General features: G+C 37.1%; 4 protein-coding genes and 1 pseudogene across 4 annotated transcripts; 1 reads left to right on the top strand and 4 right to left on the bottom strand.

Annotated features, from left to right (window-relative positions):
* Positions 1-3,410: 3,410 nt before the first annotated feature.
* Positions 3,411-11,589, bottom strand: LOC132626126 (5-OH-xanthotoxin synthase-like). Its single transcript, XM_060340876.1, has 3 exons — positions 11,008-11,589; positions 4,443-4,772; positions 3,411-4,169 (listed from the first exon to the last, which is right to left on the bottom strand). Exons 1-3 carry the CDS (start codon positions 11,569-11,571, stop codon positions 3,546-3,548), a joined length of 1,518 nt encoding a protein of 505 aa, XP_060196859.1. The 5' UTR covers positions 11,572-11,589; the 3' UTR covers positions 3,411-3,545.
* An 8,016-nt stretch (positions 11,590-19,605) lies between these two features.
* Positions 19,606-21,985, bottom strand: LOC132628332 (receptor kinase-like protein Xa21; the record flags this gene model as incomplete). Its single annotated transcript, XM_060344122.1, has 3 exons — positions 19,606-20,336; positions 20,764-21,127; positions 21,496-21,985. Coding segments are annotated over 2 exons (672 nt in total), but the record flags the coding sequence as incomplete, so codon positions are not given.
* LOC132626125 (receptor kinase-like protein Xa21) lies at positions 21,984-28,008 on the bottom strand. The gene is made up of 2 exons (XM_060340875.1): positions 26,929-28,008; positions 21,984-23,691 (listed from the first exon to the last, which is right to left on the bottom strand). Exons 1-2 carry the CDS (start codon positions 27,836-27,838, stop codon positions 21,992-21,994), a joined length of 2,610 nt encoding a protein of 869 aa, XP_060196858.1. The 5' UTR covers positions 27,839-28,008; the 3' UTR covers positions 21,984-21,991.
* A 24,948-nt stretch (positions 28,009-52,956) lies between these two features.
* LOC132626124 (uncharacterized) lies at positions 52,957-58,887 on the top strand (annotated as a pseudogene).
* Positions 58,888-63,811: 4,924 nt separating this feature from the next.
* On the bottom strand, positions 63,812-66,157 carry LOC132628331 (putative late blight resistance protein homolog R1A-10). The gene is made up of 5 exons (XM_060344120.1): positions 65,993-66,157; positions 65,709-65,876; positions 64,244-64,786; positions 64,010-64,141; positions 63,812-63,940 (listed from the first exon to the last, which is right to left on the bottom strand). Exons 1-5 carry the CDS (start codon positions 66,155-66,157, stop codon positions 63,812-63,814), a joined length of 1,137 nt encoding a protein of 378 aa, XP_060200103.1.
* Positions 66,158-70,287: the final 4,130 nt, after the last annotated feature.

Raw genomic sequence — 70,287 nt, 5'->3', positions numbered from 1 at the left:
TGTAGGGTTCAATCGCACAACCTTAAGGAATTAAATCCAACACTTAACCAGTGTTCCACTTAGTCTAGTTTGACCATGTGTTCCTTCAATTAATATTAAATATATTTGAAGAATTATATACATTATATACCAAATTTAGTCGCGTGATCATGTGTTCACGTGATCCATATTTTACACACAGATTCGCCCTTGGCTCCGTCCATGCGAGGGGTATGGTGAGTTGAATGAGATCCCTTCATATTTAATCAGAGGTCTCCAATACGAACTTTGAGAACTAAAAAAAAAATGGTAGGAGAACTTTTTTCGTTAAGCGCTACATAACACAAATAAGAAGTATAAATTACAGAAAAAGGATATCACAACGAGTGACTAATTGAGGCAGAGGCAAAACTTTTGACGCATTAAGCAGATTTGTTATTTCTGACTTATTAAAATGTCTTGAACTCTTGACTGATATGCAAAACTAAGTTATACCCAATAGACAACATAAGTTTTACCAACAAATTTTCTTAAGCGGAGGTAATTATCTAAAAGAATTTTTAAGTGAGGTCAACCGTTCAAGACTTCCTCTCATGAAGATTATTCTTGCAAATCATCCAAATTTAAATTATTCAGATTAATGATATCTGTCATATAAATATATGGAAAAGAAGGATAGGGATCCCGATCTAAAAAAACAAAGTAACGAGCACCTGCAAGGCACATCGGTTTAGTTAATTTAACTTTCGAAGAATTAGTTACATGTTCAGATGAGTTGATTCTTTTAACCTTTCATCATTATCATATTTTTGTTATTAATGTAATGTTTTAAAATGCTTCTAATGTTTTATAATTATTCAATCTTAAATTAGCTGGAGATGACTATATGATTCTTACTGATTATATTCTCCTGTTAAATTTAAATCAGCCAATATTTTATCTAATGTTTGAAGTTTATTATATAATTATTATTTTTAAATTAGTGATGACACTTATAGGTATAGAATATAAGACAAGTTCACATTATATGTAAAATATATGTTAGTTAACCATAATTAAGTGATTAAATTATGTAAAAAGAATGAATGATATATATTACTTAGTACACAGGGCGAAGCCACATTTGAGCTATGGGTTCAGTAGAATATAATGACTTTGCCTCAAACACTATATTTGTAGTTAAAATATCATTAAATACGTATAAATAATTCATTCAGAACCCAGTAAATAAAAGAAATTATGATCGAGAACCATAAATTAAAAATTATGACTCTGCTTCTATTACTTATCTAGTAATGAATCATATTTACCTGATTAAACTACATAAAAGACTGATATGTCCTGCGTATTCATTCTTGGTGCGAGTAGGATCACACTGAGTATGTTGTTGTTGTTATAGTGAGAGAACAAAAAAGCAAAAAATATATTGCCCTTATTAGGGGCAAAGCTAGCATTAAAAAGTAGGAGTTCCATAGAACTCAATAATTTCCATAGAACTCAATAATTTAAATTTATTGCTAAATCGCCTCTAGCCCTTATCTTTCAAAGTTATGTTTTCTGTTTTAAAATAAAAACTATAAAGTAAATATACCTGACACAAGTATATAGAGAGAGACTAATTTATTACACAACTTTGAACTGATGTACAAATGTACTGAATTGACTTCTTATTTATAGAGGAAAAGAAGCTGCTGCGGGATTTTTCGAAAGCTGCTCGCAAGCTGTTTGCTTGAGCTACTTGCAAGGTGTTTGCTTGATTACAAGTCTGAGAAAGCTGCCTGCTTGAGCTATTTAGAAACTATCTGCTTGAGCTACTTGCAAGCTTTCCGCATGATTGTAAGCTTATCCAAAATATTGTGTATTTAAATAGACATTGACAATTTGATGTATTTATAACATTTTCAGGATAAATATAAAGGAGCCTAATACAACTGCTGCTACTTTGTAACTTTCCGTTAGATATTATTTCAGTTATGCGGCTATAATATAATGCTAGTATATGGTTGTTGACATTAGGCTAAATTTGGAAAATGAAATGACGTGGTGCCAACAATGCCTCGATGTAGCAGTACCATGTATGTGTCTTCAAAAACAAACTTGGGTTTAGAAGTACCATATAAGTGAACTGTTGGTATGGAGTTTAATAACCTTGTTCACTTTTACTTATTATTTTTATTTTTTTGAGAGACAAATTATATGGTCTTTGATTAATATATTAAGATGTAATTTTTCATCATATTAATATGAGAAGAATTACAAATTTTAATATTTTTTTGTATAATTATCGAACATCTAAATTTTTGATATAATATATGGTATAATTGTCACTAATTGATGTTATTGGGCGGGTAGCGGTTTAGTGACAAGATCAACATTTTCTTGAGGAAGGTAAGTCAAAACAAAATCAATTATATGAGGAATATTATTGCAAATCTTGGAATATCTCCCCGATCGAAATTTTGCCATTTAATTTTTGGACAACGACTCATTAAATTTGTCAACTATTGTTGAGGATATTTCAAAAGAGAGAATATAATCTATGGAAAACATTTTACTCCCGACCGAACACACCCTTAGTTACTTCTTTAATTTCATCAAGCTGAACTGATTTTACAATGTCTGTTATATATTCTGTTAAACCTATTAATAATTCAGATTTGGTCATGATCCGTTTAGATGTAACATTTCTGTGAATGAGAATGTTTCTTCCAGCTTCGTCGTATTTTTCAAAAGGCAAAGCCTTAACATATACTATAAGGTAGGCAGAAACCAAGAATTATTTCTGCCAACGCCTAGCGGGGTAAGTTTTTACCTGACTTATTTTAGATCAAGATTACAAAAATATTTCTTTTTTAAATTTCGGATTTAATTAAATACTATCGCATAAATTGGGACGACTGGAGCTACTGCATGTACTCCTAAGTCTGTTACTAGTCTCTACATGGTGTAGATCAAAATAGTCATTAAGGACTTTGGGTTTGGACTTCAATGAAACTAAGTTTGTAATTGAGCAGCTACTTTTATAGTTGGGCCATCAATTGAGACTACAATGGTAATTCGATGGCTATATTTGTAATTTGGTTACTTACTTCCTTAAGATTAGTTTATGAGTATTTGATCATTGTTAGCTCAAACATAAATAGTCTCTTATTTCCATTTTTAAAAGGTAGCTTAATTTGAAGATAGATGGATTTTAAATCTCATTGTGAGATGAAGATTGCATGCTTAGGTTATCTGTAGTTGCTAGAATTAGGATATTTAATTTATATCACTTGTTCTAGACTATACATTAAAGTGAATCTTTTCTAACTAAGTTTCTATTTTCTATCCTTATCTTTCGTCTTCCGCATTTTAACCTACATTATCATCATAACTTGTGAAACAAGACAAGTTTTTCCAATCCAACAGAATTGCTAGCTAGTACTCCTATATAAAACAGAGGTTTTATTCTTGACATTCATAACACGATAGAGAAGTTGTATTCTTTACAGAGTACTAAATAAAATGTGCACTAATTAAACCTAAATATATATTTTGGCATAAAGAGGATGTTAATCTCTCCCTAACTAGTCATGAACTTTTGCCACTAGACAAAGAGGATTCTTCTTGTGCATTGTGAGACCTGGCAAAGTATCAGTATCGATATCTTCTTTCACCATCCCGGAAGGCAATTCCCAATCAAATGCATAGAGAAGATTGGCGAGGGCGAGCTCCACTGTTGCTACTCCTAGTGAACTCCCAGGGCACCCTCTTCTACCGCCTCCAAACGGAATCATTTCAAATTCCACTGACTTGTAGTCGATGATATCATCATTCTTTACATCGCAAAATCTCTCAGGAATAAAGTCGTCTGGATTTTCCCAACATTCAAGATCTCTACCTATTGCCCACGCATTGAAAAAAACTAGAGTATTCGGTTTGATTTCATATCCGTCTATGCTGCATTTTTCGATTGTTTCTCTAGGTACAAGAAGTGGAGCGGGTGGATACAACCTCAATGTCTCTTTTATAACGGCCTTGAGATAGGGAAGATTTTGGATATCGTCTTCGTCTACTCTTCCTTTCTTTCCGACCAATTCTCTTATACCCTCTTGTAATTTTCTCATTACGCTTGCCTCCTCCTTTATCAAAGCCGTCATTGCCCACACTAATACAGCTGCACTCGTATCCGTTCCAGCAATAAATATGTCCTGAAAAAGCAAAAATTGCAACCACATTTAATTTCGTTGGTTAAGCTCTATAGTACTATATATCATTAATTGTTCTGATTAATCGCTATTAAAAATTTGGAATTAGCGAGGGACAAATTATGTAGCTAAATAGTAAAATATTATCACAAAATTCTGTTAACTACAAGCAATTTAACGACGGATTAGCGACGAAGTTCATAGCTAATTTTAATTTTTTTTTGCAGTGAGTTCTCATAATGAAACTAAACTAGCTAGATAGAGAAGCGAGATAACCATTAGCACTGCTTTGATATTATCCCAAGTGAGAATCAAAGATGACGATGATAAATTTTTATCTCGCAAGGCAATTAACGTATCAAGAATATCACCATCCATTGATTTTGGCCGAGTTGGGGTCAGATGTTCCTCAATGAGTTCTTGATAGAACAAGTCCAACTCATTGTAAATATTTTCGAGTCGAGCAACCTTTCCAGTAACTTTACAATCAATCCAATGTCCGAAAATTGGAAAATGATCAGAGAGAAAGAAATCTCCAATCATTGCTTGAGCTTCTCCAAGCCTCTTACTTTCGTGACCTTTCTCATCATATCTGTTACGCGGCGCCTTCCTGAGACTTCTTGGAAGGGCGACGTAAGGCTAAGCAACCGATGATTCCAAGGTTACTGTCCGCCAACCGGGGTCCCCTCCGCACGCTAGATGAGACTGTCAGTGCCGTGCGGGAAAACCAATGTCAAGAGAAATTGAGAGAACATGAAAGTGAATTGAGAAAATAGTTGTTTGCATTAATGAAAGCTATTACAAAGAAAGCAAGCGGTGTCGAGGGGGAGAGACACCAGTACAGAGAATTGATTGCTTGCTTGAAAGTTTTGATTGCTTGATCCCCCCTAATAATGCTTTAAAAATAAAAACCCAAGTCATAGAACTAGACATAGACTTGCTAGAGAAACACAATCAAAATACATAAAGTAAACTACTCTATAATTACAACAAAAAGGAGACCTAACTAGAGCAGGTCCATGTGCACCCTCGGTCGGGGCACTGTCATGCGCGAAGGGCACTGTGCGCGCGCGCACTGGGGCGCGAGCACTGGGCGCTGAGCGCTGGCACTGTAGCAGGGCTGCATTGACACTGGGCGCTGGGCACGCGTTGGGGCGCGGCCAGCGCAGGAGCACGCGTGAGGGGCATAGATGGGGTGACATAGGCAGAAGCAACCTTGTCACTTGGGGCGTCCGAGACCACGGGGCCGTCCATGGCGCTAGGCGCTGAGAGGCTTGCCATGGCGCCATGGGGCGCGCCCAAGGGGTCATGGGGCATGGCTGGAAAGCCGCCCATGACATTCTCCCCCACCTGAGTTGGCGACGTCCCCAGCGCCTTGCTTGCAAGATAGTCATCGATCAGGTGCTTGTAGGATTTGAGGCTGGTGCCCCTCTCCCATGTATTTTCTTCGGCATCACATCCCAGCCATTTCACCAGGAACTCCTGGTGATCTTTTCTTGAGGCATGTATGACTCGATCGTTGATGATGGCTTCTACCACCCTTTTCCCCGTTGCTTGTGGGCCTCGAATACTGGGTATTGTGAGCTGGCTGCGTGAAAGATCGTCTGTGTCTTCTCGAAAAGGCTTCAAAAGACTGACATGGAACACAAGATGAATCTTCCACCATGCTGGTGTAGCCACCCGGTATGCTACCTTCCCGATGCGCCTCTCAATGGACAGAGGTCCAATGTATTTTTGTAATAGGCGGGGGTCATGGACCCCTGCAAATAGGTATCTCTTTGGGATCTTCACCATCACCCTGTCTCCAACCTGATATTCCACAAAGCGACGATTCTGATCGGCATGTCTCTTCATCCGCTTTTGTGCCTTGACTAGATAGCTCCGCACTATCTCTAAGTTCTGCTTCCATTCTTTCAAGAAGCTAGCTGCTCGTGGAGATTTGGCCATATTTGGGGCATTCACAGTGTGTGGGAGTAGCGGTTGCTGCCCGGTAACAATTTCGAAAGCGCTCTTGTTTGTGTTGGAGCTCTTTTGTGAATTGAAACACAATTGGGCCGCATCCAATAGCTTCACCCAATTCTTCTGCTAGCCGGTAACAAAGTGCCGCAGATATTCCTCCAACATGCCATTGAACCACTCCGTCTGACCATCGGATTGCGGGTGAAAACTCGAGTTATGACTCAGTTTAGACCTTAAGCACTTGAAGAGCTGGGTCCAAAAGTTGCTGGTGAAGCGAGAGTCGCGATCACTAACAATATCCTTGGGCAGACCCCAATATTTGACAACATGGGTGAAGAAGAGTCGAGCTGTTTCCTCTGCTGATATATACTTGGGTGCTGCAATAAAAGTGGCATACTTAGAGAACCGATCAACCACGACCAAGATAGTCGTGAGGTCTCCAACCTTGGGCAAACCGGTGATGAAATCCAATGAGACGCTTTCCCAAGGCGTCTTTGGGACAGGTAATGGCTCCAACAGGCCCGCTTGTGTTAAGCGGTCAGACTTGTCTTTCTGGCATACTAGGCAAGTTTTCACATACTGAGCGACATCATCTGCCATCTGGGGCCAATAATATGCACGGCGTAGCAGTGCCATGGTACGTTCTTCTCCTGGGTGGCCCGCCCATAGAGTATCGTGACATTCCATCAGGAGAGTCCTCCGCAGATCTCCTCCTTTAGGGACATAAAGGCGGTTCCCCTTTGCCTTCAGGAACCCATCCTCCATGTAGAACTGGCGAGTTTTTCCTTGACCTGCTAAGTTAACCAAATATTGTGCAGAAGGGTCCTTGGTGAGAAGATCCTGTATTTGATCTTTTATGGTGGTAGCCACCTCACTCCCCCTAAGGGTGTCGAGTAGGCATACCGACGCTAGATCAGCCCTTCGACTTAGTGCATCCGCAACATGGTTGGTCTTCCCGCTTCGATATTCCAGGTTGAAGTGAAATTCTGCCAGAAGTTCCTGCCATCTGGCCTGGCGGCCATTCAGTTTTGGCTGGGTCATGAAATGACTGACAGCCGTGTTGTCCGTCTTCACCACAAACGGACACCCGAGAAGATAGTGCCTCCAAAGGCGCAAGCAGTGGACGACAACCAATAATTCTTTCTCGTGGGCCGCATAGCGCCGTTCCGCGTCCTTCAACTTTCGACTCTCATATGCTACCGGGTGCCCCTCTTGTAGTAAAACTCCGCCCAAGGCGTAATTAGAGGCATCCGTCTGCACTTCGAATGGTTTGGTCAAGTCGGGCAAGGCCAAAACAGGACTACTAGACATAGCCGCTTTTAGTGAGTTGAAGGCGTCTGTTCTCTTTGGCGACCAGTCCCAAGGTGTGATCTTCTTGAGGAGCTCTGTCAGTGGTAATGCAATGAGGGAGTAATCCTTGACGAACCGTCGATAAAAATTGCATAGGCCAAGGAACGCCCGCAAGGCATGGATATCCTTGGGTGGCGGCCAATCTGTGACAGCCTTGATCTTTTGTTGGTCCATCTTGATGCGACCTTCTTCAACAACATGCCCGAGGAAGTCAATCTGATTTTGGGCAAAGGAGCATTTGGACAGCTTTACGTACAATTCATGCTCTCGCAACCGAGTTAGGACTTTCCTCAGGTGCTCCAGGTGTTCGTCCAACGTTTTGCTGTACACCACAATGTCGTCCAGGTATACCACCACAAATTCATCAATGTATTCTCGGAAGACCTGGTTCATTAGCGTGCAAAACGTGGCCGGAGCATTGGTCAAACCGAACGGCATGACCAGGAAGTCGAACGAGACATATCTTGTCACACATGTCGTCTTGGACTCGTCTCCTTCAGTAATGCGGACTTGCCAATAACCTGTCTTCAGGTCTATTTTGGTGAACACTGTGGCGCCGCCCAGTCTATCAAACAAGTCCGCCATTAGTGGTATGGGGTACTTGTTCTTCACGGTGATCTTGTTGAGGGCCCGATAGTCAACACAGAGCCTTAGGGTACCGTCTTGTTTCTTTTGGAATAGCACAGGTGACCCATAAGGCGATTTGGAGGGCACAATGATCCCCGTGTCCAGCATCTCCGTCAACTGTCTCCGAAGCTCGGTGAGTTCGGTTTGTGACATTCTGTAGGGTGCTCGGGCAGGTGGCTTTGCACCCGGCACCAATTCAATTTCATGATCGACCGTCCGCCTAGGCGGGAGTCGCTTCGGCATGTCTTGCGGCATGACATCCTCAAACTCCTTCATGAGCTCCTTCACGGGCATTGGAATGGGACCCGAAGAACGCTCAATCTCTTCGATGCAGAGGGTAGCTAGGAACGTGGGTTCTTGTCGCTGGACCCCCTTCTTCAGCTGCAATGCAGAGATATTTCCTGAAGCCATCTTTATGGTTGTGCAGGGGACAATGCAGGGTTTGGCCGCATTTGCTCCCATCATCAGAAGCACATCCGCGTAGGGTATAGGAATGATGTTAGTTTGCCTCATGAATTCCAACCCCACTATCAAGTCGAAGTCGTCAATAATCACTACCCGCAAGTCGAACTTGCCTTCATAAGGGCCCATCTTTACCGGCACTCCTTTGGCTATTCCACCTACCAATTGGGGCGGTGAGTTGATAGCTTTGACACGACCCTTACCTTTTCCAACAACCAGGCCAAGGCGTTCTACTTCTGTGGTGGCCAGATAGTTGTGCGTAGCACCTGTGTCTATCATGGCCTTAATAGGCTTGCCATTTACTCTCAAGTCGACAAACATCAGGGTCTTCTCCCTTTTGGGAGGAGGCCCCTTGCCTGCCTTTGTCTTTCCCTTCTTGGCAGTTGAGCTTGGGTCTCTCTTTTTGCATATGCCGGCACTGGTACCCCCTACGGTATTGGAAATGGAACAAACAAGTGCATTGAAGACACCTATTGGTTCTGTCTGATCCGCATCATCCTCATCATCGTCCGTCCCATCATCCAAAATTTGATGGGCGTTCATCTGTGCCTGCGGGCACTCCTTGTTCCAATGTGGTCTGCCACAATTATGACATCCTGTGGGGGGGCGGAGGCCTCCGCCCCCGATCATTATTGTGAGACGCAGCACTATTGCTGCCTGAGGAGGAACCTTTAGATTTGGCTGCACTCCGATCTCCCCCACTTTTGCTGGGGCCAGTATTGTAGGATTAGCCTCCTTTGAATCTCCCACGGCCTGGTGGTTGAGGTCTATCCTTTCGAGTATCCACTTGGTAGTCGCTGAGGCACTCTGCAGCTTGGATAGCTTTGGGCAAAGAGTCAACCCTTTGTCTTTGTATTTCCATGCGGGCATAGGGTTTCAAGCCTTCCATGAACGTAAAAAGCTTGTCCTTGTCACCCATGTCCCTTATGTTCAGCATGAGGGCAGAGAACTCGTGAACATACTCTCGAACTGACTTCGTTTGCCTGAGTTCGCGAAGTTTCCTTTGTGCATTATACTCGACGTTCTCGGGGAAGAACTGTAAGCGAATGGCTGCTTTTAGTTCCTCCCATGTCTCAAGAGCGTCCTCACCCGCCTTAATGGCTTCGTATTTCACCCGCCACCAGAGTTTGGCATCGCCCTGTAGATACATGGCAGCAGTTGCTACCTTCCTGGACTCCTCCAATTCTCCCACAGCGTCGAAGTATTGCTCAATGTCAAAGATGAAGTTTTCCACCTCTTTGGCATTTCGAGCGCCCTGATAGGGTTTTGGTTCAGGAATCTTGAGCTTCGGGGTTGTTGCGACAGCGTGTGCCGCGCCCCCAATAGGATTGCCTCCTCCTCGGAGTAGGCCTTGTAAGGCAGCGTTGACAACATTGAGCTGATTGGTCAAGTCGTCGATGGCTCCTTGCATGGCAGTCAGTCAGTCTGCCTCCTGAGTCCTCTAGGCGAGGTCCTCATCTCTTTGGATGGCAGCCGTCCGCGCGGCTGCATCCGTGTCAGTAGCTATATTCACAATGTCTTGTTTGGCCTGCCGCATCCTGCGGTCCAGGTCCTCCACCCTTTCGGTCACGGGTCGAAATCTATTGACCGCAGTTTCCAAAATCAAGAGGCGGTCTCCATGGTTCACCATGGTCAGAAAATGATAACAATAGCAACGTGTTCTCTCTTCCGATGTCGAGCCTAAGCTCTGATACCAACTGTTACGCGGTGCCTTCCTGAGACTTCTTGGAAGGGCGACGTAAGGCTAAGCAACCGATGATTCCAAGGTTACTGTCCGCCAACCGGGGTCCCCTCCGCACGCTAGACGAGACTGTCAGTGCCGTGCGGGAATACCAATGTCAAGAGCAATTGAGAGAACAGGAAAGTGAATTGAGAAAATAGTTGTTTGCATTAATGAAAGCTATTACAAAGAAAGCAAGCGGTGTCGAGGGGGAGAGACACCAGTACAGAGAATTGATTGCTTGCTTGAAAGTTTTGATTGCTTGATCCCCCCTAATAATGCTTTAAAAATAAAAACCCAAGTCATAGAACTAGACATAGACTTGCTAGAGAAACACAATCAAAATACATAAAGTAAATTACTCTATAATTACAACAAAAAGGAGACCTAACTAGAGCAGGTCCATGTGCACCCTCGGTCGGGGCACTGTCATGCGCGCAGGGCACTGTGCGCGCCCGCACTTGGGCGCGGGCACTGGGCACTGAGCGCTGGCACTGTAGCAGGGCTGCATTGACACTGGGCGCTGGGCACGCGTTAGGGCGCGGCCAGCGCAGAAGCGCGCGCGAGGGGCATAGATGGGGTGACATAGGCAGAAGCAACCTTGTCACTTGTGGCGTCCGAGACCACGGGGCCGTCCATGGCGCTAGGCGCTGAGAGGCTTGCCATGGCGCCATGGGGCGCACCTAAGGGGTCATGGGGCATGGCTGGAAAGCCGCCCATGACATATCTCTTGCCAAATCCAACAATACATGTTATATTGCTCGATAGAGACAACAAAATCTCACTAAGATTAACCAATTTCGACGATGAAGCAAGTTCTGTTACGCGATTGATCATCCTGGATACTTCATCTTCACGAATTGGACGAAAAGATTGCACCATTTTTGGGCTAAATAAATGTAAGGTACAAATCTTTCTCATTTCCTTCCAATAATCGTTGTAAGGCGCGAAAGCGATATCCAAGCCGTTATATGATAATTTTCTTTGGCCAAGAAATGATGGCCTGCTTGAAAATGCAAAGTCATGAGTTTTCATTGCTTCTTTAGCAATTCTTGCTGATGAAATAACAACTAGTTGGGAAAAACCAAGATTCATGGACATTAAGGGACCATATTTCTTTGAAAGTTGCCATAGGTATTTATGAAGGGATGGTTGATTTAATTGATACAAGTTTCCAACAAGTGGAAGCCCAGGGGGACCTGGTGGACGATTATGTGTGTGTCCAAATCTTACGAGGAAAATTACTACAAAAGGTATAGCGACTAGAAAGAGAAGCAACATTTCCATTTTCCTTCTTGTGTATGTGATGAACTATGATGGCCATCGTTGATTCGTTGTTATATATTACAGAGATAATGATAAAAAACACACCTAAGTTATCACCTTTTCGCGAGTTTCAGACCCCAGTTATCAATTGTTTCATTTTCCTATCTAAACTATCATCATCTATGTAATAAAAATCATCTCGAAGCTGATTAGGTCAATTATTAGTTGGTCCTTTTTTCTACTTAAACATTAACTAGGTGCGTTTTAATACATAGATAGTAATAGATCAGATAGAAAAATAAAACAGATGATAGTTGGGTATGAAACTCGCGAAAAAAAAATAGTTCAAATGTATTTTTAATCATTAACTCTATATTATAATCTTCACATAACTAGTACAGTCAAACCTCTACAGTATCGTTTATCCTGATATATTTTAGATTACTGTAGTGAAATATTATTATTGAAAATATATAATATAACATAATGTAAAAAATTCGCTCTCCGTAAAATGTGATTGTTATAATAAAATGTTATTTATCAAGAAGTGTGGCAAATGACGTGCATATGCAATCAATTGCCTAGGACAGAGGGACTAAAGCATATCTTGAAAATGTGTCACGTGTAACTGCTAGGACATAGACATTGTTGTTATGATTGTTTGTCTTTTTTCCTTTTTCGTTTTTTTTTTTTTTTTTTGGCTTTGTGTACCTACATACGTCATCATCTATGTCCAAATTTATGCCTAATACCAACAAGCCATAGCCTCCGCATAAGTCAAATCTTGTTCCTCAGAGAGTAAGGCGTTTTAAATTCAAAACGCGCTGGAAAATATTGGAAATCACGAAAACTCTCATAGATTGAGATATGTGAAAGATATTATCCTGTATTTTCTCCATTTTAATATAAGTGAATTTTTGGATTGTGATAGACCTCTTAAAAAAATTCAATTTCTAGCATTAATCAAATGGTCAATTGACTGAATTACCCGATGCCTTTCCTCAAATTTTCTTAAAGGTCGAAATAGTGAGTGTTGAGAATTGAAAAAACTATTTAAAAGAAAGGTAACTTTGGAAAAAATTAATAAATAACCTCTTGAATTTTGAGCAATTTACTTATTTTGGATCAAATAAAAAGTCTCAAAAATTCACGTATTTTGAAATGGAAAGAATATTTCACATGATATAGGTGTACCTCTTAGAATACAACATTATTTTTTCCTCTGTCCATCTAACCATCTCAGGTTCAGTCCAAATGGCGACAAATATAAAATTATCACAACAATGTGTAGCTATGAGCAACATACCGAAGTATTTATTTGATTGGGTGATAAAATTATTAGTAATTCAAAAGAGTTCAGTAATACCACACAAAAATCAAGGCATGAAGGTGCTTTCAGGACTATAATATTAACTAGTTTTCGATTAGAACAAACGTTTTACAAGTATTATAAGTATTATAATAGTGCGACCAATTGCACAGAAATTGAAGGAGGAAAATGCAAGCTCAACTTATGAATGATGAACCTATTCAACTGACATGTCAAGTATTCAACTTGCCAACTAGTTTTTATTTTATACGTCAACAACACATAAATTAAATGTGAGTTTGAGGAATACCGACTATGGTTACAAATGTTTCATGTCTCCAAGTGGTTGCCTAAATTCACCAAAAAGGCAAACAACTCAAAGTTTTTCAATAAAACTAACCGTATCAAGCTCCATAGCATCCAATTGTGTAGCTCTGCTAACATAAGAATTTTTGTACAATATTAGTCCAACAACTTACATACTATATACGAACCCAAATGAAATTTTGAAGTAAATTTCTAAAGAAATAGTATTCTGATTAACCAAAAAACTAAAACAAAAATCAAAGAAGGCAACAATATGAACAAATAAAATTTAAGAACCAAAAGGAAGCCCACGTGTCGAAAAGCATAATACTATTCAACGAATTAGAAAATTAAAAGCGGAACTTACTCATATGTTCCTTTGATTTAGGGGTGGACCCATATGTAATATTTGGTGCTCAAGCACCCATTGAATAAACTCATTGTATGTGTAGTTATATAGAAAATTTAAGCAAATCCATTATAATATGTCAAGAAGCACCCAGCAAACAAAAGGTGTAATGGGTGCTTTGGTTAAGAAATGGTATTGGAGGCTGGAGGCTTTTTAATGAGGTGAGGTTGAGAGTTCGAAACTCATCCACCTTTTTTTTAATTCAATAGTTGTTTACCCCGGATTTGGATAATCAATTGAATTTATAAGTGGGTATAGGATATGTGCTTGGATCTCAATATATCGTAGGGAAATGAGGTATATGAACGTTATGTAGCAAAGCAGTTGATGAAGTGTATTAGTGTTGCTAAATGACATGCAATACTTGTTTGAAGAAGCAAAATGGAAATGAAAATAATTGTTATGGACCGAGTCCGATATTTGAGAGAGATTGCATATATGTTTTTCTATTACAAGTGTTCTTGGAAAATGAAGAAACCGGATATGCCCTATTCATGAGTTTCATCCAATATGAATTAATAAAATAATAATAATAATAATAAGGATAGCTCTGCACGGATTTGGTGGGATTAGACTGATGGCGCCGTCTGACACACGCATAGTGGGTAGTTGACCATGACAGGACGCTACTGGCTCGTGGCTCGCGTGTAACGGCCACACGGACCAACGACTACTCGGACCAACAGTCGTACGGGCCAACGGCTATACGGACCAACGGCCACAAATGATCGGGTCACCGGGCTTGGTCGTTCCAATGACGAAGAAGGCAGATCAGTCGGTCCCCTCGCTCCACCGGTTTGCCTCGCATCCGGTTTTTACCGTATACAGATAGCCCCACACTTCCCGGATCTCCGATCTATCGGAGTAACGGGGAGTGGATAACTTCTGAAACTGGTGGCCCTGTCAGCTCGTCGTTACCTTCTTATTTCTTCGTTTTGAATGTTTGCCATTATTTTTGTCATGATCGTTGGTCCGTTTTAGGACAGGTCGACTCATAGTCGTTAATTCACCGTGCCCGTGGGACTTATCCGATGCTTCATAAGTTCAAATGTCTTCGAATTACGATAGGCATTTTCTTTAGGGTCGGTATTTTTTCAACCTTGGCAAAGTTTTTGATGTAGCAGTCCCCGTTTTGGGGGAATTTGCCGAGCTTTGGCTTGGGTCATTGTGACCTTGTCGCCTTTGTCGAATTTCAGGCACAATCCTTTATATAGAGTATGTGAGTGGGGCAGTGCCGGAATACGGCGGTTACCATCGGGGCGAAGTCTTTTTAACAGAAAGACACCCAAGATTTTGTTATACCAGCTTTTGATAACTTTGCGTTTGCAAAATGTTTGTACATATGAGAATTTTAATTCCTTCTGCCTTTGCTGTAGCAAATATACGACGGGACACGATTCGTTACGATCGTTTGGTCCTTACATCGAAGGCTATGGCCGGTGACCGGGCCTTAGTTTTGCCGTAGCAAATGCTAAACAGGACACGATTCATTATGATCGTTTGGTCCTTACATCGAAGGCTATGGCCGGTGACCGGGCCGTAGTTTTGCCGTAGCAAATGCTAAATGGAACACGATTCATTATGATCGTTTGGTCCTTACACCGAAACCTAATGCAGAAGGTCCGATCTTGATTTTGCCGTAGCAAATATTGGGGGGACATGATTCATTTTGATCGTTTGGTCCTTACACCGAAACCTAATGCAGAAGGTCCGATCTTGATTTGTTGAGCTCCTCCGCTTTCCATTAACCGGGGTAAACCTCAATGTGGGTATAAGTCCCCTAGTGCTTATCCGAGCTGCAAGATCAGGCGAGCGCTATCAAGCCCCCACTCGTAGGCCGTGACCCCGAGTTCCCGGCCGTTTGTCCTTATTTTTATTAAGTAACACGTTGTACATGTTGCCTCATTAAAAACCTTGTCGAAAAACCCATTTTGGGACAAAACCGTACTAAGGAAAAGAGTGCAACACGCGTTTTCAGACCTAGATTCTAACTTTATCCGGTACTTGACTTCCTGCAAAAAGAAAAAGGTTAAACATAAGGTGTCCATACCTTAGCAGTAATATCCCTTCAAATGAGCCACGTTCCGGTTGTTGCACAATCGCTGCCCGTCCACGGATTCCAGCTGATGCGATCCTTTGCCCGTTACCTCGGTTATCTTGTACGGTCTTTCCCAGTTCGGACCCAGTTTTCCTCCGTTGGGATTCTTGGTGCTCAAGGTATCTTTTCGAAGCACCAAGTCCCCAACTTAGAAATGTCAAAAATTGGCTCTCCGATTGTAGTACCTTTCCATTCTCTGCTTCTGGGCTGCAATACGGACCAACGCGTTTTCGCGAAGTTCATCCGTGAGATCGAGTTTCACAGCCGTGGCCTCCTCGTTTGACCCCTCGGTGGTATATCTGAACCGGGGACTCGACCCGTTTATCACCCCCGCCTGGAGAAATGACTCGGGCCATCCCTTGATTTTTCCGACCTGAAGCTTGGTTTTCGAGAGTATGGTCGATACCTTTCCCTCGATGGTCCGGCCTCCGGTTCGTAATTCTTTCGTGATATCTCTGAGCTTTTGCTCATTTTTACGGGCCCCGGGGGAAGCTCGAGTTGGTCATCCTCTATCCGAAATTTTGACTCGTATCGGTTATGGACATCCGCCCAGGTCACTGCCTCGTATTCCAACAAGCTTTCCTTTAATTTGAACGAAGCTGTCGAGCTCCGAACATTGAGCCCCTTTGTGAAAGCTTGTGCGGCCCATTCCTCCGGAATCGGGGGGAGCTCCATTCGTTCCCTTTGGAACCGGTTGACAAATTCACGCAATAGCTCCTCGTCTCTTTGGGCTATACGGAAAATATCCGCCTTTCGAGCCTGCACCTTTTTGGCTCCGGCGTGTGCTTTTATGAAGGCATCGGCGAGCATTTCGAAAGAAGTGATTGAATACTCGGGCAGATGATCGTACCAAGTCAATGCTCCTTTTGACAGAGTTTCCCCGAACTTTTTCAGCAACACGGATTCGATTTCATCATCTTCCATATCATTGCCTTTTATAGCACAGGCGTATGAGGTCACGTGTTCGTGAGGGTCCGTTGTGCCGTCATATTTTTGGATATCCGGCATTTTGAACCTCTTCGGGATCAATTTCGGAGCTGCACTCGGAGGAAAAGGCCTTTGGATGTAACTCTTGGAATCCGGCCCTTTCAAAATAGGCGGAGCCCCCGGGATTTGATCCACCCGAGAGTTGTATGTCTCCACCTTTTTTTTCGGTCGAGTCCACCCGCTTCGCCAACGTTTCGAGCATTCTCAGAACCTCGGTGGATGGACCAGCTCCGGAGCCATTGCTTTCAACCATCCGTGCCTCATCTCTTTTGGGTTCAGCAACACTCTTCGCCTTTTCCGGGGTCGTTTTATCTCTTCCGTTTTGCAGCTGGGCTATTGCGATTCCCTGTTCGGCAATCGCCGCTCTCTGTTTCTGCAACATTTCAAAAATTAAACGCAAGTCAATAATATCATTCGGGGTATCCGGTTCTTTCCGGACTTGTGTCCCGGACAAAGTAATTGAATTGTTAGTATTTAAAGGGTCATTGGGGTTTGGCAATCCTCGTGGCCCGCTGCCTTCATTTTCGGCCACGATCTCGTTGTTATTGACGTGACCAGATTGCCCACTGTTAGCCATTTGGTCCGTTTTTTCAGAGACGGACAGTAGATGTTTCTGATTTTGATGGGTAAGATAGAGATCAAGATCAAAGACCACTATTATCCTAGCCCCACGGTGGGCGCCAAACTGTTTACCCCGGATTTGGATAATCAATTGAATTTGTAAGTGGGTATAGGATATGTGCTTGGATCTCAATATATCGTAGGGAAATGAGGTATATGAACGTTATGTAGCAAAGCAGTTGATGAAGTGTATTAGTGTTGCTAAATGACATGCAATACTTGTTTGAAGAAGCACAATGGAAATGAAAATAATTGTTATGGACGGAGTCCGATATTTGAGAGAGATTGCATATATGTTTTTCTATTACAAGTGTTCTTGGAAAATGAAGAAGCCAACGCTTACAAAGGAGGGGGATATGCCCTATTTATAGTGTGACTTCCATGAGTTTCATCCAATATGAATTAATAAAATAATAATAATAATAATAAGGACAGCTCTGCACGGATTTGGTGGGATTAGACTGACGGCGCCGTTTGACACACGCATGGTGGGTAGTTGACCATGACAGGACGCTATTGGCACGTGGCTCGCGTGTAACGGCCACACGGACCAACGGCTACTCGGACCAACAGCCGTACGGGCCAACGACTATACGGACCAACGGCCACAAATGCTCGGGTCACCGGGCTTAGTCGTTCCAATGACGAAGAAGGCAGATCAGTCGATCCCCTCGCTCCACCGGTTTGCCTCGCATCCGGTTTTTACCGTTTACAATAGTACTTTTTTTTAATTTTTATTTTGGACTACTTTTCGCTGAATTTTGTTTTACCCTTCTCTTTTTATTTTTTATTTTTTTTATTTTACCTTAATTCTCTGTAGCAAAGAAAGGGGGAAAGAAAGATTCCAAAGTCCGATAAGATTCCAAAGTTCGATCCCTTCTAAATAACAGAATTTACCCAATTTTTTTCTCGCCAGTTGCATTTTCATCACAATTTCACAGCGTCAATTATATTAATATGACTTTTCTCATTAATTTTGTTTTTACTATAGTGTTCAAATAGTTGTGCACTTCTACCGTGTGATTGGTAGTAACTGCACATCAAAAAAGTTAAGCACTCACGAACTCAAAATTCTAGATCCGCCACTGCAGTTTGATATATACAGTGTCTGTTTGACTGGGTACATAAATTGAATTCCTCAAAAGATACTGTAGTTAAAAGCCATGTAGGAAAAAAGGGGGAAAAAAAAGTTAGTTTGTATTGGCACCAAAAGAAGAATTTATGAGAGCAAAGGAGAAAATTATGGTATTTCATTAACTGAAATATATGGACACCACTATAGGCACATACAAATACGTAACTATACGTCTTATAACGAAACAGAACTCAATAAAGCCGTAGAGTAGAATTTTGCTTCCTGTCAGAAATTCCTTTTCGCACTGTATTATGAGGAGCACAATAGAAAGTACTGCTCCTTAATTATTTAGCCTAGCCTTTTTCCATTTTAATGACCAATCAAATTACTACTCCTTAATTATTTTCCACTTTAATGACAATCCAGATTATAAGTAGGCGTTTGGCCATGAGTTTTGAAACCATGATTTCAAATCAACGTTTGGACATGCGTTTTTATGCGTGGTTTGAAATCATGATTTTAAACTCCAAATCATCCAAAAAGGGCATGATTTGGGGTTTGAAACCATGGTTTCAATTTTTTTTTATATAAAATTTAACTCATAAGTTTATATTTTGTAAAAAAAGACCCATAAGTTGATAGATATTTTTAACAATTACCCCCATCAATCATTTACCAATCTCATTAACTTCCACCAAATTTTATTTATGTCTACCAACCTTTTAATTTTGTAAAAAAAGATCCATAGTTTAATTTTATTTATTGAACTAAAATTTGATTAATTAATGTTGTATTTTTAGAAAGGTCTTCTAGTATTAATTTTGAGCCGGTTGTTATGAATTAGCGTATTAATTTTGTTATGAACTATGAGTTGCTCATTTGGTCAGATTGTATAAGAATTGAGAATATTTTGATAGTTTTCACAACTTGTGGGATTTTTATGTCTATAAGAGAAAATACTTCTTAAAATATCCAAATTGCATGTCCAAACATGATTTCAAACCATGTTTCAAACTATGTCCAAACGGGGCCTAAGTATACAACTTTTCAGATTCTGCATATTTGAGAATTTGAGATTAAGGATAATAATTAAAAATGAACTTAGAGATTTGGTCATTAAAATGGAAAAAGGCTAGGCTTAAATAATTAAGGAGTAGTACACCTGCGATATTGTTTTCCGATAAAATCGTTAGCTTACCAAAAAACGAAGTTAGAGATTTGTTTTTACGGATTTAAAGATAAGTAAGTCGTATTCAATCTGGAGACTCTCTCGAATGAGCTCGGGGTTTGGTTGTTTTTCTTATGAGGGATACAAGCAATAATATTTATCTAAGCTAATAATGTAAATGGAAAGTAAGAAAATTATAATAATGATCAGATGTCCGAGAGTAAGTATATTTCTTAGCCAAATAGTACAAAAGTGAGATGATCTTTTCTTCTCTCTTAAGCTTCGTCTATGTAGACAAACCCTTGGTATGTTACTGCCCTAGGTGATGTCAGTTGAGTGACACAACTTGGACTCTGCGCACAGCGGCACCTTGCTCGATGACGGCTGATATGGTGGGAGTTGGTGGGAGTGGGAGGCAGCTGTATAGATCCGTTTGAAACTCTTGCGACTGCGGAAACTTCTTGCCTACGCTTTGAGTCCCCTGAACATGCTTTCTTTTTATATTACGAGACCCGAAGTCTCTAGACTCACCGTTCCTCAATACCTTCGGGTGCTCATACCCGCATACAGATAGTTCCCCACTTGTCAGAAGCTTTGTGCTAAAGGATCCGGGAAGTGGAAGAATCCACACTTTTCCCAAAAAACAACCCTTTGTGCGAAAAAAAGTGTTATGACTGGACACCATACGACGTTTTGGGTGGTTACTTACCGTATATGGTCAGTTTTTCCCCAAACGACAGCTACGCTGTAAAGGCATCGATTGACATGTCCCTGATAGGTTGCGTCGCTCCGACTTCCAAGGGGAATGATTACCTGCGTGGCTATATATAAGTGTCTCGATTATGACCAATTGAGAAATAGGAAAAGACTTGAGTCTATCATTTATAATCTATCAAGATACCTATTTCCCTACACCATTTGCATTAGACCTCAATTTCTTTTCATATTTTTCGCTTGTTATATTGAACTCTAGAATTTTTTGAACTTAAAGTTTCTTTTTTTAATTTCACTGGTCTTTGTTTTTTTATTTTCCTTCTTAAACTAGACTCTTAAAGAAGTTGTCCTTCAATCCATTTCTCTCTTCTTCTTTTTTTCTTATCTTTTTACCACAGTGGTTTATATTTGTATGAAAACAATTACCCAGTTCAACGTTTATATATGGTACAGACAAGACAATAATCCCTTCTATTCTTGAATAAGGAAAAAATTCTTTGAATATTTGAGAGAGTTGGATATTTACCTTCAAATGAACCTTGCTACATCATTTGCGAAGGAATTCCAGTTTGATATTCTTGATATTTGCCAGGACTTCTTTCATGTTCAATCTTTCATTGGGAGTTTCAGTTGTACAATGCAATGCCAACTCCAAAATAGAGGACACACAAAGCAACTTTTTCTGGAAATCAATCTCTTCTGGTTCCATTAATGTGACATCAATAATCTCCTCTGGTGCTGCACGTAGTGAATTATAGACCAACTCCTCATGCTCAAATTTTCTTTAAACATTTCATCATATGGCTTTTTTCTTGTGAAAGTCTCCATGACCATTATCCCATAGCTATACACATCACATCTTCTAGAAACTAATCCTACTGTTCCGTACTCTGACCCAATGTTACTAGAGTAATTAGTTTCTTAATGTGCCAAATAAATAAACGAAAATCATAGGTATATATTTGGAAGATATAAAAACAGTTGAATCTACCTTGAATAGTAGATAAAAATAAAATAAATGAAGGTACAATAGGAATGAAACAAGAGTAAGGAAATTAACTGAAACGATATTACTGCAAGTTTCTTTTTCTTTATGGTCGTATGCATAAATATAGAGTTTGACAGTTATATTTCAATGTTTTCAGTACCATATTTTTCATGCAAAATCTGTGATATATTACATCAAAACTTACATAAGTACTAGTTAATTTACAATAACACTTCATAAACGATAACAAGAGACCAAAAAGAAAGTTACCCGGTGCGATGTAGCCCATCGTTGCAAGTGCTTTAGTATGAGCAATAGATTCCCCTTCTCCTAATAACTTCACCAGGCCAAAGTCACTCATATGTCCAACCAACCTTTCATCTAGCAAGACATTGCTAGGCTTCAAGTCACTATGTACAACAACTGTTACATAACCATGATGGAGATATTCCAAAGCAGATGCAACATCGATCATTATGTCTAATCTTTGGATCATATTCAAGAAGTAACCATCAGAATGTAACCACTGCTCCAGGCTTCCATTGGGCATGTACTCTAGAAGTAAAGCTTTAAAATCCAAGTTAGTACAACTGGTGATAACTTTGGTAAGATTCCTATGGCGAAGGTTGCGTAAAACTTCGCATTCAGAATCAAAACTCTTGAATGCACCTTCAATCTGTAAATTAAACACTTTGATTGCCCAAACCATCCCATTTGCAAAGATTCCCTTGTAAATAGAGCCATAACCTCCACAACCTAGCAAGTTTCATTGGTCGAACCCTTGCGTTGCCCTTTCAACTTCAATGTATGAAATCCTTGCTAGTGTTGTTCTTGCAGGTAAGGATTCGGCTTGAGTTGGAACATTTCTATTCCCACGTCTCCTTAACATAAACACAACAATTGAGGCAAGTGCCATCAGGGAAGCTCCCAATGGGACAAGTATAATCAGTAGCAATTTGCTTCTTCTTGACTGATGAAAAGACCTAGTCATACAAGGCCGCAAAAGCAAATCGCCGCATAACTCTTCATTTCCCATAAAAGATTGAGAGGTGAAATTAAGAAAAGGTCCTTTACTTGGGATTTCCCCTTCTAATCTATTGAATGATACATTGAAATCCTTCAGATATCGAAGTGCCTCTAATGATTTTGGAATCGTACCTGAAAGAATGTTATTGGATAGATTCGCTGATTCCAAACTTATCATTTTCCCTAGTGACTCCGGAATAGATCCTTGCAACTCATTATAAGCCAAAGAAAGATAAGCTAGATACTGCAAGTCCCCAATTGTGGAGGGAATACTTCCTGAAAGGTGATTCCTTGACAGATCTATGAATGTTATGTGATTCAAGTTACCGAAATCAGGAGGCAAAGAACCAACCAAAGAATTATTTGACAAGTTAAGCTCCAAAAGATCTTTGAGGCTCCACAGACTCATGGGTATGTTAGTGAGCCTATTTGAATTTAGATAAATCTCTCTCAAAGAGGTAATGTTACCGATGCAATACGGTATCTGACCCAAAATTTGATTAGATGACAAATTAACAAGGCCCAACTCCGGCAATTTGCAAAGGCACTCCGGCAAGGGTCCACTTAACCTATTATCATCAAGACTTAAAATTTGAAGATTATGTAAATTACATAATGTTCTTGGCACTGATCTCGTCAATTCATTGTCGTATAGGGACAAAGTGATTAAGTTACTTAAATTCCCAATTCCTAACGACATCTGGCCCCTAATTTCACAACGATATAAATAAAACAGTTCAAGAGAAGTGGAGAGATTACCAATGGAATCTGGAAGAACACCATTCAGAGGATTATCCGCTAATGCTATAACTGTTAAAGATCTGCAGTTCACCAATGAAGTTAAGATACTTAGATGCGGAGACGATAAGTTATTATTGAACAAACCCAGATATTCAAGCTGTCTCAAATCCGCCAACGAGTTAGGAATTTTGCCACTCAATCTGTTATCACCGAGATCTAATTCCTTTAGATTTGAGGAATTGGAGATTGAGCTGGGTATAACTCCACCAATGTTGTTTACACCAAGATGCAAATACTCTAGGTTTGTTGGCCAGTAGCCTGGAATAGATGGAAGACTACCCGAAAGGTTATTGAAAGGAAGTGCCATCACTCTTAGCGTAGAGATATTGAAGAGCTCTTTCGGTATGGAACCACTTAATTTATTATTGCTCATAGATAGTATCTCCAATTTGTAAAGATTCCCCATCTCTTTCGGTATGGAACCACTTAATTTATTATTGCTCATAAATAGTATCTCCAATTTGTAAAGATTCCCCATCTCTTCCGGTATGGAACCACTTAATTTATTATCGCTCATAGATAATATCTCCAATTTGTAAAGATTCCCTATCTCTTTCGGTATGGAACCACTTAATTTATTATTGCTCAAAGATAGTATCTCCAATTTGTAAAGATTCCCCATCTCTCTAGGTATAACACCTGCCACATCATAGAGAATTAAAAGATCCAGATTAATGATATATTTTTAATTTTACGGTTAATTACATTAAACAGTCTGTAATATGATTCAGTTTCGAATACACACAATTATTTATGTGTTTAATTTTTATAGAAGTGAGAAGCTCCTACCATCAAAGTTGAATTACCGTTTTGGCCCTGTTATAAATTAAAATGTAATAAAACATAAAACATCTAATATAATAAATATTAAATAGTAATATTATCATTACATGAAGGCTCAATCATGTTCAGGAGCATTAAGTTATTTTCTGTAGGGAATGAAATCCTAATTAAAAAGGATTAGTGTATAAGAAGCTCATAAGTCTTAATTTAATGCTCCACATTCACTTATCTAAACGTGTGCAAGGTAATTTCTAATTAAATAATACTCTCTCCAGATCAAAAAAAGAGTCTACTTAGCCATTTGCACACCCCTTAAGAAAATACTAACTCCTAGATAAAAATAAGTAATTTGACTAAACCACCCCTAATTAAATAGGCATTGACATTTGATCATATAACACTTAATAGAGGCAAATATAAAAAAACAAGGTTAATTTTTTCTTGATTTGCTAAATAAACTTCTTTTTTTATCCAAGTAAAAAAGGCTAAGTGAATTCTTTTTTTGATCTGGAGGAAGTAATATTTAAGTGTGAGTGAAAAAGAAGCTGAGCAGTTCTATTTTAATGCTCCCCATTCACTTCTCACGTTAAAATGCCCTTGTAAAGTTGAATGATACTTTTCTCCTTCAAACAAACACAAATATAATTATAATCATAATAAATATTTAGAAAAACAACAAATATTTTTAATTTTATGGTATAACACCTGCCACATCATAGAGAACAAAAAGATCCAAATTAATGTTATATTTTTAATTTTACGATTAATTATATTAAATGGTCTGTAATATGATTCACTTTCGAATACACACAATTTTTTATGGGTTTAATTTTATTAAAATTTAAAAAAGAGAATATATATGTTTGTTGAAAATCTTTGTTCAGCCTTTGATTATAAAAGAAAATAGACATCATATCATATCATATCATCATATTATACTAAAAGTGGGAAGCTCCTACCATCAAAGTTGGATTACCATTTTGCCCCTACTGTAAATTAAAATGTAATAAAACATAAAAAATCTAATATAATAAATATTAAATAGTAATATTATCATTACATGAAGCCTCAATCATGTTCAGGAGCATTAAGTTATTTTCTGTAATGAACGAAATCCTAATTAAAAAGGATGAGTGAATAAGAAGCTCATAAATCTTATTTTAATGGTTCACATTCACTTATCTAAACGTGTGCAAGGTAATTCCTAATTAAATAATACTCCCTCCGTTCACTTTTACTTGTCCACTTGGACTTTTCATGCGGTTTAAGAAATAATAAATGAAGTGCATAATTTACTAATGTACCCATATTAATTGGTGCATATTTTTATTGGATTTCAAAAATGATTTGAAGTGAGTAATTAATACTATGGGTAAAACAAGAAAAAAATAAATTGTCTTATCTTGATATGCTAAAAGTGACAAGTAAAAGTAAAAATCTATTTTTAAAATATTGGACAAGTAAAAGTGAACGGAGGGAGTAATATTTAAGTGTGAGTGAAAAGAAGTTGGAGTTGTTCTATTTTAATGCTCCTCATTCACTTCTCACGTTAAAATGCCATTGTAAAGTTGAATGATATTTTTCTCCTTCAATCAAACACAAATATAATTATAATCATACTCCTTCCGGATAAAAAAAAGAGTCCACTTAGCCTTTTTTTCTTTGATAAAAAATAGAGTCCACTTAGCAAATCAAGAAAGAATTAATCTTATTTTTTCATATTTGCTCCTATTAAGCGTTATATGATCAAATCTCAATGCCTATTTAATTAGGGGTAGTTTAGTCAAATTACCTATTTTTGTCTAGGAGTTAATATTTTCTTAAGGGTATATAAATGGCTAAGTGAACTCTTTTTTTGATCCGGAGGGAGTAATAAATATTTTAAAAAAAACAACAAATGTGGTACATTAAGAGGATCAGCTTTAGGGAGGCTTTTGGTTTTCCCAAGAATAATTTATTTGTTGAGAAATGGATGATGATGGTAGGCTTTATATCATATTTAGAGACCTTATAAATTGTAGTAATTAGAGCATTTATTATTCAAACTAAACCTAATCATCCCTTCAATCCAAGGGAAACCAACATATATACAATTAAAGTGTTACTAATGAATTATGAAATTAATTAATCTGTTGTAAAAACCCATTAGATGCTCAATTTAATTTTGATCAAACATGATCTTTTATAAATAGACTTGAAATATTTTAAGTGCTTCCGATGAACATATGATTTTTTTTATGAGACCAATCTATTCACCTCTTGCAAAAACTAGGAAGTCATTAGTATATTAATTTTATCTATTACTCCCTCTGTTCACTTTTACTTGTCCAGTATTTCAAAAATAGATTTTTACTTTTACTTATCACTTTTAGCATATCAAGATACTCACTTCAAATCATTTTTGAAATCCAATAAAAATATGCACCAATTAATATGCACCAACCAAACATATATATGTACCTCCAATTGCCTATGTAGTATCCGTCCCGACCTAATTTATGTAATACACTTTATGTTTTAGCCTGTCCTAAAAAAAATAACATCTTTCTATACTTAAAGATCATTTAATTTTAAAGTTCTTATTTTTCTCTTAGTGAGATAATTAGCGGTCATACAAATGTTTAGGACTTATTTCAGACCACAAGTTTTAAAGTCTTTCTTTTTTCTTAAATTTTGTATCATGTCAATGACACATAAAAATGGGACGAAAGTAGTATTGTAAATAGAGTAGGGCTAAAAATGTACTCATTCCATTTCATTTTATGTGTCTTAGTTTGATTGAACATGTAATTTAAACAAATAAGAATAACTTTTGAACCTTTGGTCTTAAACTAAAAAGTTGTATATTGTACCAAACCGTTTTTTGAATCTTATAATTTTAAACATGCAAAGTAGATGTTGGAATAAAATAGTTATTATTAAATATAGAAAGTAATATTTTTTTTAAACATACTAAAAATGAAAGTAAGATGCATAAATTAAGCAGGCGAGTAAAAAAATGGAGTGGGACCAAGACTATTATTATAAGCCTAAGAGTAACACGACGTAGTAAAATACAATGTTATTCTAATTGAGAAAGCCTCAAGTATGTACCTTGCAAGTTGTTTCCCCCAAGGCTTAAGAACTCAAGCCTCTCCAAGTTTACTATTTCTGGTGGAATGGTCCCACTGAACTTATTGTATGACAATCTCAATTCATACAGTTCCGTGCAGTTAGACAAACCAGCTGGAATGTGACCAATCAAAAGGTTGGAAATTATTGCAATGCTCTTGATTCTTAGAAGATGGCGGCATATATCTACAGGAAGACGCCCAGATAATTGATTATATGTGAGATTTAAAGTCTCCAATGAGGAAAGGTTGAAAATGGAGAATGGAATAGAGCCAGTAAGTTGGTTTCTGAACAAATTCAACTCCTTTAGACTCTGAAGGTTGCCAATATCCTTAGGAAAATTGCCTTGGAGATGATTGTATTTAACACTGAGAGTTTCTAACTTGGATAGGTTAGAAATAGAAGCATGAGGTATACCCGTGAAACTATTGTTATCAAGAATTAACATCTGAAGCTCAGAAAAGAAACCAAACCACATCGGAATCTCTCCACTGAAATTATTGTACCCGAGATCCATCACTTTCAATCCACGTAAACGAGACAAATCTTGAGGGAGGGCTCCATATAAATTGTTTCTGCTCAAATCGAGAGAAACAAGAAACGAGAGGTTTCCCAACTGTGGCGGAATGGACCCATGAATGTCCATGTCGGATACATTTATTGCAGTCACCCTATGGTGGCGAGAGCCGCAAGTGACTCCAATCCAATCACAAACAGGAGCTTGAGAAGACCAATTTAGGGATAAGGGATGAGAAGAGTTTAGAGTAACTACTCTGGCTTTGAAGGCAAGAAGAGTAGATTGATCAGTGCTTATGTTTGTGGCAATGCATGCCACTAAGAAGCAGAGTAATTGCAAGACAAAAGAAAGAAGAAAAGAGCTAGCTTTCCTCATGGATACAACTGAGTACTGATGTTTGTAGTAAGTATAAAAATAAGGGCTGAAGGGTTCAGCTATAAATAGGGATAAAAGGTTGCTAAGCAATGAGTACCTTATTATCAAGGAAAGAGAGCAAATCAATGCGTGAATAAGGGGCTGTAAATTTTCCAGGCGAAGAAGACTTAGGCCTCATTTGTTTCCATTAAGATTAAAACGTCTGAATCTGAATACACATATGAATATTAAGATGTGCATTAAGATTTAAATGTCTTGACCTGAATACACATCTGAATATTAAGATGTTGCCTCTACCTCTGAACACTGAATGGTTAAGATTGTTTGTTTTCAATATCTGAATATGCATAATTTTAAACATAATCAATATAAAATTAAAATAAAATTAGGAATTAAACTTTATATCAATAAAATATTTTAAAAGATCTCATTTCAGCTAAATGAATTTATTTTCTGATAGAAATTATGACTATTTGATATTTTAACAACACTATTACACGAAATATCAATCTTATCAAACTTGTCGAATGACCAAACTCTATCATATATACTAGCTAAAAGATTATCATAACTTAAACTTGGAATACAATATTACTTTATAATAATTGTGTATCAAAGTGATTACCGAAAAGGAATATTGTAACTTTTATAAATTATATCATACTTTAGCGTTTTGTCCTATAAACCTCATCCAAAAAGAAACAAAGAAATAAATTAATAATAAGCAAAATAGATGAGGAAAATATTGCCGTCATGTGGAACGATTTTTTTTTCGCACAGTCCCATTATGACAGTCGAATCCACATCAACCAAACAATTTGATCTACTCCGTAAAGATTTTAGAATAATATTAGTTTAAGAAGAAAAAGATGTGGTCATTGATTGATAGTTGGAGTAGCAGAGAGAGGTGTGAATTTTTTTTTGTACAGAAGAAGAGAAAGCGTAAAATTTGGCGGAAATAGAGGCGGATATATTTTAAGAGTCTAAATTGAGTTAAGACTTTGTTACAGATCTGATTCATTCAGATCTATTCAGACCCATTAAGAGTTTTTAAAAGAGAATAAACAAATGCACTTAATGGGCTGAATCTGAATAATTAAGATTCAGACCTACAAAACAAACACAATTAATGACTGAGATCTGAATGATTAAGATTCAGACCTCCATTAAATGCAAACAAACGAGGCCTTATAGACTTTAATAAGTCTTCTGAGAGTCAGCCCCAAAAAAGGCGTTAGAATATTCCACGGAGTCTATTACACTTTCTTTTTCTTATTTTCCTATGATGTGTGACTTGACTGTCCATCTTTGGCATATTATCTTGAAGCTGGTCATTTCTCTCAAGTTATCCAATAGCATACTCATCTTGGTCCACAAACTAAATTTCACTTTGATTATTAAAATGTTAATAACAGAAGAAACATATTTAAAATCAAGAATGAAGAATTATTAATCAAGTTTGATCAAGAAGAGCACATTGATACTTGCAGATAGGGGCAGATGTAGCCTTTCAGCTAGGGGTTCATCTGAAATCATAATTTTGGACACAAAATATATATGATCACAACAAATATTATATCTAAACCCGTAATTTTAGTACAATAAATTCAATACTGAGAATCTTACACATCCACCGATATGCGAACTTTTTTTTTTTTTAAAATGAGAATAAGACACCCTTCATCTTTGTGTTTACACAGCTCATACTGGAGAACATCGCTAGTAAACTTCGCATATCTTACCATAAAAATGATAATTGAAAAAAATTAGAATTTTCAAGTTAGCTCCCCCACTATCCTTGTAAGTAATTTTGGTTGACAAGGCCGAGGTGGTAAAAGATTTGAAAGAGTAGGGATGAATAATGAATGCAACATCAATTTACAAGGTTACCAGAAAATGCTACAGAAATATGGTGGCTGGATAAATTGGTATTCCCAAACCAACAATTGGTATATTGTCTATAAGCCAGAATCAGTTAATATGCCTCATGTTGACATAAATTTTCATACTATTATTTTTCTTGTTCAGATGTATACAGCAGACCGCTGCAACATTCTTGCCCCATCCATACAGCATTGGTGTATACAGGCGAAAAATAAAGATTTATAGTAGAAAAATTAAAGAACCTCGGGACAGGTTCCTAAATCAAAGTTCAAACATAAGATTGACAATTGTGATAGTGCTCGGAATGAGCATTCACCAAGCGAAGTTCCCACATGAGAACTGAGTTGAGTATATGCCTAAGCAGAGACATTTCCTCAAGATGAATATCCGCTTGGGTAAGATACCGGGCGACATAATGTCTTGAAGTAAGCAAGTTAGAACATGGTTGATTTGATGTCGCACCTGAATAGGTGCTCCATGCTTTTACCAAAGGATCTACAGTAGAAACTACCAAAAGAGAGAAGAGCCATCTAAGCGAGTGGCAAAATTCCAAACTCATTGGGGAATTTAAGACAGCTTGAGTATTTAGATTTGTCGGACAATAATTTAACAGGTAATTATCAAGCAAAATGTTCTTATTTGATAATCTAGGCTAGTCTTGCATCATCTGATGCAAGTTGTTGATTATCAATTGCACCATTACCCATATACTTAAATTCGCCAACGAGTTTGGAATTTTGCCACTCAATTTGGAGAAAAGGACCAAAATCATCCATAATGTTTGGGTTTGGATCAAAATCATACATATTCTTTCACATGGTGCACTAATAGTACATTATGTTTGCATAAGTGGTGCACTTTTAGTCACAATCCCAAATAAATTTGACGGAAAAGAACAAAAATGCCCCTGAACTTTTAGAAAAGGTATAAAAATACCCTTTATTCATCTATTTTGCTAAAACTACCCCTCAATTCAACTTTTTGGCTCATTTATTCCCCTTGACTAACGGACAACACTAATTTTTTTAAAAAACTAAATAAATAAATTGCACATGACATTTTATTACTGAAAAATTGATTTATTCTTTTAAAAAGAAATCTGAAACCTTGGAATTTTTTTAAATTTGGAAAACTTTTTTTTAACGAGTAAAACCTTGACTAACGGACAACACTAATTTTTTTTCTTTTCAAAATGTGAAAAATTGGATTTTTATAAAAATCTAAAAAAATTAAATTTTTTATGGAAAAACTGTGTTTAAAAAAAAACCAGAAAACTATCTTTTTTTAAATCTAGAAGAAAATTATGGAGTATTACTTTTTCACATTTTACTTAAAAAAACAATCAGTTTTTCAGATTTAAAAATTGAATTTTCTAAAAAAAAAATGGGGTTTCCACCCGTTAATTTTTTTTTTCCAAACTTAAAAAAATTTCACATGTTTTAATGAAAATCCAATTCTGTTTTATATATATATATATATATATATATATATATAAGGCTTACTACATTTGTTTTTTTAAAGAAATGGATGTTGAAAAATTATTTTTCCTTATTCTACAAATAACGATTTTTCAGATTTCTTTTTAAAAGAATAAATCAATTTTTCAGTAATAAAATGTCATGTGCAATTTATTTTTTTATTTTTTTAAAAAAAATTAGTGTTGTCCGTTAGTCAAGGGGAATAAATGAGCCAAAAAGTTGAATTGAGGGGTAGTTTTAGCAAAATAGATGAATAAAGGGTGTTTTTATACCTTTTCTAAAAGTTCAGGGGCATTTTTGTTCTTTTCCGTCAAATTTATTTGGGATTGTGACTAAAAGTGCACCACTTATGCAAACATAATGTACTATTAGTGCACCATGTGAAAGAATATGTATGATTTTGATCCAAACCCAAACATTATGGATGATTTTGGTCCTTTTCTCCTCAATTTGTTATCATAAAGATATAATGTCCTTAGATTTGAGGAATTGGAGACTCAACTTGGTATAACTCCACCAATGTTGTTTCCACCAAGATTCAAATACTCTAGGTTTGTTGGCCAGTAGCCTGGAGCAGATGGAAGACTACTTGAAAGGTTATTGAAAGCAAGTGTCATCTCTCTTAGCGTGAAGATATTGGAGAGCTCTTCCGGTATGGAACCACTTGCTTTATTAAAATGCATAAATAGGTCCTCCAATTTGTGAAGATTCTCAATCTTTCTTGGTATAACACTTGCCACATCATAAAGAGCAAGAAGATCCAAATTAATGTTATATTTTTAAAGTTTACAGTTAATTACATTAAACGGTCTGTAATATGATTCAGTTTGAAATACACTCCTTCTTTATGTATTCTTTTTTTGATAAAATTTTAAAAGAGAATATATATGTTTGTTGAAAGTCTTTGTTCAGCCTTTGATTATAAAAAAAATAAACATTTATTGAAATATGTATCTTTTGTTCTCTTTCAACAAGAATATTTAACTTCTTTTTAAATTTATAAAAATAAATACATAAAAAAATTAATTTATAATTTTAATTTGTCTTTTAATACTTATATTTTAATATACTTAGTTACAAATGTATCTCACAGGGAGTAAAATTTCGATGGTACGGATGGTGCAAGTGTTTGATTTACACCATCTGAAGGTTGCCAGTATCTTTGGGAATACTGCCTAAAGTTGATTGTTTTTAACACCGACAATTTCTAATTGGATAGGTTAGAAACGAAGCAGGAGGTATACCCGTGAAACTGTTGTTATCAAGAATTAATATTTGAACCTCAGAAAAGAAACCGGACCACATTGGAATCTCTCCACTGAAATTATTAAATCCGAGATCCGTCACCTCTAACCGACGTAAACGAGACAAATCTTGAGGGAGGTTTCCATGTAAATTATTTTGCTCAGATCGAGAGAAACGGGAAGAGAGAGGTTTCCCAACTGTGGCGGAACGGACCCATGAATGTCCATGTTGGATACATTTAGTGCAGTCACCCTACGGGGGCGAGAGCCGTAAATGACTCAAATCCAATCACACACTGAAGCTTGAGAAGACCAATTTTGGGTTAAGGGATGAGAACAGTTTAGAGTGACTCCGGCTTTGAAAGCAAGAAGTGCTAATTGATCTGTGCTTATGTTTTTGCCAATGCATGTCTCTAAGAAGTAGAGTTGCAAGACTACTACTGAAAGAAATTGAGTATGCTATCTCCATGTGTACAAGTGATTGGTATAGTAGTATTGGAATTTGTGTAGATTTAATAAGGAAGGGCAAATGTCAAATATACTCCTCACCTTTGCAATTTAGAACATATAAACCCCTCGTTATAAAAGTGGTGTATATATATACCCTGCCGTTATAAAATGGTGCAAATATACCCCTGTCGTTACAAAATGTTGCAAATATACCCTTTTCACTGACGATTTTTTAAAAAAAAAAATCATTTAGGTTATTTTTTAATTAAAAAAACCACGTGACTTTAAAAAAAAAAATCTACCTATATTGTTTTAGTAGACATATTTTTCTAAAGCCACATGGTAATTTTTTTCTGGTGTGTCGGGTCTGGTAAGTTTAAAAAAATATCTCCGTGACTTCAAAAAAAATAAGTCTACTCATTTTTTTAAACGAACCAGACCTGACCCACCAGAAAAAAAAATTACTATGTGACTTTAGAAAAGTATGTCTACTCAAAAAAAATTCGTAGACTTTTTTTTTAAAGTCACATGGCATTTTTTCATTAAAAAAATAACCTAATTTAAAAAAAAAATCTGTTAGCGAAAAGGTATATTTACACCATTTTGTAACAACAGGGATATATTTGCATCATTTTGTAACGGCAGGGGTATATATACACCACTTTTGTAATGAGAGGTATATCTACTCTAAATCATAAAGTTAAGGGTTATATTTGCACCTTTTTTGCCCAATAAGGAACAACATATTCAACTATAAATAGGGATAAAAGGTTGCTAAGCAATGAGTACTCTATCATCAAGGAAAGAGAGCTATTGGGGCCAAGCAATGCCGTAGATAAAGGTTGTAAATTTTGCAGAGGCAAGTGACTTGACTTTTCTAAGTCTTCTGAAAGTTTGCCCCAAAAAAGGCGTTAGATTCCATGGAGTCTATAATACATTCTTTTTCTTAATTTCTTATGAAGTGTGACTTATCTTGGTCCACAAAATAAATATCACTTTGATTATTAAAATGTTAACAGAAGAAACATATAGCGATGTTAAAAATCAAGATGAAAAACTATTGACCAAGTTTGATCAAGAGAGCATACTGACACTTGCAACCAGGGGTGGATGTAGCCTTTTGGCTAGAGGTTCATCTGAAATCACAATTTTCCACATGAAATATATATATATAACAAATATTATATCTAAATTCGTCGTTTTAGTACAATGAATTCAATACTGAGAGTCTTGTATATGCACCGATATGTGAACTTCTCTACCACTACAAAAGCAGGACACCTTCGTCTTTTTTTTTTTTGAGAATAATACACCTTCATCTTTGTGTTTACAAAGCTCATATGGGAGAACATAGCTAGTAAGCTTTGCATATCTTACCATAAAGTGTGAAAATTAAAAAAGACTAGAATTTTCAAGTTAGCTTCCCCACTACCCTTGTAAGTAATTTTGGTTGACAGGACCGGGGTAGTAAAAGATTTGAAAGAGTAGGGATGAATCATGAATGCAGCAACAATCTACAGGGTTACCAGAAAACAACTACAGAAATATGGTGGCTGGATAGATTGGTATTCCTAGACCCACAATTGGTAAATTGTCTTTAAGCCAGAATCAGTTAATATGCCTCATGTCGACATATAAATTTTCATCGTATTATTTTTCTTGTTTAGATATATACTGCTGACTATGCTGCAACATTCTTGCCCCATCCATATAGCATTGGTGTATACGGGCGAAAAATAAAGATTTATAGTAGAAAAATTAAAGAACCTTAGGACAGGTTCCTAAATCAAAGTTCAAACATAAGATTGACAATTGTGATAATGCTTGGAATGAGCATTCACCAAGGGAAGTTCCCACATGAGAACTGAGATGAGTATATGCCTAAGCAGAGACATTTCCTCAAGATGAATATCTGCTTGACTATAGGTTCTGGGCGACAGAATGTCTTGAAGTAAGCAAGTTAGAACATGGTTGGTTTGATGTCGCACCTGAATAGGTGCTCCATGCTTTTACCAAAGGATCTACAGTAGAAACTACCAAAAGAGAAAAGCCTTCTAACCGAAACGAGGCCAAAAACACATGGTTAGTATGTGAGGATATTGTGACAAGTTTAAGTGGGGCTGTGACACCAAATCCTTAGGGCCTGTAACGCTGCACGCCATAGGCAAGTGCCACGAGAATTGGTCGTTTAGGCAGCAAGTGTTAACATTGAGCTTTGGAGGAGCATCTAGCAAATGGGAAATTCGGAGGCTATGAACATATACAGATATCGTGAAGCTTGCTTATTGTCCAATTCCAGCGTAATATCTGAGAAACTCGATGATGGGACCCTGCAAAAAAGTGCATATTAATCAAAGAATCTTGGGATTTTTTCTTCTTTAGTTTATTTTACACATACACCGAGATGCCACTTGGAACACTACAAGTTTTACTAGTCACAATTATCTTGCCTATCTTACTCAAAGAAGTAAAACACTAAACTCAGGAGATACAATTTAATATAAAATAGTTCTCTTCTCATAATATTGAAGAAAAAGTTGCATTAGAAGGCATTTATATCATTTGGATATTCTATCATGTTGTATATCAACAATTGTGACAAAATTCACATTAAACTGATTAGTTTCCTACTAGAGATAGCAACATAAAAGTGCATATCATAGACCATAATGAGGCCAGTCATCACACATTTGAATCCCTAAGTTAACTACGATAGATTAGATACAGTACTATCATAGGAAATGTTTATGCATGCCCATTTCAGCAAGGGGACTCAACATCACAGATATACTACTTTGGCCTAGAGCTGCCATACTCAAACAGTTATGGAACCTTAGTCTGGAAAAGGATAAACTCTAGATAAGGTGGGTGCATGCTTATTACATTAAAGGGAATGAAGTGTGGGAAATAGTAGCACCTCAAGCATCACGGATCATTAGGAAGATACTTAAAGCACATAAGTACTTGGATGGTACAGGATATACTAAAGCAGAGTTCTTGCAACAGAGTACTCTATCAGGAAAGTGTACCCATAGATTTTATGGAAAAAACTGCTATGTAGCAATCAAGGTTGTCCAAAATGAATCTTTATTCATTACCTGGCTCTTCATGGAAGATTGGCAACAAAGGATAGACTGATCAAGTGGCCTGTTAACTGTAGCCCAACATGCCCACTTTCTAAATCAAGCCTAGAAACTATGCAACACCTATTCTTCAATTGTCCATTTGTAGGTAAAGTGTGGCATAAACTATTACAATGGCAACATATCAACAGACCAGTGATGGCATGGGAATAGGAGCAAGTTTGGGCAAGAAAACATGCTAATGGGAGTAGTGTACGAGCAGAAATTTACAGAATGACTTGCTCTGGTTGCATCTACTATTTGTGGCAAGAGAGGAACATGAGGGTATTCCAAAGCAAGAAGAAGACTGAGAATGTGATTATAAAGTTGATTATACAAGATGTGCATTGCAAAAGAGGGAAGCAACTCAGTATAGTAGAAAACTGAATGAATAACGCGTGTTCCCATTATCCTACATTGTTTTGTTCTCAGGTTGAACAAGAACGGCATGGTTGGAGCATTTTCAACTACTATATCTCCACTGGTAAGACCCCAGTGGAGATATTCTACATTATGAGGTTCATTTGTGTTTCTTATAACCCAGTAACTAAACTCTTCAACAATTGCATCACAACTACAGGTAGTCACGTTTAAGCGAACATCAGTCTTAACTTCTCTCCAAGATTCCAATTTGGTTGAGTAAACCTCAACTATAGTCCCTTGCCAACCTTTGTAATAGTTTGTAATCCTCACGACCTTGTAATCATCAGGATTCTTTTCATACGCAAAACCCACACTCACATAACATTTACGCGTCTTTTGAACCTTAATATTGTGCATAGGGAGCAACTTGAATTGATGTATCGAAGGGTTCCATAGGCAACTTAATTTACGGGAACAGGTGCTTAGACAAAGCAAGCTATTAATTGACCCTACAACAGAATAATCAGACCCATAGGGTTCAGTAAGCTTTATCAAGCAGCTCAGATTTCGAATAAGGATCAACATCAAACCATTAATTGCACTAGTCTGAACAAGGATATAATTGGGGTCTGAATTAAATGTCTTGAGATGCACGTAAATGAAGCAGGGGGTTGAAATCAGAGTGCGCCAGCATGTACACACGCACTTTAATTGCAAGAGAGTTTTAAAAAGTAATCTTAAGAAAATATGCACAATAATCTCTTCAGCAATAATCTAAATATTGGAAATTTGTCTTGCATCTTCTAATATAAGGGAAAAGCGAGATTCTAATTCTCGTTCAGACAACTCATCAAATAGTTTGTGTGCAGAAACAACAGTGGCTCTAATTTAACTGAAATTCTTCAAGAAATTACCTTGGGTTCGAGTTGAAGCACTTAGCTAAGAATGATTTGATAAGAGGCAGAAACCCAAACCCAAATTCATTTTCGGGTCCTTTTTCCACATTTGTCAGCTCAGATTTTTTTGTTCATGGAGATTATTATAAGTTGATCTTTTATTTTGTTTTTATGAGGTGGAAAGTCTTGAGATGTTGAGGTATTATGACGTGGGGCTGGCATGAAAGGCCATATGGTCCAATGGGTTTTCAGTCCAAAGTCCCTTTCAGAACAAATTAGATGAAGTTCAATGATTTTTAAGTAAAAATATTTACGTTAAAATATTTACTTTTAACGACTTTACTGCAAAAAAAAACTAAGATTATAAGTTAGATGATTATTTGCGCAATCAACCCCTTGATTTTGTCACCTAATCAAAGAGGCAAAAACCGTTTAAAATGATTAAAAAAAAATCCAGTTATATAAAATAACAAAATTTATGATAGAGTAGCTTGGATGTAAAAATCAGTGGAGGATCAATGAGAGCAGTAATGGAACATTAGGATATCTTCACTTTGAAGCATAAGGTCTCTGAGTCGTGAAAATGAATAACGTTTCGCTAGATAGCGGTTTATCTCTCTTAGTCAGCACACAAAATCAAATTGGCCAAGTCAATAGATTTTGGATATCTGATGATTAAAGGGGTGGGGGAACAAGCAGAAGCTGGTGGAAGTCTTCAAGCGTGGTTGGCAATTTGACGTCTCTTTGGTACCTAAAATTTCAAAATTGGATGGCACCATTAAAGGCAAATGGAACGCTTTAACACACGTATATATTTTATATGGGATAAGGCATAAGTAACTCCTAAATTTTACTAGAAGTTTCAGCAACACACATTACCTTTATGGGGTTCTTATTACCCCTATTGACGTGCTTCTTTTATGAGAAGTGGGCCGCTTCGCATTCCCTTTTCCCTTTAATTTTTTACCCGTTCATAATATTTCCCAGACAAAAAATTACCCGAAGCTTACAACACTCAAACCCTCTTCGATCACCCCCAAACCTAAATTTCTTCTTTTAAATCTGTCCCGAAATCTGTTGAAATCGAAATTATTGGATATTGATTGTTTGAAAGCAGAACTTGCATTAAACATGACTCAAAAGAAAAACATTTTTTTTTGCACGGTTTTCCCTCCAAAGGCGTTGGTCTTTAATTCTTGTCCCTCAAATTGCTGATCTTTAATTTTGCCCTTCACTTAAAAAAGTGGCTGAAAATACCCCAAGGTTCTCAGTTTGAAACCCTGCTAAGTAAAAAAAAAAATCGCAAGGCAAGACTTCACGAAAAGCCTGCCTTAACACAGAGGTTTGCCTTTGCCTTAAGACAATTTTTTTTTGGAATTCTACAAAAATTAGGCCTTAAGGCCTAACTTTTGCCCGAATAGGCCTAATTTTGCAAGAAGCTCTGCCTTGCGATCTTTTTTTAATGGAGTAGGGGTTCGAACCCAAAACCTCGGAGTATTTTAGGCGAAGGCAAAAATTAAAGACCACCCCCAAATAAGGACAATCGTGCAAATTGCCCAAAGAAAAAAATGGAAGTCATTGTTAGGGTTTGAAGTTTTGAAGAAGAAACTTGAAAATGGGTTTTGTTGATTCAGTATTTATTTGAAGAAATCGGTGGTTGAGATTTGTTCACGGAGTTGTGGAGAAATTGTATCTCAAATTTGAGCTCGTGTGATTTAGTAGTGGAGGAAATTGGATAAAAAAATTGAGCTTCTTCTTCGGAGAAGATGATGAAGTAGAAATTGCAGATTAATTAATCATAATTAATTATGAGTACTAAAATTGAATATGTTCTGGTGTAATAATCCAACACCAGTGGGTTCATATATTTATAGTACAACCAGAATAACAATACAATACAAGAATGGAAATGTAATAAATCCTAGGATACATACAATTAATTAAGATATATTATAGTAAATGCTAATATCCTGTAGATCAGCTAATATCCTGTAGATCCTCTATATATGTGCAGAATATTCCCTAACACCCTACCTCAATCTGAGCGGGAGATCGAACGTTCAGATTGGTGACCAAATCGGTGAATCTGGTTGAAGGTAATGACTTAATAAATATATCTGCAAGTTGCTGGGATGATGAGACATCATGAACTAGAAGATTTCTTGAGGGAACTTTCCCATGAACAAAATGATAGTCTATTGAAACGTGCTTCGTTTGAGAATGCAACACTGTATTTTGAGCAAGATATAATGCGCCAATATTATCACAGTAAGCTCGAACCGTCTCTTTCAAGAAAACGTGTAAATCACACAATAGTTGTTGGACCCATGTGACTTCAGCCGCAGCCGAGGCTAGAGCACGATATTCCGCTTCAGTACTTGAACGTGCTACTGTGGGCTGCTTTTTAGCTGATCGAGAAATAAGATTCTTTCCAAAAAATACACAATAACCAGAAGTTGAACGTCTACTAGATTGGCATCCCACCCAATCGGCATCAAAATAAACAAGAAGATTAGGTGAGAAATCACAGTAGAGTTGTAGGCCAAAATCAATGTAACAAAAAAATTCGCTTAACATTATGCAAATGAGCTTGGCGAGGTTGATGGAGAAACTATGATGCTAAGTTCACCGCAAACTAGATATCAGGTCGGGTGAAAGCCAGATATTGTAATCCTCCAACCGTTTTCCGTTATTCAGTTGGATCCTTCAAAAGTAGTGAATCAATAGTGTGCCACGTTTGCTTGCTATGTAAAGGAGTACTCACTGGCTTTGATTTGAACAAATTATGTTGAACCAACAAATATGAAATATACTTTCTTTGGAGCAGCATTATTCCATCAGAATTAGGATTGATTTCAACCCCTAAGAAAAATCTCAAAGGACCCAAATCTTTCATAGAGAATTCAGATTTCATAGCATCAATTATTTTCTGCATAAGATGAGGAGAAGAACCAAAGATAGCAATGTCATCTACGTATAAGAGAATTATAATATGAGTACTTGCAGATGACTATGAAAACATGCTATGATCTGAACGACTTTGCGTGAAACCCAAATCAGAAAGATATGTGGTAAGGAGCGCAAACCAAGCGCAATGAGATTGCTTTAACCCATATAATGCCTTATTAAGCTTGCAAACATAATCTGGATGGATGAAGCCTCGAGGTTGGTGCATATAAACAGTTTTTGCCAAGTTTCCATGCAAGAAGGCATTAGAGATGTATAGTTGCCTCATAGTCCACTTTTGAGAAAGTGCCAGAGATAGGACCAAGCGTACAGTACAACGTTTAACAACTGGAGAAAAAATGGATCATAATCAATTCCAGGTTGTTGAGAGAAACCTTGGATGACTAAACGAGCCTTGTAACGCTCAATCTGTCCATCACTTTTCTGTTGATCTTGAATACCCATTTGTTACCAATCAAATTGTGATGAGGAGAAGGAGGAACTAATGTCCAAGTTTTATTAAAAATGAGAGCATTTTATTCAGCGCTCATGGCATCTCTCCAAGATGGGTCTTTTGCCGCTTCTTAGTAATAAGAAGGTTCACATGGAGCAGGAGCGGATATTGCCAGTAAGGAAGGTAAGATTTTTGGATTCAAAGAACCTGTCATAGTGCGAGTTGTCATCCCATGAATTTTGGAGTGTTGAGGAGCAACCACCAGAGAAGAAGAGGTTGTTTGGAATGAATTAGCAGAATTACTTGAGGTTGATGAATTAGGAGAATTATTAGATGGAGAAGAATTAGGAGAACTATTAGATGGAGACGAATTAGGATAATTATTAGGTGGAGAAGAATTAGGAGAGTTATTGGATGGAGATAAATTATGATAATTATTAGATGGAGAAGAAATAGGAGAATTATTAGATGGAGAAAAATTAGTAGAATTATTAGATGAAGATGAAAAAGTAGAAGAATTATGTAAATCAAGAGGTGTGTTGGCGTGAGAATTGCTAGGTATTAAAGGTAAAGTAGAATTTGAGTTGGGAAAGGACTTTGAATTGGAAAAAGGTGTTTGAATCCCATAATTTGAGGGGAGAAATATATGGGTAGGTGAAGGAGAAATATTAGGAGATGATGTAAGAGAGGTTGAGCTGTGAAAAAAATCAAAGTTGGTAGGGATTTTTGCAGAACTAGAATCAGGAAACATAACATCATAAGGAAACATATCTTCCACAAATTTTACATGCCTAGAAATTAGTATTTTATTAGTTGAGGGATCAAGGCATCTATATCCCTTGTGATCGGGTGAAATGCCCCAAAATAAGCAAGGAGTGGAACGAGGATGGAATTTCTGAACATGACCAAAGACAATATGTGGATAACAAAGACACCCAAACATTTTTACAAGTGATAAATCTGGCTCTTTATGGAATAAAGCTTTAAATGGTGAGGAGAACTTCAAATTTTGACGTGGTAGCCTGTTAATAATATAAGTAGCATAAAATAGAGCTTCAGGCCAAAAAGAGGCAGGTATATGAGCTTGAAAAAGTAAGCAACGAATGACATCATTGAGGTGTCGATGTTTGCGCTCGGCGTGACCATTTTGTTGGGGAGTATATGGGCAAGAAAATTGGTGAATAATACGCTTGTCATGGAAAAGTGTCTTAAATTGAGTATTATCATATTTTTTACCCCCATCAGATTGGAAATACGAAATTGATGAATCAAAGACATTAGAAACCATATTATAGAATTCAAGAAAATTTTCAAAAGTTTATGATTTTTGGTGCATGAGATAGGTCCAAGAGAATTTGGTATAATCATCCATAAAGAGCACATAATGATGATAACCAGAATTGGACACAATAGGGGATGTCCAAACATCAGAGTGAATTAAAAAGAAGGCTTTATTTGTTGTACTTGTAGAACTGGAAAATGGGAGCCTTGATTGTTTACCCAAATGACAAACATTACACATAGAAGGATTAAAACATGAAGAACTAGTAGAACTGGAAAATGGGAGCCTTGATTGTTTACCCAAATGACAAACAATACACATAGAAGGATTAAAACATGAAGAACTAGAAATAACTTTATTTCGAGATAATACATCAAGCATAGGTTTTTCGGGATGGCCGAGGCGCTTGTGCCACAATGAAGATTGCGAAGTAGATCCAAACAAAGCAGTGGGACATGTTGATGCAGTGAAGCTTGAAGAAGATGAAAACGGATAGAGAGAGCCCGAGTTCCTATATTGGAGCAGTGTGTGGTTGGTCTTTGGATCCTTAATGGAAAAAGAAGAGTTAGTGAATTTATCAAAACATTTATTGTCGACACAAAGGCGACGAATATATAATAAATTTTTCTTGAGTTGAGGAACAAGAAGAATATTTTTAAGAAGCAAAGGTTGTTTTAAAGTAGGAGGAAAACTATGACCAACATGAAAGATAGGAAGTAGGATACCATTGCCAACCATCACTTGTGCATTACCCTAATATGGAATGGGATCAGAAAGGACATTCGGATTTCTAGTCATGTGTGAGGAGGCGCTAGTATCAGGGTACCAGATTGTTGCTGGTACTTCTTCTAGGGTCATTGCTGATAGACCTTTGGGAGAATTATGTGGAACAAATAAATGGTCGAAGCAGTCGCAACATTCCAAAGCTGTATGATTATAGTGAAAACAAATCTGACATTGTGTCATCGATTTATTAACATTTGGAGTAGGCGGAGGGCCAAGGATGCTTGGAGCAACATGAGAAGAATTACTAAAATTGGTATTATAATTGTTCTGGGAAAATCTGCGACAACGTTTCTTGTTATGAAATCTTCCACGATCACGATTTTGATTAGAGCTACGACCTTTATTTTGTTGATTGAAACAATCAGTGTCATTAGTAATTTTGGTTGAAGTAAAAAGAGCCACCGATTGCTGAGAATCATCAGATGAAATGGCTTTGATGTGTTCTTCTTCTGTAAGAAGACGAGGGCGTAGAGGAAAAAATGAGGGAAACGGCCTATTGGCTTTTAATCCCGAAACAAAAGTTCTGTATGAAGGGGTAGCCCTTGCAAAGTTTGAGTGACAAGGTCCTCATCTGATATTGGCTTACCGATGGCAGATGGCACACTCGATAAAGAGTGCAACTGTTGTAAATATACTTCCATGGAAAGAGACCTTTTCTTGAAGTTCTGAAATTTATTTTTAAGATGGATCATAGAGGAAGAAACATGGTCAAGAAAAAGCTTTTCCAGCATGAAAAAGATGAATGATATATATATATATATATATATATATATATATATATATATATATATATATATTTATATATATATATATATATAAGTTGTTTGCATCACTAACAAAATGGACAATAAAATAAACATTCTTAGAAGTGTGATATTGTTAGAGAGTATTTCAATTATATCTTGGTCTATAAAATACTCCGTATCACTTTGACTATTGAAGTGTTAAGATATTGTAGAGAGCATTTCAACTATTAGATTGTATGTAGAAGGCGTGATCTCAGGAATACTCTCTTGACCTTTTATTCTAGATGTAATCTATCATTCTAAGCATGAAGTGAAATACACTTACATCATTAACATGCTATCAGAGCCTCTGCTATTTTTATAGAGATTCAATTTGCCTTTTCTGGTGACTGTTCCTATTGATTTTCCAGTGACTCATTCTAGCATCTTTTTTTTTATCGCACCCGATTCAGGCAGATTTTTCTGGCCATTTCAAAATTTGATCCCAAGTTTGTGAGGGTCAACCATTCAATCTAGTGTTACCCATCAAATTTCCTAGTTCGGGCAATCGGTTCAGATCTGAAGAATTCTATCAGATATTCACATTTTCTATAATTTTCCGGTGAAAGCAGTCATCCTCTTTTTCCACCCATTCTTTTCCATCTGAACTGTAGTGTGTCTGGGTTACTTGGTCTAACCCAACTCTCCTGGAAGATTTAACTTATGGTGACAAAAAAGTCTCATAATTAGAAATGGTGACAAGTTTGACCAGCCAAGGTCAAACTTGTCTTAAAAATGTGATTAACTAAAATTGGGACTGAATTATAATTTTTAAAACTTATAATCTTTTACAAAATACACAAAAGCCCATACACATTATACAAAAACTTCTTCCAACCTACACACATTATACAAAAACTCCTTCCAACCCACTTCCCCCCACGACCCCAACTACTTGTTCATTTTATTTTAAAAAAAAACAGCAGTTCCCAGTTCGTCTCTGTCTCTCTCCGTTGCTGCTGCAAAAAACCGGCGACCGGCGACCACCGTTGTTGCTGCTCGTTCCTCTCTCTCCATTGCTACTGCTGCTGCTCATCTCTCTCTCTCTCTCTCTCTCTCTCTCTCTCTCTCTCCATTGTTGTTGCTTCTCTATTCATTCTCAGGTAAACTTTTTTTTTTCACTTGGTTCAAAAGTTAGGGTTTTGAAATCAGAGTGTAAAAATGATGATTTTGGTTAGAGAAGATGAAGAAAAGCATGGGTTTTTCTTGAATCTTGTTTGTTTTGTTGTAGTTTCGTGTATTTGTTGCACTTGTTGGGGTTTGTGAGTTTGTAAATAGTGGTTGTGGTTGTGAAATTATGGTTTTTGGTGTTGTTTTTGTTCTTCTTCTCCTTGTTGTTTTGAAAAAAAAGGCTTGCAATTTTGTTGATGTTTTCTAACAACTTAGGTTACCTGTTGCAGCAAATTCAACACTTGTTTGACAGTTGCAAACATCTGCTGAGGTTGCATGGTTTGGTGTATTTTGTTTAAATTGTGAGTGAGATTTGTGATGGTTGTGTGTTTGTAGTGAAATGTAGATTTTTTGTAGTTAAATTTAGATGTTTTTGCTATTGTTGTTGTTGCTGTTGCAGCAAATTCAGCACTTGTTTGACAGTTGCAAACATCTGCTGAGGTTGCATGGTTAAAAAAAAAAAAAATCCTATTTGGTATATTTTGTTTAAGTTGTGAGTGAGATTTGTGATGGCTGTGTGTTTGTAGTGAAATATAGATGTTTTGTAGTTAAATTTAGATGTTTTTGTTGTCATGCTATGGTTTAGGAAAAGTTTTGATTTTATCCAACAGCTGCTGGATAAAATCAAAACAATTGTTGAGGTTTTTGCAGCAACTGAAGCAGTTGTTGTAGCATATTAACAAGCTGTTGTAAAAAATCAAAACAGTTGCTAAGCTGTTGCTACTTGTTGACACCCAATTTTGTCCCGCCTTTCTTCCAAAATATTTATTTGCGCTTCTAATATTTTTGATAACTTAAGAAATAGTTATTTATACTTTACTACAATTATTAGCTTTTTATTAATGTCATCGTTTTTCATTATCCTACTATAGTCATTAGCTATTATCATTTTATTTACCGTTATTACCATCACTATTATTATTATTATTATTATTATTATTATTATTATTATTATTATTATTATTATTATTATTATTATTATTATTATTATTATTATTATTGTTGTTGTTGTTGTTGTTATTATTATTATTATTGTTGTTATTATTATTATTGTTGTTATTCTTATTGTTGTTATTGTTGTTATTGTTATTGCAATCGCCATGATCGCTTTTAACATCTTACGCTCACATTCATTTTGTACAACTAGACGATAGCGTTTACTTACTTTTAAACTTTATAAACGTTATCGCGTAACTATTACGATATCTTGTAATAAATATATTTTTAATATTTTAGCACGCGTTAATTTATAATCAACTAAAGAGGGTCTCTTATCTTAATTTAGGAGCCCAAATAAATATAAAGGAAGAAAGCATATTAAATAGACTTCATATTAGCCCAATTCATATGAAATATGATCTTAATTTGGTCAATAATGGCCCAAAATGAGTAACCCATTCGACCAAATAAATGGCCCATCTGAAACATTTCTTAAAAAATAGGTCCAAAATCAAAGCCCAAACTCATGTCAATATCCAGCCCACTATCCGTTTCAACTGACCCGACCCGACCCGACCCGTCAGCTAAAAAAAAAAAAGGGGGGGGGGGGGGGGGGGGAACAACTAGGGTTGCATTTCATCCCTCAGCCGCGCCTCCTCCCCTTCTCTCCCTCTCAATTTCTTCGACTTCTGCCTCTTCTCGTGGCATTATTTTTGCTAACACTGCGGTTGAGTTAAGCTCATCTCGCCGTAGGCCGTCCACGAGTGTCTCGCAGGTCATCGATTTAGGATCTGCAGCCTCCGACATTATTCTTCAGAATTTCGTCTTTGAAAGGGACTTCCGTGCTAGCACCCGTCTTGACTCAGTGGAAGATATACTCTCCTTGGTGGATGAGGTCGCCATTCCCCAAGTCCGTCGACACTGTAGTTGGGGCTTGGATATCGACGTTTGTCCCCCTTCTATGAGCATTACTCAGCATATCCCGGGGATGTCGTTAGTATACATTTGCCCCTTCACCATCGGCTTCGGGTTGCAGATTCATAGGGTTTTTAAGGCTTTTTACAGGAGGTATAGTGTCTGTGTTGGGCAACTGGCCCTACAGACGCTTCCTCCAGTACTTTGTTGATGTTGCTCATCTACCCTTTACCGTGGATCATCTGATTCACATGTACTCGCCCCGCGTTCACCGTGGGAGAATCATTAATTTTGCTTTCAGGGGTTCCAGGGCCTTAATCTCGAATGCACAAGATGATCGCCAACGAAGATGGTATGATCAGTTTTTGATGATTCTTACTGACCAACTGCGAAGCCATGGTTCGGAATCGATTCCCAAGCAGTGGAATAGTTCTCGTAAGTGACCACCCTTCTTTCTTCGTTGCCCTTAATTATTTTTCCTTTTGTTCAAGCTGTCTTTTTTTTTTCCGCAGCCGTCCCGGTCATTCCTGAACCGCTACTTGGTATCTTTGAATGGGTAATGGGTTTGTTGAGGGCATCTCAGGGCACCGAGAGGACCTGAAGGTCCTTTGCCAACGACTGGAGAGGAAAAAGTCACGGTAAGTTACGTGTCATCGAGGCACTTTGTTCAGCTTCATTCCCCTTTTCCTTTTTATTGACAATTTTCTCTTATCTATCTGTAAGGTCTTTCCGCAAGATGAGTCTCGATGAGGAGGTTACCTATTCCTAAAGAGGCCCGGGCTCGAATTGTGGATGCTGTCGCAGAGGCCAGATCCAGCAGGAAGCGAGGGCTTCCGAGCGACGGCGAGGCATCCTCCTCAGGGATCGGACAAAATGTCATCACATGTCATCGGTTGGGTGGTTCCAGCAGGGGAGATGCCCTGAAAGCGATTTTGGTGGAAGACGACGAAGGGGAAAGGCCTGCACCTGGGAGCGTTGAACCCCTGTTTGTGGATGCCGCGGGCGAGCCTGGAGACGATGCGGGTCGTCTTCTGAGTGTGGGTTGTAGGGATGTGGGAGCTGGCCCTTCCGTCCCCCCAGCACCAGTAGCGGGCTCGTACCCTAATTTGGAAGCCTCTTTGACGCACCTTTCGGACCTCTTCCTTTATGTATACTCATATATTTCCTACAATTATTCCCCTCATACTTATGTGCTTTCATGCCCCTCGTTCCCTAGGCTTACTGCGTCCGTTCTCCTTGTTTTCAAGGCCATGCCGCTATCACTTCTGCCAGCGAACTTTTTAAGGGTGCTTCTTCTTCCTGCCGAGACTAGAAAGGTTATCGGAGGAGAACCGGCGCCTTCGGGAGGAAGTAGTCGAACTTCGGGCCGAACATGCTGATCTCTTTGAGAAGAAGATAGTCATGGATGGCAACTTAGAGCAGGTGAGACGAGTCATAGCTGAAAAGGAGGATATGCTCTGTGTTATGACCCAAGCTCGGGAGTTAGAAACCAACGGGAAGTGTTAGGATTAAAAATTCGCTACAATTCAGAGAATCATGTTTTGCGTCAAATTATACGGACCATACTTAGAAGTATGAGCCGCACTTTTTAGGCGTACATCGCTCCCAGAAATTCCAAGTCTCTGGAATTCGAAAATCGAGATACGGTCAAGAAATACGGACTGTACATTTATGTATGGGCCGTACTTTTCGACCGCACCTTTTATATGGACCGTACTTGAAAGTACGGGTCGTACTTAAAAGTACGGACCGTACATGTTGCCTGTACTTTCCTCGTCTCAGCAATAAGTATAAATATGGGACTTCAGTTTTTAATCCCAATTTTCACATTCTCAAGCCCTAGCACGAAGGTTCTTTCCTCTCACCATTGAAATACATCAAGGTAAGTTTATTCCAAGCCTTTCAAGTGAATTCTAATCTATATCCATGATTTTTAAATAAGAATTCATTATTCCTAACCTAGGGTTTTCAAGAAAGCCATCACAAGGATTCAACACTAAGGCTTTTGGACTTCTTCTTAAAGTTCGGACTTTTATACAAGTTTTGGCGCGTTACAGGTGTGTAGGGTTTCTATCTACGTGTGACAACATCATTGTTCTTCCCCATGCTATGTTCTTCCATGATTATACGAAAGTTCACCAAAACTAGGGTTCTAGACATGTTCATGATAACCCTAAGTACATGTACCATGATATACCATATTTATACTAATAGATTGTTATTGTGTTCTTAATATTCCCTTTTGGTTATTGAGAATCTGTCCGTAATCCATGAAAACCCATACGTTGCATTCTATGGGTTCTTAAATGCAAGTTATTAACTATTATGATCAATCCCATGAAAATCCTACATGCTTCCATGTTTCAGACAAGTTATATACTACCTCCGTCCCAAAAAGATTGTCTTAGGAGCCGTTTGGACTGCAATTTGGATTTCTTAAGTTGCAGTTTTTTTTATAAACATAAAAAGTCGCACAAGTTGTGAAAACCATCAAAATTTTCTCAATTCTTATACAATCTTATCAAATGAGTAAATCATAGTTCATAATAAAATTAATACGCTACTAGAAGGCCTTTTTCAAAATACAACATCAATTGATCAAACTTTAGTTCAATAAAAAGGAAAATTTAACATGAATAGTAATGTAACTACTCTTTAATATAATCTTTCCACATGGTACGAATAATCTCTTCACGCCGAGCGTGCATTTCCCGGTTGGTAAACATGATTGGTAAATATATCTACCAACTTATGGGTTTTTTTGTACAAAATATAAACATATGGGTCAAATTTTACATTTATATTTTTAAAATCATGATTTGAAATCCCAAATCATGCCTTTTTAGATGATTTGGGATTTCATCTCATGAGATGAAATCAGAGATGAAATCGCATGTCCAAACGTTGATTTCATCTCATGATTTCATTTCATGAGATGAAATCGCATGTCCAAACGCCTACTTAGTTTGACTTGGCACAGAGTTTAAGAAATAAAGGAAATACTTTTAAAATGTGTGGTCCAAAATAAACCTTATATATTTATGTGGCTATAAATCATCTCATAAAGTTAAATTATTTCTAAATATAGTAATGTGTCAATGTTTTTGGACAAACTAATAAAGAAAGTAAGACAATCTTTTTGGGACGAAGGGAGTATATATTATTATCCATGTTCATGTTAAACAATATTTATATACCATGTTACAAGTCATCTTTATGCAATTCATGGGGTTCTAAGCCAAATATGTCCATGTTCATATTTTGAGAGTTGCACAGATTATCGAGAAGGTTTAATATATACCTGAAACTACGTATGGCAGCGTAGGATAAGGATCGCTCCGCCCAATTAGAACGATTTCTTCATGTTTCCCCATAGCGGGATATTGGATCCATTCATGTCATGTACATGTCTCGTACCCCGATAAGGTATGAGATGGCTTAGCTGATCGGGCAGAGATCAAACACTACGTGTTTACGTGGTGGTTACATATCGGTTATACTAATGTACTCCCCCAGATATCTTTACAGGCTTAAAATATTTTATTCATGTTATACATATTCATGTCAGATGATATTCATGTTCATGTTCAGCTTACAGTTACAGTTTCAGTTTCAATTATACTATTTCATGTGGCACGTTTATTTCATTCAGTTGTTTTACATACTAGTACAATTCAAGTGTACTGACGTCCCCTTTTATTGCCTGGGGCCCTGCATTTCACAATGCATGGATTGACTTACAAGACGACGGGTATGCTCGTTAGGACTATTACTCGTATCAGCTATTGGTGAGCCCCATTCCATTCTGGGTGTTATCTTTTTTTTCTTTCATGTTAGTTATGCAGTTAAGGCATGCCAGGGGCCTTGTCCCAGTAAACAGTTTAGCAGTCAGGCTCATGTCAGAGGTTTCACAGACTAGTTCAATTATGCCATGTCAAATGTTCAGAGTCGTATAGCCAGAATTGGCTCAGTACTTACATATTTTCAGACTATTTCTGCATCATGATTTAAACAGTATTTCCATTATTATTTATGATGACTCATGTTATTCAGACTATCCACGTTTTAAAAAGGGTATTCCGCATTAGTTCATGCCCATGTTGATTCAATAAGCCATGTGATTCGCTCGGTCACATGCAACAAGGTACCGAGTGCCGTGTTACACTTAGGCCATGGTTCGGGGCGTGGCAACTTATATGTTTCTACCCTAAGTAAAATTCCCAAAAAAAATTGCATTTAGCAAATGCTCTTGTGAATTGCACTGCGAGAGTGACTTATAATCACGTCACCACCACGAATTGTGGTGGAGTGACAAGTACTCCTCCACATCCTTAACCAGAAATTTCGGATTCGAATCCCCCTGGCACGGAGTCACCTTTGTTAGGGAGCACTTTTACTTAATGTGGGAATTACATGTGCGAATTCAGATATAGTCAGGCCCCAATACGGGTACCAGACAAAAAAAAGACTTATAATCACATTTGAGTGCGACTTATAAAACACATAATCTCTTTAATTAGAAAGAAGATCTTTTGTCTCATGATAGCCTGCTCCAGTCCCATAAATTGAAAAATAACATTTGACTTATAAATTAAGTTGCATTCACTATAACTGCTAAAAAAAAAGAATCAGCCACGAACAAATTCTATAGTTAAATAGTAAAATTGATAGCTAATACTAATTATCGATGGATTAGCAGATTATCACACAGATTTGTTGACTACGAGCAAATTAGTGATGGATTAGCGATGAATCGTAGCTAATTTTAGTCTTTTGTTTTGTTTGTAGAAGTGACTCGTGCCTTGTATAATTATCGAAAAAGGGTAAAAATTGCCCTAACCCAAACTATTAATGAAGGGCAAATTTGCTGAATTTCGTACACTTAAAAGGACATTTTTGACCCTTTCCGATATAATTATTCCTTTAACCTTACCAAATCCAAAACCTTACAAACCACTGCCACTTCTCAAATTTGCGCCAACACCACCAACTTCTCTTAATCTGTGTGAAGCACAATTCGTAACTCTAATTACCCATTAAATGTCTCTTTCAAACGAATAACGATCCCATGTCGAGTTAATCTTCAACTTCATCAAGTAAACTGAGCACAAAAATCGAATCTCGAGCTATGCCCACCATCTTATGAGAAAATGCCTGACTCGTTTATTTGGCCTAAACTTCACTCAGTCAACAACTCAGTCAAACATCAAAGGTATGCTCTTCACCGTTAGGAATTTTACTAACTTACCCCTAGTTAAGTATCTAGAAAAAAGAAAAGCTACTTCTTAGATTATGTAAATAAGGAAAATTTTGAAAGAATAATATTAATTTCTTCTTGAATCATACAACACCACTTATGTTGAAACAAAATAAAAAGCCTAACACTATTTATTTAGAACCGGAGGGAGTAGTGTCCTAATAATATACTCCATCCGTCCTTATTTTACATGACACTATTTGATTTGACACGAAATTTAAAAAAAAAAGAATTAAATATAAAAAATTGATATTCTTTTTGGACGGACTAAAAAAAAGTGAGGGAATAATTAGACACCCACATAACAGATAATTGTCTATTCATAATCAGCCCTACCATAATCAATACCTTCCAACTTTTTTGTTTTTTTCCCCTTTCATATTTATTTTGGGGGGAAAGGACAGAGTAGGAGATAAGAACGAAAATTGAAAAGAGGAAAAATATATAATTAAAAAAAGAATGTGAGCGTCTTTTTCATTCCCACTTTGATGTGTGAGTAAAGTAGAGAGGGAAAAAAACTAGGAGAAAGTTGAACATTTTAACTAAAACGTTTTCCAAATAGTCTAAGCGTCTAAAAAAAAGTATAGAAAAAATATTTGTTATTACTGAATTATTTGTCATAATCAAGACTTTGGAAGTACATACCTATATTTTAGTTCACATTCAACAACTAGTTTTATTCTTATTTTTCCAACCATTTACATTGGTCGGCCATGATCTATGTTGCTCGGACTCTTTACTTTCGGTGCCGCACTCATATCGACACGGTATGGGTGTGGGTGCGGGATCCTTACCCAATCTGGTCAATCAATTTTGGGTACTTTGACCAAAATCAAGGGAGAAATTTCGGACAGATTCAATGATTTATGTAATCAAAACAAAAGCTACGGTGAAATTGAAGAAAATGAAATAATTTGTATATAGAAATTTCTATGTCACTTTTTTTCCTTTTATCTCTTTTCGGGATTCTCCTGTTGTCAATATTTTCTCCTCAAGTTTTTCACATAATATCTCATAATTTAGATTTTATAACTCTATTCTTAGAATTATATATTGTTTTTTGTCAAATCTCAGCACCCGTATCCGTACCTGAATCCTTACCCACGAATCTTAAAATTTAGATCGTGACGGATCCGACCTCTAGATCCGTACCTGTATCCGACACCCACATCCTAGGCCGAGCAACATAGGCCATGATGAAGTCTTTTTTCTAATCAATTTATTAATTTACACTTGCATTATGAAAAGAATTTGCCCTCTTTGTGATTTTCACCATTTAAACCAGCAGAGAGCGCTTGGCCGGGTTCATAGGGAATTTGACCTTCTAATTGATTTCTTTCAATCTTCAGTTAGCATAAGAGAAACCCATTCTCGTTAACTCCATAGTCATCTCTCTCAATACTACTGTACTGTAATGGATAATGAGATGATGAAGGCGATTCTGGGGACTGGCTTTGAAACCTTTCTCTCCAATCTAATGGAGGAACGATCGGAGGCTGAGTCCATGTTGGACATGATGAAGCAGAAGGATCTGGACGCCCTTGCTCTTAAAATTGTTAACTTTCTCAGCTCTTCCCAGGACGATATGTATAGTGTGCTTACCTCCTTTCCAGGTTGCTTAATTATGATGATGACTTATGCACTTGGCGCAATCTAAGCATCTCCATTCAATCTTCCATCAAATCTTTCCTTCTTAATCCTATCATCAATTTTGAAGAATCAAAATTCATCATCAAAGTGTGCCGTGATACCATTTACAGGTTGGCTGCTTCACTTCTCCCAGACAATAACTGGCCTGAACTTTTGCTATTCTTGTACCAATGCCTCGCTGATTCAAACAATTACTTCAAAGCGTCAGCTTTCTTAATATTTGCTGACCTAGCTGGGGACATAGGTGAAACAATAGTAGTCCCTTCTGCAAAGACTTTGCACTCACTATTCCGTAATACACTGAATGATGATACCGTTGATCTAGATGTGAGGATCGGAGCCGTGAGCGCTGTGATCAGATTCATTCAGCATATGCCTAGTTCAACTGAAAAGGAGCGCTTTCAGGATGTGTTGCTGGGGATGATGAAGACGACTGACACATATTTGAGCAAAGGTAAGGAGGTTGCAGATATGCGTAGACATTTTATAGAGTTGGCCAAGAATGAGCCTAGGTTCTTGAGAAGGCAGCTAGTGGATGTCGCGGCCACCATGTTTGAGATAGCAGAGGCTGAGAGTTTGGAAGAGGAGACGAGGCACTTGGCAGTTGAGTTTTTGATAACTTTGGTTGAGGCGAAGAAGAGGGCCCCAAGCATGATGAAGAGGGTGCCCTTGTTTGTTAGCAGATGTTTCGCAATGCTATTGAAGTTATTACTAGATATTAAGGATGGCCCTGCTTGGCATAGTGCCCTTGACGCGTCTGATGATACAGGAGCAACAAGTTACTACTCTAAGGGTAAGAAGTGTTTAGACCGGTTTTCTCTCGCATTAGGAGGTAAGTCTATAGTTCATGTTGCCATAGAGCAACTGTCTGCTTACTCGGCTGCGCCAGAATGGGAGAAGCGCCATGCAGCTCTCATTGCACTTGGTCAGATTGCTGAAGGTTGCTCAAAGGTACAACAATTGTCTTACTATTGTCTTACTTGTCGATTAGTTATGGCTATGGTTTGGTTATAACGCATATTATTTCAACTCGTAGCATTTGCTAGCAAACTGCTTAAGTGACACTATGTTCATTGCTTACGGGTGATGATTACCTTGAATTAATGGCTTCTTTCCTCTTATAGGTGATGATTAAGAACTTGGAGCAGGTGGTCTCAATTGTTTCCAAGTTCCTCATCCTCGAGTTAGATGTGCAGCTTGCTATGCAATTTGCCGGTTGTTGGTTGACTTCTTCCCACATTTGCAAGAAAAATACCATAACCAAGTACTTCTTGCCTTAGCTGCAGCAATGGATGATTTTCATCCACGAGTGCAGGTTTGTCCTATGTGATATCTACCATCTAGGGATGCTGCATGTTTCCCACAAAAAACAATTGCAAGCTAAAACAAGATTAGATCATCATTGATACATGAAACAATCAGCAGCAGTTTTTATTTTAACTGTGCCTTTACAAGGGGTTTGCTATACCATACAATTGAATATCTTTAATGGAATACCAGTTTATTCTTTTTTATTTTATTTTAAAATTGTTCTTTTGTCCACAGAGAGAATAATAATCGATTAGTTTTCCTTGTATATTCAAGTATATCTGATTCCTAAGAATTTTGGGCTTAACACAAAACCCCATTAACCTAAACATTGCTAGGTGGGGAGTTAGCTCTCTATCATGTCACTCAACTTATTGCATTATGCTTCATATTGATGTGATCTTTGAGATACTCGAAGAAGTCTTGTGGCTTCATTTGCTTAGTCATAACGCTTGGTCCCAATTGGTTATCAACACTCAGTTTTGCTTTTCTGCAACATGAGGCCATTAAGGATGTGTTCTGTAACATCCCTTCTAGAATTATGTGCAATTATGTTATAATTTTATCTAACTTATTGGATTCAGTAGTTTGCTTTTGGAAGAACTTATTTTATGACTTTGTTTTGGTTGCAATAAGAGCTCTCTTGCTGACTTACTAGAACGTTGAACGATTATAACATATGAGATTGTAGAGGAACTATTTATTACTAAACGTCAGAGAGGTATCTAAATTGTACCCTTAAATAAAGTTTGGAAAAAAATTCATAAGCCTAAGGATTTGGTAGATGCGACGTTACTTCTGCATTCAGTTGAAGTTTGGAAAAAAATTCATAAGCCTAAGGATTTGGTAGATGCGACGTTACTTCTGCATTCAGTTGCTATGCCAACTATTTTTCTCCTTTTACTCTTTGGCATTTTCATAGGCACATGCCGCAGCAGCTCTCTGCCACTTCGGTGTCCCCGGCAAGCCAGAAACTTTGATACATCATCTAGATGGATTAGTTAACAAACTCCTTGTACTTCTAAAGGTGTGCAAATACAGAGGCCACCAAATTAAAGAGGCATTTCACTGCTGACAAGTGAGCATGAGACTATTTTTTTTTAATTTTTTTTTTTTGCTTTTTTGTTTGTTGAAAAGCAGAATGGCAAACAAATTGTCCAACAAGAAGCATAAAGCATTGTCTTTTATAGCTGGATCTGTTGAGGTATTAACTGGTGCATTTTCTTAAAGTCAATTATATTTGTACCTATATTATGAAATCATGAAGGCTAATATATTGTACGCCAACAGGAGCACTTCCGAACCTGCTATGAAGCTGTTATGCCACACTTGAAAACTCTCCTGAGACACGCATATCTTCAATCTAATCTCATTGTTCTTTCATATGCAATGGAGTGCATAAGCTGTGTTGTGATGGCTGTTGGCAAACCGAAATTAGAGATGACGAAAAGCAGGTCTTCTACTAATAATTATGCCCGGTGGATCCAGTACATCTTCTTTAGTTCCGTAATCATGTCTTGGTTTTGTTTTATTACAAAATAGGTTTCCCATAGTTAAACTATATTTTGCAGCAAGATAATGACAGGGATATCTTTACTCATACCAATTCCATTTTGGTTTCCTTCCTTTTTGCTTCTCTTGCCATTTTCTTTCACTCGTGTGAGCTTACTTTTCATTTGTTTCCTTTGTTGTTGTTGTTGTTGTTGTTGTCATTAAAGGTTATGGAAATGCTTATATCATTACAAGCGAAGGTGGATGGTCCTACTACTATATACATGTTAAAGGTATGTGTTAATCACTTAATTTTAAGATCATAATTGCTTTCTATATGGGCCTCTCTTTATTTTCATTATTTCATCTCAGGCGTGTTATAGAATTTGCGAGTGCATGGGAAAGGATTTTCTTCCTTATATGAATGTAGTCATGCCCATCTTACTTCAATGTGCTCAGCTTAATACCATCTCTATGGAGCAGTACAATGAAAACTATAAAGTAGATGCTAATAGGTAAGCTTTTATCATTGTGGTTTGACTTTTTCAGTAATTTGTGAAGTTTATTTGAATTTCTTCTTCTTTTATTCAGTTATATAGTTGACCTACATTGGGTATAAAAGGCAACCAAAGTGTTTTATAAATATTGTAATTTAAGGTTTTCATTTGGATGCTCAAATTCTTCCAAATACGGTCAGAGCCAACTTTTGACAAGTCCATTTTCACAAATGTCTATCTGTGTTAAAGTCCAAGGTTGAAATCCAAAATCCGGTTACACATGCAAGAGGTGTTGAGCTATGATAAGAAAATGGACCTTGAGCCTAACTCAACTCTAAAAGCTAGTTCAAGAGGTGAGGATTGCCCATGAACAGATAAAGTGAAAGAAATTATCTTAAACACAAGAAAAAATAACAAAATATGAGGCAAAATGTAGCTAAAAACATGTACTTCGAGCCGCCGGTCAAATACACCGATAGAAAAATGAAATACACAAGATTAAGTTGGATGTCTGAAAAAAATACTGCAGAAATATTCAAAATGGCACTAAATGAGATATAATTTGTGCTAGTACTATTTTATTAGTTTAATTTATAAATATTTATTAGTTCTAAGTAAATATATAATTTTATATCATAAGTCTTTAATATTCTCTAATCAATTAAACTTAGGATTTTAGTCCATTTATTAGCTTATATATAAATTGAAAAATGGGAAAAGACTCAAATATGCCATCGAACTATCGGAAATAGCTCATTTATGCCACTCGTCAATAGTTTGGCTCATTTATGCATATTTGAGCCTTTTCCGTTAAAAAATTGTTATTGTATAATATTGATTATATATGTAATAAAATATTTTGGTATTTATTTATTATACCGAATACTCTATTGAATACCCAACTTTTTAAAAATGCATACCAACTACTGTTTTACTGAAATTGTGGTACCAAGAATTTCAGTTTTGATACTGTAATTCGATATATATGATCGTCTCCAACAGAAACACAAGTGCACGCGATCAACAAGTAATATAGAAAGATGTAGAGTATCGTTCATAATGAGGAATTAATTGTTACATTTGAAAATAGATTAGCAAAAGCCTATGTGTCACTATTTTTCATTTAATCTTCTCTTTAAATATACTCTATTTTGTTTTCTCATTCATTAAATATAATCAAATTCTTCTATAGATGTTTAGTCACCACATCTTTAGGAGCACTTGTTTCTGCCTTACTCAAAAGCTCTGTATTTGTTTCTTAAGATGTGTAGTTAATAAAATAATTACTTCTATTGGATATGATTGATTTCTAGTACAATAAATCTTACTTAAGCTTCAAATCTTGCAGTAAAGAGACACTAGAGATGAAAGCTAAAGCCTGTAGAATGCTATGTTGGTATGCTGATACATTGAAGGAAGACTTTTACCCATGGATTTCCCAGGTTGGCGTGAATGATCACCTGCGTGTTTTCTTTTTCTATGTGCTTTCGAGAGAAGTCAAATTAAAGAAGTGATATCAAAGGCTTAATGTATGAAACAGGCCGTTTCAATCCTTGTTCCGCTTCTGAAATTCTATACCCACAGGCCTGTCAGGAAATCTGCTGTTGAAGGTGAGAATTCTCATGATTTCATGTATTCTTTTCCAGTTGTTGATGCAATATAATATTTTTTGCTGTTTAAGGCCTACGCTTCCTGTTGCGTTCTGCTGAACTGGCTGTTGAGAAAGGGGTTGCTCAAGACGAAAGTAAAGTGAGTCATATTTCACGAAGTTGTCAGACCATATAATACTGGCTTTGGTTGAAGCTTTGCATAAGGTTGTTCTTAACATCAATACTTATGTTGTTTATTTTTCTTCCTTTTTTGGTGGGAGAATGCTTATGTTCGGTACCCGCAAGGGTGGCTCAGTTGGTTGAGCATGGGGCTTTCATAATGGAGGTCTCAGGTTCGAAACCCCCTACCTACGAAAGTAGGGGATTTGCCTTCTGGGTCGAGCTTGTCGCACATGGCTTGCCTAGTGCGGGTTATCTCTCCTGTGTGATTTGCGGGCTATCACACAGGAGCGGGGTTTACCCTGTGCGCACCCAAAGGGTAGCGGCTGCCGGTTCCCTTGTCATAAAAAAAAAAAAAAAGAATGCTTATGTTCGGTGCATTTGGATAATAAGAAAGTGATATTTGATATGTTATCTCATGCAGGAGTTTGAGACAAAAATGTGTGTAGTCATGTTGAGAGAATTGAATGGCTGTCTGCAGGTTGGTTTATGTTTAAGACGGTTTCTTTAATCTTGTTGATCCAAGTTTGCAATACTTTACAAAGATCTTGAGTAAAAGAATGTTAATTGGGTGATTAACTTAACATTGCCATTTCTATTCCTTGTCTTTCTATCTCACATTCCATTTAGATAGTTTATTGATCTACCAACATGATTATCTCATAATATTTATGCCCTTTTTATCAAAGTAATCTTTATATATCTGTAGCTATCCAGTAACTGAGAGTTGCTTCTTCTGTAGGTTCTATGTGCTGGAGAGGTTCTTGCCACAGAAGAAACTGCAAAACGTATGATTAATCTTTTGAGGCATTTTCAACACACTTCCACCAGCCACGTGGGCATCGGGAGTTTCCTTGTTATTGCCTCAACGGGAGATGGAGTTGGAATCCCTTTTATCACCTGAGTAAGATGTTAACATTTCAATCGATGCAATGAAATTACTAGAAGAATATAGAAAAGGTACAAGTTTGATCTAAAAACCCCCAATTGAAAGTTTGGGAAAAGTGTTTTTAGGTCCAAAAGGGGTAAATGTTCTGAAAAAGATCTTGCTACAGAAGAAACTGCAAATCACATGATTAACGTATTGAGGCATCTTCAGCAAACACTACCACCAGACACCATGGAATCAGCATGGCCATATCTTTTGCCTCAGCAAGAGATGGAACTGAAATCCATTCTATCACCTGAAGAAGATGCTAACATTTAACCAATTCAATGAAACTACTACTACTGTAATTATTGTTGGATCAAACATTTTGACGGTTGATATTCCTCCAATGTAATTTCCCCATATTTCTCTTTCCAGCTTAGTTGAAAGGCCTGCCAACAAAAGCTGACTTGACTGAAGCCCAAAAATGTTAAATCTTGGTTTTGTTACAGGGGTAGCAATGAATCCAATATATGTACTGGCCAATGCAAATATAATGAACTGCAGAAAACCATTAGTTCTTACCTTTGAACAACTCCTTTATGCCGCACGAACAGCTTGAAGATAGACTAGCTTCTTGCAATTCTTGAAGTTTAGTTAGTGTGTTCAAAGTTAGTTGACATCAAGGATTTTGTAGTCTTCCCCTCCTATCAATTTCTTGTTGGTACATAAATGTTCATGTAGATGAAAAAGGTTACCCCCATGCTCAATTTTCTCGTGTAAATATGCGTTGCAACGTATGAAAATCTGCAAGCTAAAGGTGGAACCTTCCCTTTGTTCTCTGTGTAAAGCGTGAATGATACGGCTGTTCCAGTTGATCTTTGCTTCAAAACAGAAATAGAAGCATGGAAAATTATGGTGCACGAGACAACCTAGTAGATAGATGTATAACGTTTCAGGATTTGTTTTGGGAGACTGATCCTTGTAGAAGTTTTCTTCTAGTCATTTTGTTCTTTAAATTAATTAGGTTTAGCATGATTTGTTTAGACTCTGCAATCTTGAGTTGAAGTCTTGTAAATGTTCCTTGCAGTATTTATGAGTTATTGTCAATTTGCGTTTATCATCATATTATATTAAAAGTGAGAAGCTCCTACCTTCAAGGCTTCAAAGTAAGTTTATTATTTTGCCCCTACACTAAATCAAAATCTAATTAAATTGTAGGAGTAATATTTTATTTATGTAAAGTCAGAATCAGAACTCTTTAGTTATGCATTATAAATTCCCTTAGTTATTGCTAACTAGTGTACTTGCTCGCGCTTAGCGCGGTCATAAAAATATCAAAAATCACAAATCGAACATATCGTCATGATTCTTTTAACATCCTATATTAAAAAAATTGACAAAACGAATTGTGGGAAGCATATTAGATCAAATATGAAGAAGCCCTACTAATTTAGTATAAATGAACATGAAAAAGCAAAACATAAAAATTAACTGGAGATGTATAAGATAGTATCGTTCAATGAACTCCCTGGAACCTTGTTATACTTGACGAAGCCTCCCTTCCTATACACGTTGGTGCCAAGTTTTTCAATTTCATCAAGCCGGGCTTCAATTTAAAACACATTCCTGCAAAAGCTATTTTATGTTTTATTTTTCTATCCGAAATAGCAGATATCTGTTACAAATAGTTCACAAAAGGAAGAATGCTCAACCTGCCATAATGGTGGAAAATATCACCTTTTTAAGAAATCAATTTAACACATTTTTGTGCAATTACAAGTTAGTATGTCATGTTGAAGTGTTCTCTTATTAAGCTTTCACATTATATCTTGAGCTAACTCTTTTGTTTTGTTATTCATCAGTATCAAAATATTCATTTGCTATATGTCGATCTTGTTCTGCAATAATTGACATTGCATATGTGACCTTATTTAATTTCCTAGATTGAGAGCACAGTTAGTCTTTAAGATCTTCCATCGGCTTCCATATTAGCATATCTGCTAATATTGTTGTGTATCAATAGATATATTAGATACATGGTCAAAGATAGCCCAAAAAGCATTAAACCATTAACAAAATTATATGCACTTCCACAAAATGAAAGTAGATTCCGAACATACCTAATAACACGAAGAGTCGTAGTCTGCCCCACTTATGCATAAATGGAACCGTGATTTGTTAGTGTACACAGACACGATTCACTGGCTTTTTGTACACTCTCAAACTTACCTGAAAAATATTTCTGCAATAACTGAAGACTTACCAATGGATTCATCTTTGGAGTTTATGTCAAATCACCGCACATCTAATTATCGGAAGCAATCCGAGACTTGTGAAGCTAAATGCAACCTCACAATCCGAGAAGTGCCTGATTCATAGAAATTTCTCTTCTTCAAATTCAGAGAAAGTAAAGAAAAGATGAAATGATTCTATTTGTCCATTCTTCAGTAGTGAATTAATCAGAAGATAATCTTTTAACCTAAGATTAGGGAAAATGAAAAGCCATAGATTAGATTTAGAATTGTAACCGGCCAAAGCAAGAACGTGACTATTTAATCATAATAGTAGAGAACATTAAGGTGCAATTATTAGAGAATTAATGAGGTACTTTTTTGGACTTTTAAAAATGTCACATAAATTAAAATAAAAGGGATAAAATTCAAAAAAAGGAGAAAAAAGATAAATAGCATTCTAGGCCATAGAGATGTGTCACATCACCTTGTCTATGCCTAGTTTTAGATTATATATGGATATGGATTATTACAAACGTTATTCAAGCCTCTTACATTCTTTAGGCATGGCTTTGTAAATTCCCCTAATTGCACTAATTATTTCTGTCTTTATATTCCTGGTATTAACTTTTCCCTAATATCCTTCAGTTCAGAGTCACCATTTTGCCAGTGAAGTAGAAATAAACCTTCAGTTAAATAATTTTTTTTATAGCTTTAGAAGTGAACGGGTAAATTAGAACTGAAGCATTCGGTCTTTAATGCTTCAAACCTTATGAATTCAGTGAATTCAATTACATTGAGGGCATTCATATTTAAGTTACATTCTTCATTTAGATCAATATAAATTTCCTTAATTATTGATTGTTTGTATTTTCATCTTTCACCGTAATATTTTCTTGCATAACTTTTTTACCTTCTTTACAACACCTCATAAAAGTGCACAATAAGGTGTTTGTCTCGTTATACTATTTTTCTTCTTTGGCCCAAAAAATCCTTCTTTCAAAAGACTCTACTTTCCTCTGTAATATCTGCTACAGATATATCTGTTTCAGTTAATTTTTGTTGCAAATATTGACTTCTCTTCAGTCTTTTTGGATCACAGATAGCAACCTATTCTTCTATATTATGCCATTATTTCTTGAAAAGCTTCATTTGAAGTTAAACTCAAGTTTAAGACAAAATATGATCTGTGAATGCTTTTGCAATTTTGAACTTTGAAGTGTGGACTGGGCTGTATTGGAGCAGTCCCTATTAGATAGGAAAACTAAAGCAGTGAATCAATATTATATTCTGTATGCTTGTGTGGTTTAAAATTATATGGCTGTTATCGTCGGATTACCTTTTTGGTTCATCACTTATTGTTTGATAATAAACTCATCAAGTAGACTATTCATCAAATTGTGCTTTTAATTTTGCTCTTTAATTTCTTTTATTACTTGTTACACATATGTTTTAATATTAGTTCTATTGTTTTAAAAATGTGTACTGATTTATCCGAGACACGCTTGCAACAACATGAATATTCATCAAATTGAACTTTTATTTTTTCCCTTCAAATTTTTATTACTCATTACACACATGTTTCAATATTATTTATGTCATTTTAAAAGTATGTACTAATTTATATGGGACACACGTGCGTTGCAAGTTGACTTGTCAAAGTCTTCTACAAGGTGTTTCTTTGCTGGATATTAGTTGGTTTTGCAATTAACATATCCAACACTAATTCAAATTTACAAACTCCTCTGTTGTAACATGTAATCATGGCTCACTTGGCTTCCGAGTAGTGGAAGCACCAAGCAACTGTCATTTCACTTTTCATATTGCTGAAGGTTGCTCATATGTACAATTTTAAATACCTGTATCATTCACATATCTAATGATCAATATAGAATTCATTCACATAAAACATCCAGTGCCCTGAAGTAATCTCATATTTCCTGTGACAAAAGTAACTTCTTCACGAACTATCAATGTGCAAGCATAGAAAATATCATAGAAAGAAATAATATTCATATGTCAATGCAATGAATCCATCCAAAGAAATTATTGTGAGGTACAAAAACAACTCAAAAAAGAAAAATGCCTCCAACTTCACCAGCTTCCATCTAGCTGGATATGTTATTGTGCTTAATGAACAAAGAAACAGCATAAGGGAACCACTAGTTCTTAAGGTCAGCCATGGCTATGCAGAAGCTCGATGTCTCCATCGTCTTTCAATCACAGCTTTTTGCCTCTGCGCAGCAAAGAAGCACTTCTTAGATGTTGAGTGTACAAGCTGAGGAGATAATGCAAATAAGCTTGAGTCACTTACCTGTTGAACCAGTTGTTGCAGCTTTCCATATGCACGTCAAGTTGATGAATCTAAGGAGTATATAAGGACCTTGAGCTCTTCGTTTCCATATCCTTCTTGCTCTTCCTTAATTTCCTTGACTGACTTTTCAAGCGACTCACTACATCGTTTCACTTCAATCATCTTTAGGTTTAAATTTTCTCTAATAGCAGAAGGGATTTCCTGAAGATGGAAGAAGCTTTCTACCAGAAGCCGTTGGAGGTTGGGCAAGGAATCATCAGAGACTTTTCATTCTGTGATTTTGAGGGACCTCAATTTAAGAACCTTGAGGGTCGGAAACTCGTCATCTTCAATATCCCAATTTTTCTCCTCAAATGTTCTATGCTCCAACTTGAGAACCACTAAATTTGGTAATCTCCCGATTTTAGATATTTCACTTTGTGGCAACAAAACATCTGATAGAGTTAGATTTGTTAGCGTCGAGGGCAAGCTGAATTCCAAGATCATTCCATTCACACTGAGTGATTCAAGTTGAAGAGCATCTAATTTGAGTTGGAGAGGTTCTTTACAGTGGCAGTTGAGCTTCCGTAGTTTGGTTGCCTTCTTGATCATAAAGGCTGCTAGCTTATTAGTGAGAGACACTATGGCCAAGGTCTCTATGCAACATATGTTTGTCGATTTGCGAGGAATGCGTTCATCAAAAGATGCAACAGGTTGTACATGCACATGTTTTAACCTTGGCATATTCCAGATGGACATCGGCAATATTGTACCACTTCCTACTGTTGTTACAAGCAATACCTCTAGGTTTGAAAGGTTCGATATCCATGATGGCATAGATTCCACATTGCCTTTGATTCCTAAGAGCTTTAGATGAATCAGCTCTTTTCATCTCTGTAATGAACTTTCCGACACAACACATTCCATTTGTAGAACTCTTAGAAGTTTAAAGTTCTCGAGATCAAAAAATTCCTTGCAGCCAGATTTTGGGGGTCTGAAGAATGCAGACCGAACTTGTAGGTTTCCAATCCTCCCTGCCCAATAAAGGCTATGATTAATGCACAGCCTCCGGTTCTCATAAAAGGAAATAGTCAAATCTTTGTTCCAGTACTTGTTAGCTGCATAAACTTCTCTTCCATAGCTTTTCTCGCACAAAAATCGTGCAGCATATCATGAATGTGACATGATCTGACTCCTTCGGTGGACCTTTTTATTGGGGTAAAACGGCCCAAAGATACTCTTAACATGATGTGATATTGTCCGCTTTGGGCCAAGCCCGCACGGTTTTTCCCAAAAGGCCTCACATCATTAAGAGTATCCAACTCCTTATAAGTAGCTCTTTTTTCTTTCCAGCTACCAATGTGGTACTTTGTTCGCACACTCAACAATCTTCCCTTCGAACTAAGTTCCACATGACTTATTACGGGTCAGAGATTCAACGTGTCAATGTACCACCCACATCGTCAGAGTATTTACGGTCACCGAATCCCAAAGGCTGTATATGCGTCTTCAAAGCTACGGGTAAAGATTGTAAACCGGCCCATAGACGGGCAAGGGCACTAAGCCGAGCCCCCACGCCACACTCCGCCATCTTCATACTCGTCCCGCCAAACCATTGGCTCTGATACCAGTTGTTGGGGTAAAACGGCCCAAAGATACTCTTAACATGATGTGATATTGTCCGCTTTGGGCCAAGCCCGCACGGTTTTTCCCAAATGGCCTTACATCATTAAGAGTATCCAACTCCTTATAAGTAGCTCTTTTTTCTTTTTAGCTACCAATGTGGTACTTTGTTCGCACACCCAACACTTTTCTTGTTGACCATTATCAAGCTTCTATCGATGAGATCATTCAGTAAACTTTCTGCAACAAGCTCTATACTCTTTGCCTCTGTGTTCAGAACAAATCCCTCAACAGTCCATAACCACGCCAAGTTCGAGAATGGAATTTCTTCATCCTCTCAAAATGATGCAAAATATAGAAGGCAGGGTTTGAGATGAACTGGCAAGTGTTTGTAGCTCAATTCTATTATATCTTGGCACTTTGTACTAATGTCAGCATCTGAATTTATACTTTCTGCAATTTTTCCTCTTTTTTCGTCAAAACACCAGCTGCCAAAATCACCGGGAGGGGTATTCCTTGACACTCTCTTGCAATTTGTTCTCCTACTTCACATAGCTCTGATGGGAAAGTTGGTTCGTTGAACAACTTAATTTGCAAGAGTTCCCAACTTTCCATTGTAAACCAAGCTATTGACAATGTTGGAAGGCAGGTGTAATGGCTATGAACATGATTAGGGGGACACCGGAGCACGGGTATGCTTGCTTACCGGCTTATTCGTACATGGTTGAAAATCTAAATCCAGGTTTCAGAATTTGCATTAGTCTTGATGATACAAACAAGTTTAAATATTACTTCGTAGCTTATGGAGCTTGCATTCGAGGATATAACTATATGCGAAAGGTTATTGCCATTGACTGCACATATTTATACGGCAAGTATGAGGGTATGCTGTTGTCTGCCGTCACACAGGTTACTGTGAACTATATCTATCCAATTGCTTTTTGCGTGGTGGAGAAGAAGTGTGATGAATCTTGGACCTACTTCTTCGAGCAACTGAGGTATATAATTGCCGATGAACCAAACTTGTGCATCATCTCTGATAGGCACAAGAGCATAACCAATGGTGTTTCCAGAATTTTTGAGCATGCTCATCATGGACTATGCATGAAGCATCTTGGTGATAACCTTCGAAAAAATTTCGAATGTGGAGATTCTCTTCATGTATACTATGATGCAGCAAAGGCATATGGTTACCAGGAGTTCAATGACCATTTTTAGCAATTAAGGGATAAATGCCCCGAAACAGCTAATTGCCTCGAGTTTGATATTGGATTTGACAAGTAGGGTACACATTTTCTAGCAAATAGGTACGATGTGCTGACCACAAATATTGCTAAGTCGCTAAACTCAATGTTGAGGGATGAAAGAGAGTACCCTGTGACTACCTCATTCACTTCCATTTCTAGGAGGTTTGCTGAAACTTTCAGGCAGAGGCGTGCAGATATCATCGGTTCAATCAATTTATTTGTGCCTTAGGCTGAAACGACGCTAAGGGAAAAGATGAATGAGGGCAACTCCTTGTTTGTCAATAATGTAAACGGGGATGCCAACGAGTTCACCGTAGTCGGCAGTGGCCTAACTTCCAAAGTCAATCTACTGAACAAAACATGTTCTTATAGAGAGTATGACTTGGTGAAATTACCATGCACTCACGCGATGGCAGCCTTGAGATTAAAGTACGGAGCTAATTATGGTTCAAACATCTACGAGTATTCCTCGCCCATGTATAAAGTTCAGTCTTAAATTCTTGTATTTGCTGACACTATTTATGTAGTCCCTTCAGAGTCAGAATGGGTTGTCCCAGAGAAGTGTGCAAACATGTACATTCCTCCACCCCCTTATGACCCCAAACTTGGAAGAAAGAGAGTGAAGCATATTCTTGGCATCGCGAAATCTTTCAAGTCCGAGGGAAGTAGCTAAGGGAAGAGAAAGAAGTGCTTGATTTGCAAGGAAACTAGCCACAAGAAAACAATGTGTCGATATTTAAGAGAGCATCCCACTTGATTTTTTTAAATTTTAATGTATTTTTATTGTATTAGTTCTGAAAACTGAATCCAAGTTCAATATTAATCAACTTTTTTTTATGACATGGGAACCCGCGGCCGCTACCCTTTGGGTGCGCACAGGGTAAATCCAGCTCCTATGCAATAGCTCGCAAACCACACAGGAGCGGTAACCCGCACTAGGCAATCCCCGTGCGACGAGATCGACCCAGAAGGAAAATTCCCTGCTGTCGTAGGCAGGGGGTTTCGAACCTGAGACCTCCATTATGAAAGCCCCATGCTCAACCAACTGAGCCACCCTTGCGGGTAATATTAATCAATTTTGTATTGGTCTATTATAGACTATATGTTGGTTTATAATATGCCAATCAGTTGAACTATAATAGTTCACAGTTAGGATATTAATCTTCCTTTAGGAGATCTATACTCCCCAATTAAAACCCTTATCATGCGGAATTGAGTAGTGTAATGATTAGCTTTTTAGAAAGCTGCACGTTTCACGTCTAATCACACTGATAAAATATAAAATTGAACGACACCTCCATGCCCAAAACCACGTGTCTCTTAGCCATTGGGCGACGGTTCACTTAACTGATGCAAACAATCTTTATATCTTCTTCAGTGCTTATTTCCTCTATTTCAAATAAACTCAAGCCCATAGAAATTCAAAATCATTCATCTCTAAAATGCCCAGAAAAATCCGTCTTCTTAGGAACCCACGGCTACAAACTCCATCACAAAATGTTCTTCTACTACAAAATGGGCAGGGAGAGGACATGGAGATATTGGCAAGGTCTCTCCGCAGGATCGAACAATTTCTGTGTGTCCTCTTGCAGAGGAAGGATATCGACCCAGATGGCCTCATAACCCTCCCCCTGCAACCCCCTAGTTTAGTTTAGTTATGTATTTTTAGTTTTTATGTATATTTTCATTTTGTTGTAAGTTTTTTTGCAAAGCTTGCACTGGTGAAAGTTGTAGATGGAAGCAACTTTTGGACTTTCATATATGAAATCTTTTAGATGTTTTTGATATTTTTGTTGGGGATTGCAATGAAATGAAATCTATGATTGCTGTACATATTTCTTGTGTTGTGTTTTATTCATGTCCTCTTTTGATTTTTGCGTTTGTTTTCTAACCTTCGAAATAAAGCTAAGTGTGTTGGGTTGTATTAAAGTGTTATTATAATGTTTAAATAGTATTAAGTCTTTTTATTTATTTTTGGCTTTTTTAGACTAATATTAGTGATTTAAGGACCATTAGGTGTCCTAAAACTACTGTTGATCATGTATATGATGTATTAAAGTGTTATTATAATGTTTAAATAGTATCAAATCTTTTTATTTATTTTTGTTTTTTTTAGACTAATATTAGTGATTTAAGGATGTCCTAAAACTATTTTGATCATGTGTCTAATGGACGGGGACTCTCCTATGATGTATTAAAGTGTTATTATAATGTTTAAATAGTATCAAGTCTTTTTATTTATTTTTGGATTTTTTTAGCTATGGGTTTTTTTTTTGGTCTGTTGGACTTGTGCAAATTTAGCAGGCTTCTCGTTCCAATAGTCACCTTTATTCTCATGGTTTATAATCAACCTTAAAGGTCCATCATAGATCGTGTCAATGAGTTATTATAGATCATAGTCATTTATTAGCAGTTAGTCTATTAATAGACTCAGCACACTTAGCTTTATTTCAACTGTCAAGCCACATATTTTTTACAACGGTAATAAAATTAAAAAATTTACAACTGTAACAATACACCCTTCCCTATATAAAACTGACTCAAAATGCAAACTCATCCATTGTCTCGTTTGTTGATCAAACACCTCCATAGTCTTTTTTCTCTTGATCAAACTCCACCATTATCTTTTTTCTTGATCAAAACACCCAAAATGTCTCAGCTATTCAAAACATCGCAACCACAAGATCCCAACATTTGTTTCTGTGGTGAATACACTGTCTTGAAGACATCACACACCCCAAAGAATCCAAGTCGCAGATTCTTTAATTATACAGTTGGAACTGTGAGTTTTTTATTCCTAAGACATGCGTTTTTTTATGTGGTTTCAGTTTAAAAAACTCTAATTGATTGTTGTTTGTTTCAGGAATATGGTGGTTGCGACTATTTCAGGTTTATTGATTCACACCCAAACGCAACACCAAAAAAATCTCAAAAATGAGCCTAGGACCTAGCAGGAGCCCAGGGGGACCTGAGACCAACATCAAAAGGCTTAACCAAATTTAAACTGCAAAATAGGCCCAGAAAATCTTTAGAGAATGAAGAATTACTTCAGTCGTTGTTTAGAGAATCTGAAGAAAAGAAGAATCACTTGAAAGTTATGTTGGGAGAAACCGAACTTGAGAGGGATGAAGTAAAATAGAGGTTGATGGTGGCTGAAGTGAAAGAGAATGGACTAATGATGCTTTTGTATGATTTATTAGTGGTGCTTGCTATATGACAATGTGTAATAGGACTGTACTGGGATTGGGTATTTGATTTTGGCGAATGAAGAATTATGGACAATATGAAGCGGGTTTTATTTATATGAAAAATATATGTGTTTGTCCTCAAGCATTATAACATCTCTATTGTGTTTGTATATAAACTCTATTCATAGTCGATAATAGTATATATAAACTCACAGTCAATGATCAACAATCATCGTAGCAGATAATAAGGTTTCATGTCACCGATAAATAATTATATTAAGAAGTGACCACTACTTATAAAAACAGTTAT

The sequence above is a fragment of the Lycium barbarum genome, chromosome 2 (genome assembly GCF_019175385.1).
Source record: "Lycium barbarum isolate Lr01 chromosome 2, ASM1917538v2, whole genome shotgun sequence".
Lineage (NCBI taxonomy): Eukaryota > Viridiplantae > Streptophyta > Magnoliopsida > Solanales > Solanaceae > Lycium > Lycium barbarum.
This window is presented reverse-complemented; position numbering and strand designations above follow the sequence as displayed.

Excerpts from the sequence above, each read along its gene's own strand:
- LOC132626126 (XM_060340876.1), bottom strand. The coding sequence starts at position 11,571 with ATGGAAATGTTGCTTCTCTTTCTAGTCGCTATACCTTTTGTAGTAATT. Across the intron at positions 4,773-11,007 it reads TTGGATTTGGCAAGAGATAT|GCGCCGCGTAACAGATATGA; the intron begins GTCATGGGCGGC and ends AGTCTCAGGAAG. Across the intron at positions 4,170-4,442 it reads ATATCAAAGCAGTGCTAATG|GACATATTTATTGCTGGAAC; the intron begins GTTATCTCGCTT and ends TTGCTTTTTCAG.
- LOC132626125 (XM_060340875.1), bottom strand. The coding sequence starts at position 27,838 with ATGAGGAAAGCTAGCTCTTTTCTTCTTTCTTTTGTCTTGCAATTACTC. Across the intron at positions 23,692-26,928 it reads TGGGGGAAACAACTTGCAAG|GTGTTATACCTAGAGAGATG; the intron begins GTACATACTTGA and ends ATGATGTGGCAG.
- LOC132628331 (XM_060344120.1), bottom strand. The coding sequence starts at position 66,157 with ATGGAAAGTTGGGAACTCTTGCAAATTAAGTTGTTCAACGAACCAACT. Across the intron at positions 64,142-64,243 it reads ACGAGTTTCCGACCCTCAAG|GAAATCCCTTCTGCTATTAG; the intron begins GTTCTTAAATTG and ends TTCCATCTTCAG. Across the intron at positions 63,941-64,009 it reads ATGGAAACGAAGAGCTCAAG|GTAAGTGACTCAAGCTTATT; the intron begins GTCCTTATATAC and ends CTGGTTCAACAG.